This window comes from Gossypium hirsutum, chromosome D10 (assembly GCF_007990345.1).
Source record: "Gossypium hirsutum isolate 1008001.06 chromosome D10, Gossypium_hirsutum_v2.1, whole genome shotgun sequence".
Classification (NCBI taxonomy): Eukaryota; Viridiplantae; Streptophyta; class Magnoliopsida; order Malvales; family Malvaceae; genus Gossypium; species Gossypium hirsutum.
The window spans coordinates 65,069,753-65,137,454 of NC_053446.1; the positions used below are offsets into that span (position 1 = coordinate 65,069,753).

Genomic DNA, 67,702 nt, shown 5'->3' on the forward strand with positions numbered 1-67,702 from the left:
ATTGCTACCTTATTTCCAAAAGAACCTAACTAACCTTCATTTGTCACATACATAAATTTCATGCACATTTCTCAAAAAACTATTGCTAAACACATCAATTGTGCACATATTTCTCAAGAAACCATTGCAATACCAAAACAAGCATTGCCTTGTGTCCTACATTTCATCATCATCCTAAAAATTCACACGACTCAAGCAATGTCTTAAATAGTGCTTCCCTAGATCATGCTTAATCATCAAGTTAGCACTTAAGTCATCTGTTACAAAGTTTGAAATCTAAAATTTTGAAAATTATGAATATTTGTACCTTATATTGATGAAAATGTCCAAAAAAAATGGGTAAGTAATATTTGCGTTACAGGAATTCATGTATCAAGGAATGCCATTTTGCAACATTTTTTTCGACTAGGGACAATTGTTACATATACCTTGTTAAGGCCTCCTTCTCCACGACTGACTCCCTTGCCAAAAGGATGAATAGCACTGAACTCCATTAGACCACCACCTCCGTTGCCTGACCTAGTTCGCCATGTCCTCATCCTTCGCCAATAGAACTATTCCACAAGGTTGTTAGGAGTACATAAGTTAGCTACCCCTGATAGCCTAACTACTCTCACAACCCACCTATCACTTATCATCCACACACCTTGCAACTTAAAAACATCAGATCATCTTGTTAACCTAACAAGGAACCATTGAATGGCAAGCCGACCAATTAGAACACGCCACATGGTAAGAGGGCCAACCTATTCATATACTCCTCTTACTCCTCGATGATGGGGAACCTCTTTCTCATTTTTGGTTCAAGCTCCCAGCTTATCTCTCCTCCTCTTCTCCAAGCCTTCCTTTCATCAGTTCTTCCTTCCTCTATACCCAGCTTCACCATCTTTCTTTGCAACTCTCCGCCTATAGGGTGAATCACTACATCTACCTCTACCATATTTTCTCTTTCAACAAAACTCATGTCGAAGAACCATGCAATATGGCTCCGCCTATTATTGTGTTGGAACCATAGTATCAAATTGCAATTATGATGTCACAATTGTAGACATTACATTAACACATAATAATTAATGCGAACATGATTCTTTTTTTTTTCAAAAATCATATTTTCTTTTAAGACAATATAGTTATACATTTGAAATTTAGTCCCTCCACTTTTCAAATTATAAAATGCAACTCTAATTGTTAACATCGTTAAAAATTCTTATGTTAAATTTAGATTCTTTACAATATCATTTTTTTGTTACATGACTACCAAATGAATATTTTGTTTATCCTAAAATGTCAAACCAGTGAATTTAACTTAAAATTTTTAATCGTGCAAAAAATAGACTTAAATAATGATTGAATTGCTCGAAATAAAAGTAGAGAGACTACATTTCAATTCCAGAAAAAATACAAGGACTTGAAGCATATGTTTAACTTTTAAAAAAATCTTAGTAATTTTTATGTTTTTCTGAAACTTTGGAAAATTTTGTTTATTTTAAAATTTTTTATGATTTTTATTTTCTATAATTTTAAGAAATTTTGAATATATTTATGATTTATAGTTTTTAAATTTTTTTAATATACCATGTTCTTTTTATTAAAAAAGTTTCATATATTAGAATTTGATTAATTCAAATACATGTATTCAAACATATGGATTGAATTTGAAAGTTATGATATTAATTTTCTTACATATTTTCAAAATTCAAATATATATATATTCAAACATATGAATTGATTTTCAAAAACTATGATTTATGATATTAATTTTGTTAGGCATTTTCAAAACTAAAGTGTTCAAACCAACAAGTGTTGGTTGTAATGGTAAGGGATATTGCTCTTTTAAGTAGAGAAATACAGATTCAAACTTTGAAAATAATATTGTTGAAAAAGGCAATCACGAATAAAGGCTAAAATGTAATTTTACTATTTTAATAGTTCATATCTTTTCAATTTAAAAAGGACTAAATTAAAATTTATCTTTTTTGGGGGGCAAAGTGTAATTTTACTATTTATCAACTTAAAATTATATAAAATTTAAAAATTAAAAATTAAATTTTATATTTTAGGAGGGTCGGGGCCCTTCCAGCCCCTCTCTCTACCATGATCATGAACCTTAAATATAAGTTGTAAGACGAATATAACTTTTCTCTTTTCACTCTTGATTACAGAACTTGAATATAAACTATAAAATGAGAATAATGATGCGTCTAATCTAAAGGTTTTGCCAGCTTTTATATATATATATATATAATGATTAAAGCTGAAAGATTCTGAATTTGATTAATCTGTTACATTAGTCATTAGATGACAAAAATTATTTAAACAAACAAGATTAGGTTAAGGAAATTAATTATAAATAAATTCCCAATTACTCCATCATTATCTTCCAAAAACAATGTAGCCTGGATTACAGATTCTCACTTTTCTGCATTTTTCCTTTTCCAATTTTAGGTGAAAATCATTGGCTCATATAAAGCCAAGATTTTCCCTATAATCTCAATATTTGGATTTTTTAAAGAAAGTGTTAGTCTTGGGTAAGGTATAATATTAATAAAAAATCTCTAAAAAATATATTATTAATAAAATAAAGATTAATATTTGATACACTCAATTCACAAATAGATTTAAAAAATTGTCATGTATCTTATTTATTTTATATGTATTTTTAATATTTTACTCTAATTTATAATACAGTTATTATCATCTCGACTTTTCATTTGGAGTCTAAAAACTCCACTCACAATTTATCAAATATTTTCTTAATAAAATAAAACCAATTTATATTAAATTAAATCAATGAAATCTTCTCACTGTTGGAAAAGCTGAGGCCCTATCACCTATAACTGTGCATGTGTAAGTCTCCTATCCCATCAGTGAGTTTTAGTTTGAATGTTCTTCGTGTGTTTGTGTGTAGTAAACTTATAATGATTTGATTCTATTTTGTAGTTTTGTTTGAATCCGATCTGTTTAAAAAGTGGTTTTGAATTGCTTAAATTGAAAATTAGTATAAATCGATTGAACCGATAGTTGAATCGGGTGAATAATATTTTTTAAAAAAATTTTAAATTTTTTTTAATTAAACCAGTGAAACCAATTAAATCGATGAATTGATAATCAAATCAATTCAACCATCAATCCAATTTAAAAATTACTCCAACATTTACTTACTCAGTTCTTGTAATTATTATTATATTTTACTTATATTATATTTTTACTTAAAAAATTCTTTCTTCCAAAAAATTTATATCGAATTAAACCTTGGAATTCTGTTATTCAATTTTTGACTAAGCTTTCGCCATTTTTGAAACACAAACATTAATCCAATCATTTACACTCCCTTCGTTCTGGCAATGGGGCGGTGGCTGGGATCATCGTCAGCTTAAAAATTTGTGGCCAAAATTAAGCCAACTAAGGTCTCCCAGCAGCCACCCCACCATTGTCCTTCACTAATAATAATTATTCCAATTGTGTTTATTTCATGTCATTTTCCCAAAAACGATTGGTCGGTCATAATTCATTATATTTAAATATAAATATTGAATTCTAACAAATAATTTATTCATTTATACTCATCCAAACATAGTATATAAAACACATACCCCATTAACTCATAAAAGCCATAGAGAATTTAGTTTCTTTAGCTCACAGGTTCCATTGTTTTTCAGTAGTAAAGAGCAAAAAACAGAAGGGAAATCAATGGAAGGGAAAGAAGAAGATGTTAGATTGGGAGCTAACAAGTTCTCAGAGAGGCAGCCTATTGGGACAGCAGCTCAGTCCCAAGATGATAAAGATTACACTGAGCCACCACCAGCACCCTTGTTTGAGCCTAGTGAGTTGACCTCATGGTCTTTTTACCGAGCTGGAATCGCTGAGTTCGTTGCTACTTTCCTTTTCTTGTATATCTCGGTGTTGACCGTGATGGGAGTTGTTAAGGACAAAACCAAGTGTACAACTGTTGGGATTCAAGGGATTGCTTGGGCTTTTGGTGGTATGATCTTTGCTCTTGTTTACTGCACTGCTGGTATCTCAGGTAACTATAAGATCTTCTTTATCCCTTGTTTGTTTCTCCGGAAAATGATAGAAAAGTTTAGTATTGATGAGTTATGGTGGTGTTGTAGGTGGTCATATCAATCCAGCGGTGACATTTGGGCTGTTCTTGGGTAGGAAATTGTCGTTGACAAGGGCAATATACTACATGGTGATGCAGTGCTTGGGAGCCATATGTGGGGCTGGTGTGGTTAAAGGGTTCATGGGGAAGACAAGGTATGGTGCTTTGGGTGGTGGAGCTAACTCTGTGAATCATGGCTACACCAAGGGAGATGGGCTTGGTGCTGAAATTGTTGGCACCTTTGTGCTTGTTTACACTGTGTTCTCAGCCACTGATGCCAAGCGCAGTGCCAGAGACTCTCACGTCCCTGTAAGTTCAATTTTCTTCAATTGAATCATTCGATTGTCTAAACCATATATGAGATTTTTAACCATAACCATGTGTTTGGTAGATTCTGGCACCATTGCCAATTGGGTTCGCAGTGTTCTTGGTGCACTTAGCCACCATCCCAATCACTGGAACCGGTATTAACCCAGCTCGTAGTCTCGGTGCAGCCATCATTTTCAACAAGGACAAGGGCTGGGATGACCATGTAAGCCCCAATTCTTTCGCCATCTTCACTATTATTTTTTCTAACTATGAATGATATACTTATCTACTTTGGGTCATGTTTTGCTGCAGTGGATTTTCTGGGTGGGTCCATTCATAGGAGCAGCACTAGCAGCACTCTACCATGTTGTTGTGATCAGAGCCATTCCTTTCAAATCAAAATGATCAAAATTAACGGTCCATATGATCTGAACAAAATGAAAAATTCCACTCATGCACCCTTCCAGTTTGTTTATTTTCACCATATTTCTTTTGTTTGTTTCCTTTGTATTTGTGTGTAAGAATTTGTAATATATTGCTCCAATTTAAGTGAAATCCAATATATATATATATTCTCTTTTGAAGAATATGAACCCTAGTTTAAGACAACCACAAGAAGCTAAACAACATATGGAACACCTTTGAGCTTTAGCAATTCAATGGCTGTCACACAACTCTTTTGAAAATTTAATTTCATGTGGGAGAACAATGCCATGCAAATATCCCCATTATTATACCAGGGCCAAGGATGTTTGAACCGATTAAACCAATTGGTCAAATTGGAAAGTAATCGGAATATTGGTTCGGAGAATGGTTTTGAACTTAAAAAAAATAATTAAAATGAAAATAGGCAGTATAAAAATTAAGAGCAGAAAAAAATTGACACAACTGATATTTGTTAACGCAATCCAGACACAATGCTCCTACATTTGTATAGTATTGCCTAGTGCATGATTTTATTCAATAATCGTCCAGATTACTTATTAGCTTAAGTCCAATTTATCATTACACAAAAAAGTAATTACGGTCTCAATTGTCACAAGTCACTCACCCAAATACCTGAAATTATCCCATAATTTACGAGCTTATTCATAGCTATCAACAATGACACTCCTAAATATGCGTACAAAACAGACTATTCATAGGCCTTTTCAAGTGGTCAATCAACAACATTTTGATAGGCTTTAAACTCCTATTTATAACCTAAAATTATCATATTAATTATCTTGAGTATTTATCACATAAAGTCTTCATAAATCTATCTTCCAACTGTTTAGAAATTCTCTTGAATAAATCTAATATTTATCTAAAAAATAGTATTTTAATAATAAAACTTTCATACTTATCTAATCATTTCAAGTGGTTGGGTTGGGAGTCTTAGCACCCTAGTCAACCCATGCTTCTAGTTTTGTCAAATATGTCATATTCAAATGGATTGAACTCAACACAAACAAAACCTATTCAAAGCCTAAGTCGATGACTCAAGTAGAGAAACAATTTTGTTATAACAGGACATGGAACGAGTGGCAGCAGCTTTCCCAACAGAACCCATTAAATCAGAAATCGGTACTGATTAGTTGAACCGGCTAAAAACCAAATTGAATCGGATTTATTATTTTTATTGAATTTTTTATTTTTAATATATTTTTAATCAAATTGATTGGACCAAAATTATAGACATGGTTTTTTTTCTTCCAAAAATTATATTTTATTTTAAGAGAATATATTTATACATTTGATATCATATTTTAGTGTCTCAACAATGTAATACTTTTTATCAGTTATGTTTGAAATAAGAACTCTTATTTATAAATAAAATTTCCTTGAAAAAAATAATATGTATCATACTACCATTGAAATATTATCACACTTGTTTATGCACAGAGGAGGCTACAGTGGTTCAAAACGGTTCACAGGATCGACAGAAGAGTCGTATGGTGGTTGGATGTATTTAGCTCAGGCTTTACTTGGTAGGGTAAAAAGAAACTTAGAAGGATGGAAAATTGAAGTGGTAGAAAGCTAAAAGGATGAAAAGCATAAATTTTCTTTCAATTGGTGTGCTTGGTAGGAAAAATTTCATTCTTTCCGTTGCTTGGTAGAGTTAGAAAAAAAAAAAGATTCGAAAAATGCATAATTTTGAACTAACATTCACATCTTTCTTATTTTCTCTCCTTTCATTTTTCTAATTTGGAAAATGATCATCTTTTCTATTTTCTTTCCTCTCACTTTGCACACTTAAAATTTATTTTCTTTTCACTTTTCCACTTCATCCTCCCAACCTTCCATTTTTCCATCCAACCAATCACATCCTTCAAGTCAGATGTGAGGATTTTGGCAAATAGGTTTTTAGTGTTAGGTTGCTTGCCTCTCTAGTTAGGGGCCTTAGCTTTTATACATGAGTTCCCTTAATTCCAAGACACCACATGCCGAGTTACTATTGGGGTTTAGGTACACTAGTACATTGTACCAACGAAAAATATTTTTATGTGACATTAAATAATTGGATGGGAACATGGTTGACGTGGTAAGAAAGACCTACTTAATAATTTTTCTTGTATCAACATGCTTAGGTGGGGTGACTCTATGAAATGTATTTTGAGCGTCTATGTCATTAACCATCAAAATAATCTTAACCCCTACGAAAAGTAAATTTTGAGTGTGTTTTTAGCTAAACAAAAGAAACTTCAAACAAATGTAATCATTTTTACCATTAAATTTCACATCATCTGTCACATATTGGTCACACATTAATTATTTATGCCTCTCATAAAAAAATAATACTGTTAATGTTTTGGAGCAATTTGTATAATATTTTAAAATTTTAAATACCAAATTAATAAAAAAATGAAAATTATGTGAAAAATGCAGTTTGTTCAAGTGATTATCACTTTTAAGAACAAATGTATTTGATATAATGATTTGATTTACTTATAAAATTGATACGACTATTAACAATCTTAACCAAGAAAATGGTGACAATATTTTTATATAAAAAATATAGCAAAGCAGTCCCTTTCCTTATCTCAATTATTACCATATAATTATATCATTATCACACCTCAGTGCAGCAAATATAATACAAGAAACACACAAATCATGCCAAGTCAAATGCATAATTTACAACAAAAAGCCATTGAAAGTAGGTATTGGTCGGTGTTATTATGAAAATGACATTTGTTTTCACAAATCATAGCCATGCAAATTACAAATGGGTCCAATATTTGCAATCAACACCCTCTCCTTTTTTTAGCTTAAAAAAAAAACAAGTAAAAAAAGGACACAAAGGCTCTCCCCCCATTGATGTAAATAATATATATTACACACATTCTTACATATACAAAATCACAAAGGGCATGCAAAAACAAAAGGATAAATTGGGAAATACACAAACTGAAAGGGTGCATGGGTGAAATTTTTCATTTTGTTGAGATCATATGATCATATGGACCGTTGATTTTGATCAGTTTGACTTGAAAGGAATGGCTCTGATCACAACAACGTGGTAGAGTGCTGCTAGTGCTGCTCCTATGAATGGACCCACCCAGAAAATCCACTGCAGCAAAACATGACCCGAAGTAGATAAGTATATCATTCATAGTTAGAAAAAAAATAATAGTGATCACGGTGAAAGAATTGGGGCTTACATGGTCATCCCAGCCCTTGTCCTTGTTGAAAATGATGGCTGCACCAAGACTACGAGCTGGGTTAATACCGGTTCCTGTGATTGGGATGGTGGCTAAGTGCACCAAGAACACTGCGAACCCAATTGGCAATGGTGCCAGAATCTACCAAACACATGGTTATGGTTAAAAATCTCATATATGGTTTAGACAATCGAATGATTCCATTGAAGAAAATTGAACTTACAGGGACGTGAGAGTCTCTGGCACTGCGCTTGGCATCAGTGGCTGAGAACACAGTGTAAACAAGCACAAAGGTGCCAACAATTTCAGCACCAAGCCCATCTCCCTTGGTGTAGCCATGATTCACAGAGTTAGCTCCACCACCCAAAGCACCATACCTTGTCTTCCCCATGAACCCTTTAACTACACCAGCCCCACATATGGCTCCCAAGCACTGCATCACCATGTAGTATATTGCCCTTGTCAACGACAATTTCCTACCCAAGAACAGCCCAAATGTCACCGCTGGATTGATATGACCACCTACAACACCACCATAACTCATCAATACTAAACTTTTCTATCATTTTCTGGAGAAACAAACAAGGGATAAAGAAGATCATATAGTTACCTGAGATACCAGCAGTGCAGTAAACAAGTGCAAAGATCATACCACCAAAAGCCCAAGCAATCCCTTGAATCCCAACAGTTGTACACTTGGTTTTGTCCTTAACAACTCCCATCACAGTCAATACCGAGATATACAAGAAAAGGAAAGTAGCAACGAACTCAGCGATTCCGGCTCGGTAAAAAGACCATGAGGTCAACTCACTAGGCTCAAACAAGGGTGCTGGTGGTGGCTCAGTGTAATCCTTATCATCTTGGGACTGAGCTGCTGTCCCAATAGGTTGCCTCTCTGGGAACTTGTTGGCTCCCAATCTAACATCTTCTTCTTTCCCCTCCATTGATTTCCCTTCTTTTTTAGCTCTTCACTACTGAAAAACAATGGAAGCTGTAAGCTAAAAGAAACCAAATTCTCTATGGTTTTTGTGAGTTAATGGGGTGTTTTTTATATAGGAAGAAGGATGAGTATAAATGAATAAATTAATTGTTGAAATTTTAATTTTTTGGGATATTTAAATATAATGAATTATGGCCGACCAATTGTTTTCTGGCATTTTTTTTTGTTTAAGGGAAAATGACATGAATAAACTTCATTGGACTGCGCTTATTATATGGGAATGAGACAATGGTGGGGTGGCTAGTGAGACACCTTTGTTTAGTTGGCTTAAATTTGGCCACAAATTTGTGAGCTGACGATTTTTATAGCTACCGCCCCATTGCCAGACTGAGGGAAGGGTAAATGATTGGACAGTGTTTTTTGTGTGTTTAAAAATGGTGAAAGCTTGAATAAAAATCATGTCAAAATTGGAAACTTACAATAAAGTTTAAGTTAGCTGTGTTTAAACACTATATGGTAAAATCATTACTCACTTCCTTTTATCTTTGTTCATGGAATGACTATTTTTTTGTTTATTTTTAAAAAAATATCCACGACGGATGAATTAGTCACTGTTACTGAAAATAAATACCTTGGTTTTGGCTAAAATAAAGAAAGTTGTATTTAGGTTATTTGAAGTAGATGTTCCTATTTTGGTTATCGAAATTTTTTTATTTTGATAATTTCATCTCTACTTAGTCAATTTCAAATTCTAATCACTCTATCGTTAAAATGTTGATGTTATTTTTTGTTGCTAATGTAACAAATTCAATCTTAAATATTTACATATTTTATTAACTTAGTCCTAATTTTTAAAAAAATTGATAGATTAACTCTCATTGTTTACACATTCTATCAATTTGGTCAATTATAAAATTTTATAATATATATATTTTTAAATAAAAATTTTATTTATAACTGTTTTTGGGATTTTTAGAACTAGAACTAAATTGGCTGAATGTATAAACATTAAAGGTTAAATTTATTGATTTAAAAAAAAGACTAAATTAAAAAAATATATAAGCATTAAGCATTAAATTTGCTATTATACCAAAGGAAAAAACAATACTTATATATTTTGTTTAGTGACGAAATGCATTTTAATATAATAGAGTGATTAAAATTTGAAAGTGACCTAACAGGGAACGAAATTAACAAAAAAAAAAATTCGATCACCAAAATAATAACAACATAAATATTAATCTGAGTAATTTACACCCTTTACATAAACACAAATACTAAATATAAATACCATAAATAAACTATAGATAATAAAAGCCTTGTGTGTGTGTGTATGTTTTCCTTTGCAGCATTACCATGGGATTGGGGAGACAGGTGAAAATGTTAAGGACAATTAATTGAGAAGTGAACAATGGTGAGAGTAGGACGATTGCGATTATAGTTCCATTGAAAGATGGTCAAGTTTTTCGGCTGTGTTGAAATCGCCATGGTTACCTCGTGGGGGTGGTGAAGCAGTGGCATCTATTTTCGATTTGACTCCTCTTTTTGTGGTTATGATTTTGTCCTATGTCTTTTTCATTTCACCACCTTCCTTAATTTCTTGTTAGTAATTTGAAAATTCCAACATCCCATTCGATAAAATCAAATTCAAATTTAATTCAATTTATTTAATCATAAAAATTAAATATGCTTAATTTGAACATCAATTTACTCAAATCCAAATTAAGTCGAACTCAAAACATCTCAACCTTGCAACAATCTAAATTTGAAATAGTCGAAACACTCGAATTTCAATTTTTTCGATGATTTTTGGATATAAAAAATCTAATTTTGAATCTATTAAAACTTTTGAGTAAATTACACCCAAGATAACTAAACTATTAGTGAGTTTATATTTAGGTAGCTTCTAAATATATTATTATTGCTGAGCAAAAAAAATAAAATTTGCGTTTAGAACACTCAACTTCAAAAAGTTACAAAATGGTCGTTGAACTATTTGAAATTTTTCATTTAAGTCATTGGACTGTTTAAAATTGTTGGTGTATAGCTTTCTCTATTCGTATTGCTTGCACAGATTAAGAGCTATCTTTCCCGTTCTCTTCTACAATTCATTTTTTTTCATGAAACAACTTTGAACGTTACGAATCTGCAAACCAAAATCTAAATAATTTTCTTCTTTGATCTCCAACTTTGACCGTTAGATCAACTTAAACCTATGGTATGTTCTTCTACTCCTCAATTGGTATTGATCCACTGCCCCAATCATCGAATTGTCGCTTGGAACTCACTAGTCAGACTTTTTTAAAAAACGCTTAACAATCCTATGACTTGAATAAAAAATTTCAAATAGTTTAGTGACTAAATGAAAACTTTTGAATCATTAAGTGGCCATCTTGTAACTTTTTAAATTTAATTGATCAAAATGTAAACTTACTATTAGTTTAGTGACTTTAGGTGTAGTTTGCCCAAAATTTATATATATAAAATCAAAATTATAAATATTTTGTATAATCAATGGATTCAAATATCCAAATTCACAACCATTATTAAAATAAGCACTGTGGATTCAAATAATGGATATATAAGGTATCTATCCGCATCTGTTTTGAATTTAAAGTGGATAATAATTTTAAAATCTGAATTGTAATATCTGAGTTTACAAAAAAAGGATTAAATATCTATGTATATCCAAATCTGCAATCTGAATTGTCATCCTTACTGCTTGAAACAATCTTAACTCAAAATTATTTGAATTTATAATGACCCGACCAAAATAATCTAAAATCAAAATAACTTTAACTTGAAACAATCTAAACTCAAAATTAATCAACTCAAAATAATTTAAAAATTTTGAAACCTCATTTAACTCAATTCAAATCTACGTCTCTAATTAAAAATATACTTCCAGCTTCTTCGATGTTAATACTTTTACCACTTTTACCACCCTAGGGTTGTTCACAGATCAAATTTTACCTGGTTATTTAATTAATGGTAAAAATATCATAGAAGCTCATTTATTGGGTGTTAAACTGTATTTTGCCCTCTTTATTAAAAAATAAGAAAATTATTTATTATACATTAGATCAAAGAGCAAATTGATCATTTCTATTAAAAATTTTATTCATTTTTACCGTTAAAAACCGGCATGGCTAACAAAATAACAAAACAGTGACGCATGGCGTGCCATGTGTTCCTCATGTAGACATACAGAGACCGGATTTTAACAGTAAAAATAGATGAAATTTTTAACAAAAATAATCAATTTACTCTTTGATTTAACATATATGAATTAATTTACCCATTTTCTAAAAATAGGTGAGATAAAATGTAATTTAACTCGTCATATAAAAATTTTCATGATGCTCTTATCAAAATTAACAAATTTTTTTGTTGTTTACGTGATCATATGAGCTAATGATTTTGACCTAAACGTGCCAAAATAATGCAGAAAAGATGGCAATATGTAATCCAGGCTAGATCGGTTTTGGAAGATAATGATGGAGTAATTGGGGATTAATATTTAATTATTTAACCTAATCCCATTTATTTAAATAGTTTATGTCATTGTAATGACATAAAGGATAACATAAAATAATGGGCATCTACTGTAACATATTAATCAAATTCATAATATTTTAGCTTTCATCATTTTATATATATAAGCTGGCACAACCTTTAGGTTAGAGGCATCATTATATAAAATTTAGGTATGGTTAAGATATTATTCATGTCTGTTTTTATAGTTTATAAAGATTATTTTATTAAATTCGTAATTATTTCTTCTAATAATGTCGTTACTGAAATTTAAATCTAAATTCTTTTCTTAAAAGTGTAATGTGCATGATTCAAGTCAGTGAAAACCTTAAAAAATGAAAAAGAAGGAGATTAGGGTATGCACGCAAATGGAAACGAAATAAATTTTAATCAATGTTTTTAGAACTGGATTAGTGATCGAACAAGTCAAATTATCGGTTCATCGATTCAATTAAAAATCATAAAAATAAAAATATATTTAAAAAACATTATTGAATCGTCGATTCAACAAGTCTCTTAGTCAGTTCAATTGATTCAGACCGATTTATTAGCTAACCATTTAAATACTATTCTCCACACTTATACCCCGATCTAATTACTTCAAAAAAATGCTAAGAGGTGTAAATGGTATTTATCTAATTACAATGATTTTCACACATATAATTATAAACAAATTTAAATACTAAATAATTTTTCAACACACAACAGAAGAATGATGACTTAACATCAATGCAATACAAGTTTTTTTTGTAACGACCTAAAAGTTAGTGAAGTCAAAAACGGTGGTTTCGGAATATTATTTTCCGAAGATAGAATTAGTGGATATTATTTATTCATAATTAAAAAGGTATTACAGTATTATATTGAGGTTGATCTAATAATTTTAATTATTAGAAAGTTAGACAAGGTACAAGTATATTGGTACAAAAGTCGATGGTTTCCCTGAACTGGACTCATAAATTTTCACTATATATTTACAGAGTTATATTAGAAGTGAATTAAATTTTTGGCTATGTAATTTTGACGAAAGAATGTTTAATTAAAGTAAAGGGACTAAATCAAATAAGTGATAAAAGTAAGAATTAATACTAAATGATAAGGTGAATCTATATTAAGGGACTTATTAAGTAAATAAGCCATTATTTATATAAGTGTGTGATGGTGGACGGTTTTAGTAAATATTATAAGTATTATATGTGTCAAGTTATAATAAAAATGAAAATGAAACAAAAATATGAATAAAAGAAAAGAAACAAATAGAGTAGTGGGGAAAGAAAAAGGAAAGAGAAACAAAACTAAAGCTTCATCTCTTTTGCATGCCGATTGGGAGAAGAAAAAGGTTAGCACCATTCGGCCTTTAAGTTTCATTTTTGAAGTTTAAAATCATGTAGTAGATTAACTATGTGGAAATTTAGAGAAATTATGATATTTGTGCAAGTTGCCATTGTTGAAAAACTCTAATGTTTGAAGTTGTTTTGATAGAATTAGGGGTTAAATTGTTAACTTTTGTGAACTCTAGGGACTGTTTTGGTGGATTGTTCTTTGTGCTGGAAATTTGAGTTGAATTACTAAGTTTAGTGAGCAAGTAAAATATTTTGTATTATGAGTTTTATTAGTATTAGCTTTTAGGGAGTTAAATGCTATAAATTAAACTAGCATGGTGTTAAGTTATAAAATTAAAAAAATTTAGGGATTGTTATAAATTGTATGTATATGTGGTTGGTTATGGAAATTAGATGAAGATGCAATCAAATTAATTTCTTTTGTGTTAATGATTAAGTTGAGTAAATGTCAATTGTTGAGGGTAAAAGTATAAATTACGATCTAAGGTTAATTGATTTAATTAAAAACAAGTATGGTATTCAAATTAAATAGTGGAATTAATTTGTTAATTTGATAAAGAGAAGAATAGATCAGGTATCAACTGTGGCAAGGAAAAGATCACTAAGTAGACGTCTTCGATTCGTAGCAGCTGTCGTATTTTGGTAAGCCCGTAGTCTCGAACTTAATCTTTTTATTAATCATTTATTTAATTGATAATTAGATGTTATTCAAATACTCGATATACAATCTTATGTTCATATTTGAATGATTATGTTAATTAATGAATAAGGAAATTGAAAATAAATAGATAATTATTTATTCGTCGGTTTATCCGACTAGCGCTGGGCGCAAATATCGTTTGTATGTCCAACTAGAGCTGGGCTCACTATTTGTTCGTTGGTTTATCTGACCAGTGCTGGGCGCAACTTCCGTCAATTTATCTGACTAGTGCTGGGCACACATTTGTCGGTTTATCCGACTAACGCTAGGCACAAACTCTTCCGCGATTTATCCGCTAGGCATTGGGTGTCATGTATCGATTGGACTAGACATCAAGGTTATATAAACCATTGAAGAAGGTTGGTTATAGGTATTACTAAGGAATAATTATATTTACTTATATATATTTATTCATTAGAAGATATGATATATTATTGAGTTAGATTATTAAAGTTGTGAAATAAATTCAAATGCTTTAGATATACTTGTGGTTATTCGAATAAGTGAAGTTGCTTAATGTGGATTGGTTTGTGCCATAATATAAGTAAATTGTTGATTGATCTATGCAAAGCTATTTATATAGCAAGTGATGTGAATTGATATATTTGTTCAAACCAACTAAATGTGAATACTTGTGAAAATTTAGTATAGCATGAAATCATGTGATGAAATGCATGAAATTGAAATGGTGATATCTTGTAATTGTATGTTTAGATAGTAGTATGATGATATAATTCAATTTGAGCATTCATGTATCATATTATGTCTTGAAATGTTCGGATTATAGGAATATCACTGAGTTTTACTCAGCATGCGATTTTGTTTTCCATGTGCAGGTTAGGTACTCTCTTTTGATCGCTAACTCAGCATCCAACAACAATCCCAATCTCAAGTGAGGTGATGTTTAATTTTGTAATAGCATGTACCTAAGGTGTCTTTGGTTGTTAGTTGTTTTGTGAATGTGATGTAATGTTTATATTTGAAGCTAAATGTTAGTATGTGTTTTGACCAAAGGCTTGATATGTGTATGAAACTTAAAGCTTAATATCTTAAGTAGCTTTATGTTAGGCTAAATTGAGTTATTTTGGCATACTTTAAACTTTGATTTGGATGATGCATTGTTGATGTGTTTTGATGATATAAGATGTGGTACCAATGAGGGTACATTGGTTAGGCACTTAGGATGGTTGTTTTGGCATGTTTTGAGCATGTTTAATCGTATTTTGAATAGGTTAAATGATTGATATTTAATTGCTTAAGGCCCAAGTAAGCTTGAAATGGTAAACTTGTTGTTTAAGGTACATTTTAGGTCCACACGGGCGTATGACTCGGTCATGTGGGACACACAGTTTGGCGACACAGTCGTATGTTACTTGTTGAATGCTTAAGGTGCAAGTCAATTAGTTACATGGCCTAAAACACGGGCGTGTGAGACTATTTCGAGAGTTACACGGCCTGGCACATAAGCATGTGACACGGCCGTATGACCCTACTTAGTGAGTTACACGGGTGAGGACACAAGTTGAGACACGGTCATGTGTCCCTAGTTCGAAGGTTACATGGCCTAAGACATGGGCGTGAGTCTCGGCCGTGTGAAGCACACAACCTAGCTACACTGCCATATGACCCCTAATTTCATGTTGTGTGAATTTTTCCTAGGCTTTCCAAATTATTTCAAATTGGTCCCGATTTCTTTCTAAAGTATTTTTAAAGCCTCGAGGGCTCGATTTAGGGATGATATGCGTATGTAGGAATGGTTTAAGTTATTTTATGATTTTTGAATGAAATTAATTATAAATGTTCCAATTGTACGGTAATGCTCGTAACCCTAATCTGGTGACAGAGCAGGGTTTGGGGGTGTTACATTCTTTGCCACTATTCAATTTAAATTTTAAATTATAAAATTTTACTCAAATTACATTCTGGGCAAATTACATTTAAGGTCACTAAACTATTAGTAAGCTTACATTTTGGTCACTCAACTTCAAAAAGTTACAAAATAGTCACTAAATTATTCAAAGTTTTCATTTAAGTCATTGGGTTGTTAAAATTGTTTTTGTATAGCCTTTTCTGTTCACACCACCTGTATCAATCAAAATCTCTCATTCCTCTTATCTTCTACAGTTTAGTTTTCTTTTTATGAAACAACTTTAAACGTCATGAATCTACGGGCTAAAATTTGAATAAATTTTTTCTTTGATTTTCAACACTGATTGTCAGATTGACTTGGATTTAAGGTATGTACTTCTACTCATTAATGGATAGTGATCCACCATACTGATAATCGAATAATCGCTTGAAGCTTGCTAGCCAAATTTATAAAAAAAAAAAAACTTAACAGCTCAGTGACTTAAATAAAAACTTTCTAATAGTTCAGTGACTATTTTATAACCTTTTGAAGTTGAGTGATCAAAACGTAAACTTACTAATAGTTTAGTGGACCTTGGGTGCAGTTTACCCTTATATTTTCAATAACATTTGGGCCAGAGAATGGGTTATAATTGGGCTGAGATGGATAATATTAGGCCTATTATTTGGCCACTATAAAAGGGACCAAAATTCGGCTAAGGTATACAAATTATATTAAAATTCTAATCCAAAACCCTAAATTCTTTGCTCTTCTTCCACTGAAACCGTAAGGAGAAGATCGGAGAGAAAATATGGCGGCCGGCGATCGCACCGTTTTGCAGTTTAACTCACCGTCATCGGCGATCCTGTCAGCGAAAGTTCACCCTCTCGTCATATTTAACATCTGCGATTGCTACGTCAGGCGTCCCGACCAAGCCGAGCGCGTCATCGGCACGCTCCTCGGCTCCGTCCTCCCTGATGGCACCGTCGATATCCGTAACTCCTATGCAGTTCCTCACACGGAGTCCGCTGAACAGGTCTCTTGAATTTTTCCGTTGAAAAATTGTATATTTTTTTTAGATTAATTTGGCTTAAGATCTGTTTAGCTTGTGAGTGAATGTGGATGTTTTATCTCATTATTAGGTATTATTGTTAGAACAATTTGCTGAAATTTAGGAAAAGAACAACAGATTGATGGTGCAAATATTGAGGTATTGTTAAGTGAATTATAAGAGTTTAATGTATTTAACTTTTTAATTGTTCTTTGTACATTGAATTTGTTTCTTAATACTTAATATTATTAGAAATATGAATGATCAAGGATAGGCTTCAATTGCAGTATGAATTACTTTGGATTGAAATAATTTCATAAATAATATGAAGGCTTTGTAAAATTGAAATTTCCAGCTAGGTTTTCATTCTATGGTGTTATGAATTCGGGTTTAGTGGATTGAAAGTGGTGGGTCTTGTACCGAAATCAAAGTGTTAAGTTATTATGTCTTAGCATTTGCTGACTGATGAAGTTAGAATCTTTTACATTTGGTAATCTGCTTGTTTGATTTGTATTCATGTTATTCATTGCTCACTTTTTCTTAGTGATGTGGTATGGTTATGTTAACTCTCAAGTCTTTTGAGCGCTAGTTTACCATTTAGGTTGAAAAGTGCTTTTGAAATGTTTGATAATGTTTACCATTGCTGTCAAAAAGTGCTTTTGAGAAGATAAAACTGTCAATTTTAGACATAACATTGTAAAGTAGAAGATTTAATGGGGGATTAAAAGGTAACTTCATTGAAAAGCACTTATCTGAAAGCCAAAAGCTAGAAGTTGTCTTTTTTGGCTTGGATTCAAATCTCAGTTTAAAATCAAGGATTGTGTTGAAAAGTGCTTTTCAACCTCAATGGTAAACAAAGCCTAAGTAATACTAAAGGTTATGTGTTTTTAGTGGCATAACTCAGTTGAGTTTTCTTCTTTTTAATTGCTTTTGGTAATTTCAGTTTGGTATGGCTGCAGGTTGCTTTGGATATTGAATACCATCATAATATGTTAGTCTCCCACCAAAAAGTGAATCCTAAAGAAGTGATTGTTGGATGGTAATTCTCATAGTTCTACTGAGTTTTATTGTTTTCTCTTGGAAAAGTAAAAATTAATAGTTGTTGATGCTCATCAGTCTTTTATGTTTTGTGCAAACGTAATACTAGTATTAAAATCGTCTCTTCTATCTGTTCTATCTTACACTGTCACAGTTGAACTTATTGACTATCTTATGCTAGTATGCATATTTCCATCCTAGTACCAATTTAGCCTTTGATTCTGTTGAACTTCGCAGGTATTCTACCGGGCTAGGAGTCACAGGGGGCAGTGCATTGATCCAAGATTTTTATTCTAGAGAAGTACCTAACCCTATTCATTTGACGGTGGATACGGGGTTTAGGAATGGAGAGGGTACCGTAAAGGCTTTCGTTTCTGTCAATTTATCTCTTGGAGACCGACAACTTGCTGCTCAATTTCAAGAAATTCCTCTTGATCTATGTATGGTTGAAGCTGAGCGAGTTGGATGTATGTATACGCAAACCATATTATATATACAACCTTATTTCCATTAATATATTGTCCTCTCTCTCTTAACAAAACACAAACACATGCATGTTCACTTGAGCACATTTTCACCCCTAGCTCAATGCATGTTTAAGAATGTTTGTGGATGCAATTGGCAATGGAGTGCCTAATGTTTGAGATCAGTCAGGTGATTCAAATTATGTTGTTTTTTTCTCTTTGGGTGTTTAGAATGATAACTAAACTGCCTCGGTACCAGAAGTTAGACATTTCTTCAACTCTAGGGTGGGTAAAAGCATTATGGAGGCTCTTATACTAGGAGTCAGATTGTATTTTACCCTTTCTACTCAAAAAATAGGAAAAGTAGTCCCTATACATTAGATTAAAAAGCAACCTGGTCATTGTATTAAAAATTCCATCTATTTCTTCAGTTAAAAATTGGTCCATATACCTCAGAATGAGGTACACGTGGCACGTCACGTGTAATTGTCTTGTTATTTTGTCAGCCATGCTTGTTTTTAACAACAGAAATGACCAAGTTTATTTTTTTGATTTAATGTATAGGGACTAAATTGTCCATTTTTTATGTAAAAGAATTAAACTGCAATCTAACTCTTAGTACATTGGCCTCTAAGGTACTTTTATCCTCTAGTGTGTGTTCAGTGAAGAGGAATGTGTATATGTTACTTGTTGAGTAATCTCGGTGCAATCTAACATCGACAATTTTGTGTTGACAATCTAATTAAATTAATTCATTGTAAAAACAGTTGACATCCTCAAGAAAACAGCGGTCGACAAACTTCCAAATGATTTGGAAGGAATGGAAGTCACAATGGGAAGGCTATTGGCTTTGATAGACGATGTCTACAAATACGTTGACGATGTTGTGGTACGTAAAACATTTCTCCACCTTCATTACCTTATTTTCAACTGCTGTCTTATATATAATGTTTGTTTTGTTTCATTCTCAGGAAGGCCGTGTTCCAGCCGATAACAACATAGGTAGATTTATAGCAGAAACAGTAGCTTCCTTACCTAAACTATCTCCCCCAGCTTTTGATAAACTCATGAATGATAGCCTACAGGTAAGTTCAAGTTTCAAATTTCAGTGCATTGCCGGTAAAGTCATTGTTAATGGTCTCGAAATGATGTTTGACTCTAATTCTTGCGACTCTTGCCCTCTCATGCAGGATCAATTGCTGTTACTATACTTATCGAGCATCGCTAGAACTCAACTCGGGTTAGCCGAAAAGTTGAACACGGCAGCTCAGATTCTGTAAACTTACTTCCAAGTGATTAATTTTTGGATCTGGCATTTTCAGTTTTTGATTTACTTTTTAACTAATAGCCTGTAGTTTTGCCAAGATGCTTCTTTTCCTTGAACGAATAACCTTTGTTTCAGTGAGTCTAATTTACCATATATTGTTTTTTAATTCCTCTTTGTTTAGTATTTGCTGTAAAGTTATCCGTTCATTGCAAAATGGGATAATCTTTTTAAGCCTGAACTAAAAAGTTTCTTATCAGATACTATTAGTGTTATTGTTGGAAGATGCAATCACGAATTTCAAGTGTGAATCGTAAAACAGATATAAAAAATATTAAAAAATAGATGAAAATATTACATGAACTGGACTTAGAAAAAATAATTAGGCATGTTTCGATTATGACAAAATGTAATGGAGTGACAATTTTCTTAATGAAGAATTATAAACATTTATTGTATTAATTAATTATGAACGTATTATGATTGCGTAAATATATATTTTTAACATTAATCTTATTATAGATATTTATTATATTTATTTAATTTTTAAATAGAAAAATAATACGTTTCAGTTAAGACTCAATTGATAATTATACAAATATGTTTGGATAAGAACAATAGTTTTCTTGCAATTTACGTGCTTTTGACAAGAACAAATCACTGTTTATATATTGCAACTCGAATTCACGACATGAGTTGTAGCCAATGACTATTAAATTAAATACGAATCTATGACGTGGGGTGAACACCCTAAGTTGATATAAACATGATATAAATCACTGGGAATTCAAGATGAGTTCAATTTTAATAATTGCAATTTTTTCATGGGCCAGTTGTCCTGTTTTGCACTTTTTAAAAAAAATTATACTTGATTATAATTTATTTTCAACATCTAAATTTAAGATTACATGAATAATATATTTTAGTCATATCTTGAGAATAAAATAATGATGGATGAGTGATTAAATTTGGATAACGATGGATGGGTGGATAATGCTCAACAAAATAACCTTAATGTTTGGTTTGTTAGTCATATATATTCATTTGGCATTTTATATCATGGGTTGGAATCATAGAATTATTTGTTTATGATGTGTATGCGTGATAGTGATTTGTTCTTGTTAATGGTGCGTGAGTTATTTTAGAGAATTAAAAAATAAAATTTAAATGTTAGATTAAATTTAACCGTTATTTTTGAATAATTTGTAAATAACATAACCTAATAATATATGATCACTTAGCTCAATTATAGATGGAAAGTTTCAACAAACAAACAAATTAACCATACTTTGCCTTTTGATTCACCCCACACCATATCTACTCTCCTAAAGTGCTCGATGACCAACCCAAAAAAATAGAAAAGAGCACTTAAATCCATGAAACAAGGCCTCGAGCTAAAAAAAGAAGCATGGGGGGAGTTGTCTTGTAAATGGTCATCATCAACATCCCATGTTTACCTGTGTCCCCATTACACATTCATTTCCACCATTTAAGCTTTGTTATTGCTTTACAACAATGCTTCCTTTCCATGATTGGGTGATCAACTACAATAAAATACACACGCGTAAACATCTATGGGTTAATTCACTGAACGTCCCCAAATTATGACCCGAATTCTAAACTGTCCCCTAAACTTCAAAGCATCTTAATTGAGTCCTCAAAATTCAATATCATATCAGCCAAGTTATTGCATCACTCTATCGGGTAGTTTAGGCATTGAATTCCGGTTCGGATTTGACATGAAGTATTTTTAAAACATGTGGATCAAATTGTAATCATGCGTTTACTTGCTATACAGATAACTTATATTTGACATGTTAAAAAAACATATAATATCATTGAAAGTTAGATACACTTGTGTATACAATTTTCTTTTAGGAGTTGATAAATTTGAATTATAAATTTTTGAGGAGGTCAAACTACAATTATATCATTGTATTAACTTATAATTGCATGATTTAAAAGGACTAAATTTTACCATTTTGGAGGGAGGTCCTTGCTCGCCCCCTAACGTTTTCCCTATTTGACCTGCTTGCTTTAAATATGCACTACTCAACATTACTGATACTTTTATAACTCAATTCGAACATTTTGAAGTTTTTGAACTAGTTTGAAATCTAAGCCAATTGAGGACTTGTAGCGCAATTAACCCAATATATATAAAATGTTTTCTTTTTGCCCCTGATTACACTGCCTGATATCAGATTGATCAACCCACTTCTTTTTTGTCTTTTACTTGAAATCACCTTTTTAATCATCTTCCAAAATACAATCTTCCTTTTAGTGGGGGGAGGAAGAACTCATTCATGTATTTACCGACAAACATGAGTGGAGACAATTGAAAAATGCCAAAACAAAATTTGAAGAAGTGGCAAAAAACTTGGGTTCGGGGATGACCTAGATTTCACGCGTGCCCCCCCACCCCCACCCTCGATTGCTCTTTTCTGTATCTACGTAAAATCTCTCTTTATAGGGCTTATAGGGTTTAGGTTTAGGTTTAGGTTTAGGTTTAGGGGTATAGGGTTAAGTTTCTCACTGATTAACATTTTCTTTTTAGACCCATTTTGTCTTTGGAGGTTGGATTTACTTGCTTAGGATCAGAGTACATCAATACCCGACATTCATGCCATACATTTTTTGGCTCTTTTTCCAATCTCACTCCTTTGGCTTGCTTGTTTAGTTTTATTCAATATATTTATATTGACCAAATCTCACTTTTAGTGTTTGTATTAGGTTTGAATTGAGTATTTAGTTTATATACTTTAATTTCATCCTTACTAAAATTTTTGAATTTTAAAATTTCGGTTCTGATTCATTCAGTAACAGTTAAATTTATTAGGTTAAATATGCTATTAATTTATATTAGGTTAACTATATGTAAGTTGTGGACTTAATCTATTTTTTAATTTGATCATTTTTAGTATTTATACTTTTTGAATTTTGAAATTTTAGCTCAGTAATCGTTAAATCTATTAAGTAGAATAATGTAAGTTTATTGTGAGTATCAAGTGGAAATAGAAAAATGACATGACATTACGCATGTAATATTTTGGTTGCCGCATAAGATTTAATGGTTGTTGTTTGGGTTGGAATTGAAATTTTAAAATATAAAGACTAAATTCACAACTTACGCAAGAATTAATACCAAAATTTGACCCTTCTTTTTTATCCTTGAACATGATCAAAGATCATATATAAATTTATAAATTAAATCAAATATTCAAATCCAAACATTTCAAGCTTAAGAGTTCTCGGTAAAAGTAATGTGATCTATTGATAAAATGTTAAATTTTTAGTTCTAAAGGTTAAATCTTATACAATCAGTTCTCTTTATAACAACCGCCCTTTAGAACAACATTTCGTTATAACAGTCAAGTTTGTTACAAAACTAATCTTTTATATTTTATTTTTACCCTTTATAACAGATTTTCATTTACAACAGCAACATCCCTAAAATATGAAGTACACTCTTGACTGAATTAGTTCTTTATAATAGCCTCGTCTTAAATTTGAGTAAAATTAGTTCTACTCCTAAGTGAAATAGAAATAATAAATTTTAGTTAAGATATTATTTCAATAAAATATTTTATTAAATGATTAAAGATAAGATCTAAATCTCATTGAATTTGAAAACTTGAGAAAATTCACATACATATGATTATTATTGGTTTAAAAACCACATATTTTATTAAAGATAATGTATCTTTAAGCTTGATTTTTTTTTATAAAACTCCCTATAATCCCTCATCAACTCTTACATAGGAGGAGAACTGTGCTTCCTACATTTTCCTATATTGGCAATAGTACTAATGCCAACAACTCAATTGGATGAAATAATGTTATACTACTAAAATGGAACTCATTAAATTATATCCAACACAAGTAATGAAGTGAAAAAGGCTAAAACGAAGTGGTTTAAATTATGTTGGAGTGAGAAAGTGACGGCAGTGCTCAAAGCAAAAGGGGTAGAAAGTCTAAAGAAGGGATGGGAAAATCAAAGAAAAGGATTAGGTTTCTAACTCTAAATTATATATGCACACATCTTATTAAATTACTTTCAACATGATGCCTTGAAGTTAGAACACTGTCAAGTGCTATGAGACAAAAGTTTTTTTTATGTTCAATTTGTTTATCAAACACCTTTGGGAATTGTAGACCAAAAAAAAAAACCCCCAATAAATAATTTTCTTTGCCCTCTAGTCCTTGACTGAATCAAGATGCGATCTCAATCTAGCTAGACTTTGATCTAAGTTTAATCTTGATGAATGTTACCGAGGTAAAACTAAAAATATTAACTAGATTTGAAATCCAATGTTTATTTCAATTGGTGTTTGAATATGTAATCCCTTTTCTTATCTTAAAGCAGGGTGAAGTTAGAAAATTGTTTAGGGGTAATAATGAATCGTAGTTTTACGAGAGTTTAAAGTATAATTTTATCATTCTTAAAGGGTTAAATGATAGATTTGTCATTTTTAGGGGTCTAAAGTCATTGTCTGCTCCCTTCTTATCTACACTCGTCTCAAGGGGGAGCTTTTCCAAAACAAATTTCGGCAAATATTAAAAAGTCGTCTTAACTTATATCATATTTCAAAAGAGTTATTAGTTGATGCATTGATAGTGAAGTTTTTTAACGAGCTAGAGTTAAGAATTCGCCGCATGTCTAATTCTTTTTTTAAATCCCAATTAAAAATATATGACAATTTTTTAACTTTACTCGAAATCACTCGAATAATAATAAATTCAATGTTTGAGAACCATATCCCTTGTATGAACCAAAATTTTCAATTCCCACGCCATGCAAAAATCTCCAATTTTCTTTCAAAACTTGGTAAGTTTTCAAAACCCTTGCATGAGGACAAAACCTAAATTACAAACCAATCACTCTTCTTTTTAGATTATTATTATTATTATACTACCATTCTCTCCTCTTCCCTACAATCAAACTCATCAACTTTCTTTCAAAATTTCCAAAGGAACGAAATTTAAATCTTTACTCTCAAAAATGAAAAATTGAGTTTTAATCCTTTCATAAATAATGAAATTAAAAGTTTATAAATGACCAGATTGTACTTTATTTCAAAAATAATGAAATCATAAGTTCATATATGATAAAATTATGTTTTGGTCCCGAAAAAAATTTACAATTCAATTCCTCCACTAAAAAAGTCTCTGGATTCGCCTGAGCTTTATATTAAAAAATTGAAAAAAAGATAAACAAGCTTATAAATGAAGAAATAGTTTAATCCTAAACTAAACTCAATCAATTATAAAATTAAAGGTGATTTTTTTTCTATGAAATTCGAATTTAATCCTTGATAACTCCTCTTTAATCCTTAAATGAGGTTATTTTTAAAGCAAATAAAGATGTAGTTGCCTAAAGACAGGAAGCACAGTGACATAAGAAAAACCCAAGTGGTTGGTATGTATGTACGTATGCATATAAATAAATTTTTGGTTAAACTTTTTGGCTGGTCATGAGTTGTCTGTCCCTCCCGAGTCTCAATTTTGGTAGGCTTTATTGTCTTATAGTTGGTGTTCCCACTCCCTTAAAAGAAGGTTTTTCTTTATTACAAATATTTACAAATTACTACGTACCATCCATCTTAAAAAACCACCTTTTATTTATGTTTTTTTTACTGACAAGTTAATGTACTACTCATTGAGTCAACCTAACTCAGTCTATCTTTGTCAGTAGTTTCGATCACAACCCTCCAAATAGGATCCAAACAATGTGAACTTTGACTTTCACTTACATCTATATTCTTTGTCTCTCATGAAACATAAATATTAAACTATACTCGTAGGAGAAGTATGAATGTTAGATTTGAGGGTAAAATTATTACGAAGACTTTTGTATTAAAAATCGGATTGCATTTTGTTCCTTCTACTAAAAAGTGAGTAAATTAGTCCATGTATGTTAGATCAAATAGCAAACTAGTCATTCTATTAAAAATTTCATCCATTTCTACTGTTAAAAATTGGTCCCTATACATTAGCATGAGATACATGTGGCACGCCACATGTCACTACTTGGTTATTTCATCAGTCACGCTAGTTTTTAACAGTACAAAATGGAAGAAATTTTTAACAGAAATGATCAATTTGCTCTTTAATTTAACAGTACAAAATGAATGTTAATAAGCTACTAATTAATTTAGTGGTAAGATTTTGTGTGGGTTTCAAGCTTGTTGATGGTGAGGGACGAAACCAAGGGGAAACCAACCGCGTTAGCTTCCTAACTAAGTTGGCCAACTTCAGTTTTAGTCTCTTTCACATATTAATAATTTAATTTTAAGTATTTTCATCCTTTGGATATAATTGAAAATCTTTTTACCCCTAAAAAAATTAATTATTTAATTCAAACCCTTTTAAAATAAAATTTTTAACTTTAACTCCCTCAAGCTTTTATAATTTTATTTTTAACTCTTACACAAAGTTCATGGCTTCATTCCTGCCCAAGGTTCCAACTTTGAGTGTGAAAACCCTTCTCCCTTTCTTCCCATAGTTAAAGAATGTATGAGGTTTATTTCATAACAATAAAATAAAAATTTACAAACTATACTATAATAAAGTTTTTGTCTGAGTTTGGTGTCATGAGTCAACTCGACACCAATTCAGTTAAAAATGACTAAAAAACTAAGATTTTTACAAAGCAAATTATATTTTTGTAGGATAATCTCATTATAGGTTCTGATCGTATCTCTTTTTGACACAATGTCTAAAACTACTCATAATCCCTCCCCGATCGAGCTAAGACTCAATCAACTATTTCAACCAAATTTAATAAATATGATTTTTACATAATTTTTTTCACCCACATTACAAATATCGAATATATATAAATATTCGAAATATTATTATACTAATTCTTATCAAAAGGAATAACTGTAAAACTCATTGACAAGTATACCACTTTGATTTGTTTCCCCCCTTACCTAATTAAAACAAATTACTTGTTTAGCTATCTAAAGTCACCACTTGAAGTATTAACAAATGTTGAAAAACACATTAATTATTGCATTCTTTAGCAACACATGTATTAAATTAATCTTAAATCTTGGATTATTCACATGTCGTGGTGGGTTTTGGACTTATTACACCTTAATAGAGATCTCCATTAATTAAAAGAAAAAGCATGCACACAAACACAACAAAAATTAAATTAAATTGAAAAAAAAGCCATAATTTAATATTTATTTATAGTGGAAAGTGTTCACTTTACTGAAAAACACACACAAAAAATTAAACCCTATTTTTATACGTGCAGAGTGTTTTGAACAGTGGCAGCTTTTACGCATGTCTCACTCTTTGCACAAAAAACCAGACGATCATATCAAACCTTTTCATTAAAATCAACCTCATGATCCCTAACATCAAAGCACAACTGATTTAAATAATCAAATAAATTAAGTTTTTTTTTTTAAAAAAGGTTTATTTAATGTATCTTGTTGTGTTCATCTTTTTTTCTTCATATATTTATATATATATATAATAAACGAACTACTGCCATTTCAGTTCAGATTTGTTCAGACTTGTGAGAAAAAAACAAAGAAAATTTCTAGGTTTTTTTCTAGATTTGATTTTGGGGGGTGTTTTTATTTGAAAATATGGAAGAAGGGTTGTCGGGGTTTTGTATTAAAGGGAGTCATGTTCGTGGTAATAATGGGAACAACAATGGTGGTAGTGGAACTAAGTGTGGGAGATGGAACCCTACGACTGAACAGGTTAAGGTTTTAACCGAACTGTTTAGGTCTGGACTCCGAACACCGAGTACTGATCAAATCCAGAAGATTTCTACACAGCTTAGCTTTTATGGGAAGATTGAAAGTAAGAATGTGTTTTATTGGTTCCAGAATCATAAAGCTAGGGAAAGACAAAAGCGTAGAAAGGTCTCTATTGATGAAAATGATTTCATTTCTAGAGATAACATCTTCAATAACAACAACAACAACAAGATTTCATCTTCGAAACGTAGGTTTCTCGTCTTCTTCTTCTTCTTTTTTTCAAACTACATTAGTAGTCACTTAACTGTGGGTTCTTTTTGTTACCCAATTATGAAAAGTTATAAAATAATCGCTCTCAATTTTTTTTGTTACCTAACTATCTTAGATTTTTGGGTGTTTTCATTTTTACGATAGCCACTTGATGATCAAAATAGACAAAATTGAATAGTTAAGTGATCATTTTGTAACTTTTCATAGTTGAGTGATCAAAACAGAAAAAAAAATAGTTGGGTGGCCTCTATTGTAGTTTACCTTTTTGGGGGGTCAGATGATGTTGTGTCATGATTGTAAGATGATATTGTCCCCTTTGTGTACTCACTAAAAGGTTTTTTCATCTGAAGTTGCACTTCATAATCAAATCCACGGCCTCCCATATAGGCGTTTTACATGATAATGAAAATGACTTGTATATGACGAGGTATTGGATTTGAATTTAGGAAAGTGCATTATCGGGTGACAAATTCTTGAAGAATTTGTGGAATTCAAAGAGTACAATATGAACTTAAAAGTGATATTATAATAAACATTTCATTTGATTTGATGAGTTTTTTTTTTTAAAAAATTGAGTCAAGTATGTCATGTCTATAAGATGATATTATCCTCTTTATGTACTCACTAATTCTTTAAGGTTTTCTCACTAAAAAATGTATCATAGATTCATATCCAGGGTCTCCCCATATAAGAGTTTTATGTGGTAGTGAAAATGAGTCGTATATGAGAGGTCTTGAGTTCAAACCTAATAAAAGTATTATGAGATGACAAATCTTTTAAGAGAACTTAAAAAAAATGGTATTATTATAACACATATTTCATTTGATTTAATGGGTTTTTTTTTCTTTAAATTTTTGCAGGGTTTTTCGAGGTTAAGGAATATCAATCAGATCAAAGGGTTATCGAGACATTACAACTATTTCCATTAAATTCCTTTGATGAAAATGAGCAAGAGAATCTGAGATTCCATGCAAACGAATGTAGGGAAACATCATCATTTCCATACACAATCAATAACCCAGAAATGGATCATCCACCATTGGATCTTCGTTTAAGTTCCCTGTGAAAAAAAATCATAAAATGTTAAAAAAAAAGTAATTTTAGGTTTAGGCAATGATGAAATTAGGGGTAGAATTAATTTTTATGTTGTAGTTTGGAAATTTTTACGTTTGTAATGGTAATTTCTCTTTTTTTTTAAAAAAATTATGTTAAATATTGAAAATTATATCAATGCTAAGACATTCCTCCTCTATATGCTCATAAAATGATTTAGTTCTTTTTTACTTTTTTTCTCTCCATGTTTTATAATGTTTAGATTTAGTTTTCAATGAAATTTTAATTGCTTGGAAATTGGAATTTTGCTTCCTCTCATACAAAAAAAAAATGTTTGTCTTTCCTTGAAATGCATAAAAATGTATTCTATAAGATTAGATTCTGCCTTGGTTTTGCTTCCAATCTTTGAATTTCATGTATGTGTACATACATTAATATATTTTTAAATTTTGTTTTTGGTATTCTAGTAATATAGTTTTTTTAATTTCATAAATGAAATTAAGATTAAGAAAATGTCAAATGCGATTTCATTTTTAATATATATTATTGTATTGATTTTACTTGTAAATTTTAAAAGGATTTATATTTGATGTATTTATATGAATCTATATATCAGTGTCACGGGTCGCGGACTAAAGCTTATGATCATGATAAATGGAAACAGAATGTCCATGAAGGTTAATTGATTAAATGGGGTTCATTTAACTCATATGAACTAGTTCAATTCGTGGAATACATGGAAAAATACATCTACTTAAAGTCTTAGTAGCCTAGTGTAACACTCTAGTAAAGCTAGAGTCATCATGGTGAATATTGTAAATCCTAAGATAAGATTGTATAGTGCGTAAATTTCTTAGGAATCTCATCTTGTAGATAGCCTTTAATCTCAATTGTCGATGTAATTTAAAATGTATTGTTAGATTTAGGGAAGCTCAACTATAAATAGAGGCCTTTCCTCCCATTTGTAACCATTCAGTTGCAATTCTTCAAAGTAATAGAAGCACTTTGAGAGAATTTACTCAAACACTTACGTGCATTTGCTTTCTTGTAGCTTTTCTATTCGCTCGTAGCTTCTTCCTTGAAAGTTTGCTTTTATTTTATTTTGGGGCCCTAGAAAATTTCCTTTGTGTATTCTCATTTTTCGAGAGTTAAGATTGATTTAAGTAGATTTAAAATTAAAAAAAATCATCTAAAGTCGCGTGGATTGCTAGCCTAAAGTTCTAACATTGTGACACTAGCAGATAGTGCCACACTCCCCCATCTCGTTAAAAATCATTAAAACTAATACAAAAAATTAAATTTTTAAACTCTTAACTAAAACTTTTAAGAGATGGCGTTGTTTGATGCTGTTTGGCTTTGTGACACTACTTCGATTTTTTCTCAGCAAATAGATTTTATTAATGAAGTGCAAGTGCAGTGATACCAGATTAAACATAAGACATTGTTCCGATTAAGGATAATTTCGAAAAATCCGTCAAATGGTGGTGAGAATATGTTTAAATTGAGTCTTAAATGTAAAATCGGAATTCAAATTATACCTAATTTTCTTTTGTCAAAAATTATACTTAAATTATCAATTTTGTCACATTTTACCTCAAGACATGATACCGGGGGTGAAGGGAGGGAGTAGCAGGGCCTGCCCTCCCAAAATTGAAAATTTTTAGTAGGCCCTCCCCAAGATTAATAAATTTTTAATTTAATCTTAAAAGTCATAAAGATATAAGTTAATATAAGAGTGAAATTGCACTTTTAATTCTTATAAAATTATCTAAATCTCGGCTCTCAAAAAAAATTTTGACTTCACCCTTACATGTGATACATTTTTTAAATAAAATGAGATGAACTTGACAATTTACGTGTTATTAAAAAAAAAACTTTTAAGTAACTAAGCGAGAAAGTATAATATTTTGAGAACCGATTTTGAGGTTAAGCCTTAAATTTAATGTGACTCTAATGGTGTGATTTTGGCCCCCTTGTGTGAAGGATTCCAATTACGCAAAACTAATGGTGTGAAAATATGTTTAAATTTATTGCTATCTAATTAAATTTTCAATAAAACTTTGATTTAGCTGAGAAAAAAATTATAAGTTTTATATTTAATGTGTTTTTAGTGTATAAATTAGAATTATTTCTAAATTAGGTTATCCGATCAAGTTTGAAATTTGGGAGAGTTTGAACAATTTCTTTTCTTCAACAATGAAAGTCTTTTTATTAAAGAAAGAAAGGAAAGGCGTAAACAGTGGTGGAGTGTAGTGGAGACCCAGGCCCCCCTAAAAAAGTAAATTTTTAGTAAAATTATACTTTGGCCTTCCAAAAATGATAAAAATTTAGTTTAATCTTTTAAAAATTATAAAAATACAGGATATTAAAATAATAAAATTATATTTTTATTATTATAAAAATATATAATTTAATCCCGGTACTTCCAAAAAAAAATTTCAAGCTCTGCCACTGAACACAAAGACCCGTGAGTGACAAAACAAGAAACACGTCATAGTAGAAAGAAAGCATAAAGACCCCTGAGCATGAGCAGAGAACTTAAACATGAGAAAACGGCCAAAAAACACATTCCATGCCAAGACCATAAACCCAAAAAGCATTGCTACGGTAGGGATTGTCAAAGAAATTCAAGACAAGCATGGAACGCAAGGATCTGATGCAGAGGCAGTTTCATGAGTATTGTGGTAGAAGCCATAGGTTGAGGGACAATGAACGTCTGGTGAAAAAGTTGGAAATTTGCATTTCTATGTTAGTGCAACCAATCACATTGTTGCATTTTCATCTCTGATCGAAAGCTAGGTCATTGGTTGACCTACCTTGAAGATAAGAGTATGTCACATTCCAATAGATCCGTTTAAAATATGAGTTTGGCTCTAGCTCAAACATTCAAGACCTAAATTTGGTGCATTTTTTTTATAATATATTATTCATATATATTATATACTTTATAACACAAAAATTAGATCTATAATAATCTATAATACTATATAATGTGAATATTAAAATAATATAAAGATTCCTATATATAAACTTTTAACAAATGAAAAAAAAACGAGATTATTAAATATTAAAGTAAAACTAATATAAATATTTTTCAAAAACACTTTCAAAAAATATGAGTAGGTTTGAAATGGGTTTGGATTAGCTATTTAGAAATATAGGTGGGTTTAGACAATTTTAGACTCATATTTTATGTTGAGCCGAACTTGAGCAATTATAAAATGCATTAATATCATGCTTAAAGCAGACTTGAACCCGATCTGGCTTGGCCTATGAGCATCTTTAGTATATATCTATATACTAATAATAAATTATGTGATTTCATGTGTCAAAAAATTTAATTATCTAAATTTATTTTCAATGGATTTTAATGATAGTTGTGTATAGTTCACTTTGAGTGCATAAAAGTATATTGCAAAATCAATATACAAAGGTGAAGAATTTCCAGAGGAATCACTTCTAAGTAGAAATGTCTATGGGCCAAACCTGGTCTGGTCAAGGCTCAACTTTAAAATATTTTCAAGCCCAAGCCTGTTTTCAAGCCGGACTGTCCAAAAAGCTCATTTTTCTATTCAAAAATCAATAATATATAAATATATATATACACATGTAATTGTTATTTTATATATTTTATAATCAAATTTTAATTTAAAATATTTTTTTACTCTTTAAATTGAATTCGAGTTGATTCAGCCTAAAGTGAAAAAAAAATTTATCCAAGTCGAGTCAAGCAAGCTACCTGATCCTTAAATAGGTCTAGTTCCAAATAAAACTTATTGTGGCATTTTACGCAAAATTGTCACTATATATATAAAAATTAGGTGTGTTTCAATTTAGTGTTAGCGACGTTGTTTCTTGAAATGCCGCAAAAAAAAAGATTAATCAAAAAACAACAGTGACATATTTAAGAAAAAAACTGTCACTAAAAAGTAAATATTCGACATCATTACTAATATTATATAAACTCCGCTAAAAGTAGAGTACTACGACTTTTGTTGTTGCCGCACTTTAAACATATGTCATTAAACTTGTAGTGGCTCTTATAAAAAGTAGGGGCGTAGTTAGGATGGCTGACAAGGTCTCGACCCTTTTGAAAAAGAAAATTTTTCATTGAGAAATTAGTTTAAAAAAAATTGCACTTTGGCCTCCCCTAAAAATAATAAAAATTTCATTTAATCCTTTAAAAATTATAAAGATATAAACTATTAAAATGGTGTAATTACATCTTTACTATCGTAAAAATTACAATTTAATTTCGACCCCTAAAAATATTTTCTGACTTTACCCTTACTTCCTACAACATTTTTCAAAAATAATTTTTTAAAGTAAAGATTAATAGCTCACCGAAAGGTTTAAAAATACCCATGCTGACATGTTAGCATTATAATCAATCTTTTAATAATTTGCTTTTCAAATGTAAAAACTTGGTCGGTCCAATTTTTTAATGATACATTTATGTCCACCACAAAAAAGTTTATTGTAGGCAACATTGTTATAAATACCAATGCAGCCCGAAGGAGGTTGGGGTCCAATTCCATTTTAGGCTCATCACAGAAGAACCAATTTGGGAATAAATGTCCATTATCTTTAATTCTGTTGGGCCCAAAATATCATTTGCTCTGCATCAGATGTAGTTTTGTGTAGTGGGAGTTAGAATTATCCCAAACTCCGACTTTTCGTCTAATTTTAAAGGTTTATTTGAAATTTTGATGAAAATATTAGGTTGAAAAAATGAGTTCAAATGAAAAAAATTTCAAATATGTTTAAAATACGGTTGAGTCTAGAGTTTAGCATTCAACGCTTAAATTTGACCCGATTTAACTCTTTTTTTTTTAATTTGTAATATATTATATTATATTTACGAGGAGGAATCCACCTACACCAGTGTAAAATTAATATTGTTTTACATATTTTCGTATATTTTTGTATGATTAATATTTTAATATAGATCATGTATGTTAAATTTGATGTAAATTAAAAATTTTAACTATTTGTTTTATATATAAAATTTTCGACCAATACGATAAAGACATCTGACCAACATGCAGAACAAGTACAATTATATCGATAAACTCAGAGGTTAAATCATTAAAATATTAGTCGTATAAAAATATAAGAAAGGGTGTAAAGCATCATTAATTTTACACCGATGTTAGTGGATTCCTCCCCTATATTTATTATATAAATTATAACACATAAAAAATATTAAATTGTTTGTATATAAAATTATTAAATGTTAAATTAAAAATTATATAAATATTTTTGAAAAATAATATGATTGAACCTAAAATAGTTTTAAATTAATCATCTAGAAAGAAATTAAACAAACTTTTAAACCAGTTATCGAGTCAGGTTAGGCTTGAACAAATATCAAATGTGTTAATATTCTATAGCTACAAAGGTTATCATTAAATCAAGTTCGATACCGATTTTGTTCTATTTGAACTTATATTTTATTTAAAAGATATCGAATTTTTTATTACGTCATTCATCTGACACAATGAAAGCTATAATAATCTTTATTTGTGACATGAAACTAATAAACCTTTTCCAACAATATTTGGAAGTTATTGGTAATTGAAATAGTGGTGAAATGGCATTGCAAGAGTGGGCCAAAAGCTTTAAATTATATTCATGTGCCATTGAGTCAGTCCCATTGTAGAAGCAACAATTTCTGTTGTTGTTGATTGAATCATCAACCATGTGACTGCTCTTTTCCAAAATGCTCTCTCTGCTCACCCAATTTCTTTTTCACTCCTTTTGGGAATTAGTGACTGAATAACAAACTTAATTTGGGATTTGAGATTCAGTGATAACACAGAAGTATATATATATATATATATATATATATTTTAAATAAATACAAAAGTAAGAGTTGTTTCATAATTGAATCTGGAACAAAGAAATCTCATTTAAGAGGAATTCAACAAAATTTTAAATTTTAAATTTTAAAAATGAGTTTGGATCACTCGGTTGAGTCTTAATTCGATTGGCATAGATATTATTATCAATGTAAGAGCGTGGGTTCCCTATTTATGAGTTAGGAAAGGACTGTGGATAATGTTTGGCGTTATGTCAAAAAAGCAAATATGATCCGAAACTATAATGAAATTATTAAAAGATGAGTTTAGATCAAAAAATTATTCACCCGACCCATGAATACTTATAATGTCAACAACAACTTGTTCAAATAGGGATTCTAACAGTCATTATATTGTTGACCCATTAGATGTTTCAAAGTTCTCAATTTTTTATAAATAAATTTTTATTATATTGTTGATTTCCCATTCTTAATAATTCAATCCTAGTACTCCAATTTATGTATCATTTTATTGGGAGTGTAAATTTGTAATTCTTAAATTTAAAATTGTTTGGTGCGTGGAGATAAAAATAAAATCATGAGAAAATAATGAATACTTCAAGGTATGTAGCCATTGCATTATTTTTTTAACGCTCCTACCTATATTTCCATGTGCAAAATATTTATTGATAAATGAACTTCGAGGATACAATGAAGTTCAATAATTGACTGTGTTTTGCATTGACTAAAATAATCCACTGAGTATTGAATGGAGTATAATAAGAATATCAAATTCTATAAAAAAATTTCTACAATAATTCTTTATAGAATAATTTTTGAACGTTAGAAGATGAAGAAGAACGAAAAAAACTTTTTCTAAATTTTTTAATATATTATTTATTTATACAATTTTTCTATGTCTTTTCATTAAGACAACTATTCAATAGTTACCTATTTGAACAATCAAATACATTAAAAACAAACATAATTATACATTACATATTAATTGAATAATCAAAACTTTGTCTTAATAATCTAGAAAGTTATAAACTCCTCATTTACAATTATTGAGGCACTCCAAATATTTGGCAGAATTGCAAAATCCACCCTCAATATTTTGGGGTTTTTTCATTTCAGCCCTTAAAGTTTCTTTTTTTTTTTGCAATCTCACCCACAATGTTGCAAAAAAATTCAAATAAGGTCAACATTTTTGGGTCACATGGCATGCCACCTTAGTTGCTGATATGGATGACATGGCATAACACATAACCAATGACATGGCAATTTTGGGTACTTTCCAGATATGGGCAAAGTTACAGCCTTGTACCCGTTACTTTAGCTCTTCTAATCCTCTTCCTCATCTCATACGCCAACCACGGGTGCCGACTAAAGCTCCGCTCTTCTTTCAGCTTTAGCAACCCCACCTGCCACGAGCTCGTGGCTTTTGACATTCTCGTCGCCCAATCAAGCGTCGCTGGGTAGATTACCAGGTTCAAGCACCGACTGACTTGGGGTTTAGGGTCTCTGTTTGGAGATCTGAACGGTCGAAAGGTACCCACTAACAAGGAGAATCACATACCGGAAAACCAAGGCGATCTAACCGCCGGTGGCAGAGATCTAGCGAACGAAGAGTTCGAAAGTGGGCTTTATTTTCAGGGATTTCTAGCCGTTCCTGGCTAATCTGGACATATAAAGTGAAAGAGGTTAGCCATGGTGTCACTTGACACCGAAAAAAGTAACCGGCACCGGTGGAGAAGGTTGATAATAGAAAAAGAAAAAGAAATGAATGCTTGAAGAGAATAATAGAAGAAAAAGAAAACGGTAAATGTGAAAAAGAACATTAATTAACTAAAAAAAAAAGAAATACAACATAAGCTTTTCAGAGCATTAAAGAAAGATTTTTGAAAATTTTTAAATAGTTTATATAGTTTTTTAGATTTTAGATTTTAATATTTTTTTGAATTTTTTTATAATTGTCATGTCATCGATTATGTGTCATGCTTGGTCACTCAATCTCGACGGGTTCGGATCTACACCCCTTACGCGAGGTAAAATTTCAAATTTAGTCATTCAATAATTCTTAAATGGGTTTTCATATATTTACATATCTCATACTTGATATTTAACTAATATGAGATCTAAATTTTTTTTATTCTCAACAAATATTCACAAGTAGTTTACTTTGAGCATCAATTTCTCATTCATCACTCAATAATTTTCAGCATACGATAAAATTATAATTTTATGATTCAACTCTCCACCTTTATCAATCAAGAATATGCCTTAAAAGTTTCCAAAAATTACAATTTTTCCAACACCCTCACCATTGTCCTGCAATTTATGTATCATCTTATGGGGAGTGTAATTTTGCAATTTTTCAAATCAATATATATATATTTATAACTACATGTGTCATCGTCTATTTTATGGTCTGAGACTAGTCTTGTTCGAACTAAGAATGGTATTCAAGTAACTCAATACAAGCATTAAAATATGGAATATAAAGGATCAATAAACTCAACAAACAAAATATTAGAGATGGAACAAGGTGGAACATCGAAGACATGTCGGTCAGGTCCGAGTTTCATCGCTAGCCTAACCATTCCATCGACTAGTTGGTTTATGCTTGTTGCCACATGAGTAATCCTAACTTCCCAAGGGTATGGCATGAGAGCTTTAATTGTTTTGGTAATCAACTATCTTTCATCATATTGGCTAGTCATCAGCTCAACTGCCTCCAAACAATCCATTTCCAAGATGATGCGCCTAGTTCCTTTCTCCTAAGCTAGCATCAAGCCTTCAACAGTCCCCCACAACTTAGCTTCCAGAATAGGACATGAACCAATAAACTTGGTGAATCCCCAAATCCAACAACCTCAATGATCATGCGCAACGCCGCCAACTTCAGCATTGCTAGTTGTGCTATTCAAAGATGCATTAATATTTTAGTTTAATGTTATTGCCAATGTTACAGAATCCTATAAGGTCACACCATTTGGTTGGGACGACCAGAATGTAATGAAAGTTGGGATTATGTTTAACATGTCATAAAAAATAAATTAATTATGGAAATATTCAAATAATTAATTTAATTTTACAATGTTAAAATTAATCATAATATATGTACATACTTGATGCACATACATATAAAGGACTAAATTAAAATAATGTGAAAATATGTTTCACATATTTTAATTTATAAATCTAGCTTTTCAAATTTATTAAATATTGTATTTAATAAAAATTTGGTTAAGAAAAGAAAAGGAAAAGATGATAGGATTTAAATTTAATCGATATCTCCTTAAGTAAAGGAGAAAATCTCATTTTAATATATACCCTATTTTTTCCTCTCAGTGGTTAATGACTATTCAAAATGGTTTTGAATAAAAGGAAGGACTAATCCAAATAAGGTTACCTGAATAAAAACTTTGACTAGTAGCAAAGTTCGTTTCTCTCTTAAATTTTTTTTAAAGTTTTTCTGATCATTCTCTTCCAAGTGGATCACATACAGGTCAAGACTTTTTTGCTGCGGTTGAGGCTTGTGACACTTGTAATGGAATCAACCTCGTTGTTGTGTTGTTTTCAAATTGCATAAGGTATATTTTTTACCTTTTCTCAACCCTGGTTCGTGACTAAGATAATTTATTTTGGCTTTTTGACCCTATATTGTAAGGTGGATCTCGAAAGACATGAAAGATCTCTCTCTAAGTCGTACATACGCCTTTCATCAAATACAGTTTTTCAATTAATTCCATATATATGTATCTATGAAGTCGAGTATGGAATTCTATTTTCTCACTTTAAATTGAGTATCCATTTCCCTCTCTTTCTTGCTAGGATTGGAAATCATGTGTTTTACATATCCATATGATTGAGTCATTTGGTTTCCGAAATAGTGTAAAAAAAGTGCTTCAAATCATTTCTATTTGAACCAGACTTGTTCTAAAAGAGTTGAGGCATTTCAAATTGTTTGTTGCCACGGACAAAGTCAAGGAAAACTTCTAAAATTATTTTAATATTGGACCTTGGACACATAATAGTTCAGAATCGAATCTCTTAGAAAGTATCTTTTGTCTCATGGTAGCCTGCTCCAATCCCCTTACGAAACTTTTGTTATTGGGTTAGCCATACACTTCACATGTTTCTAGTGGTTCACATGGCATCATCGAATGATACAAGTCTTGGATAAGAATCTACAATGCACTAGAACTCCCTTGTTAACCTTTTACTCTGACAACATCTAGGGTTCCTTGAACAATGTGATATCTCACACCGATTAAATCCTTAACTCTTCCCCCTCTTACTAAGACTACATAATGTTCTCGTGAATTATGACCAATACCAAGTATATAAGTAGTGATTTTAAACCTAGAGGTTAGTCGTACTCTATCAACTTTATGTAAGGCAGAGTTTAGTTTTTTAGGGCGATAGCAAAAAATTGATAGATAAGTCATCCTTACTGCCACTCTACAGAACTGTGCATGAGATTTTCACCTTATACGGCTCCTCATTCAAATATTTCAAAGTCATTGGGCCCTTTTCCACATTCGAGAATCTCCTCCTTTCTTTCACCCTACCTTGAAGGGTAACTAGGACAAATTCAATCATGTTTTCATGTTCCAATTGAACACTTTTGCTTTTTTTATTATTCTCAAAAGAGAAGATTATTTTCACCAAACATCTGCGAATCTAATCACACGATCTTATAATAAAAACAAGAGATCTTTCTCGATCAATCTCTTTGCTCCTCATTCTTCGAGAATTAGAAAGATCTTTTTCAAGTTTGAATTTGTTCATTTGGATCTGGGTTCTTCTCCTTCATTTTTATTTACTTATTTACTATTTTTATTATTTCCCCCTTTTTTGTTTTTATTTTATTTTATTCCATTCCATCATTCCCTAAGTCCAATAGGTTTAATCTTATAGAATTTGACCCATTTTCTTATCGAGCGAGGGATGCGAAAAAAAATCAGATTGATTTTTTGATTCTCATGCAAGAATCCATGACGAAATAATTTTTCATTGCGTCAAAAAACGTACCAACGATCCAACAGTGATTAAATTATACCTCAAGCACCACACTTAATTGATTAATTTGATTGGGACAAACGTATATGTCTGTACATGATGACACATAAATTATTACTAGGTGGGGGAGAGAAATACATGTTTATATGCTTGCCTCTTGCTTCTATTGCATGAGAAACACTTTTTGGCCTATTTGTCCAAACATACTTTAAAATTATGTCTTGTGCTAACTTTTATGGTGTCTATTATAATAATAAAATGAGCATTTTCAACCGATTCTCTCATCAATGACTTTAATTTAATGAAAAATCGAAAAGCATAGTTTAGTATGCCCAACCTTAAAAAATAGTGATATAAATTAATTATATTTAAGAAAGATTAAATTAACACTGATTGGATTTTGGCTCGATTGGAATCGACATTATTGTCGATGTAAGAGGACGTGGATTTAAGTACGCTAAAGTGCATTATCCTCCTATGTAATGATTGGGGTTAATGTTGGGTAAACTACAGTAGATGACACTCAACTATGATTTTTTTCCTTTTTGATCACTCAATTATGAAAAGTTATAAAAATTATCATTCAATTATTAGTAATTTTCTTTTTTAGTTACTCAACTATTCAATTTTATCTTTTTTTGTCATCGAATTATATTAAATTTTTGGATGTTTTCGTTTTTATGTTAATCAATTGGTGATAAAAATAATAAAATAATAATAAAATTAAGTAGTTGAATGACTATTTTATAATTTTTTATAGTTAAATACCTTCTACTTAATTTACCCTAATAATAAAAATAATAAATGATAATAATTTATTTACTAAAAAAAACATATAAAAGATTAAATTTACTGATTACAAGGTACAAACTTCAAAGCACAAAGCTATTTCCAACAAAACAGAAACTGAAAAATATTACAAAATTACAAACCCACACACACAAACCCAAAAACCCAAACTTAATTCGACACATATCGCATAAATTCACCGTCCGATTCAATAGCTGCCATAGTTTCCGGCGCCAAAACAACCTCTAAATCAACGCTACCGTTCCCTTCCCGCCCCGGAAAGGCGGAGATCTTCCCATCAAATTTATTAGCTCCGCCACTCCTAACCGCCAACGGCCGTCCCCACCCAAAATCATTGTCATACATCGGAAACCTCGGTGAACTCCCCATCGTCATCGACGCTCCGTCGAAATTCCCTAACGGGAAACACCGTGGATCCTTTTCCCATTCTTTAATAAAACGACGCACCGTTTCGTCGTCATGGGCCTTCACGTTCTCATTCAATCGCTGCGCACACCAGCGTAGATCACGTGACGTGACGTCACCTGCTGACGCGTATGTTGGGATGCTTTGAATAGCGTTACCAAAGTATAATGTATTAAGCTTTGGGCTTAATCGGTGACGACAATTCACCGCCATGCGAAACGTCGTCGTTTTGGAAGCCGGTAACTTCCTCCCACGCGTGACGGCTCGCCAGAGTAGAGCGGAAAGTGACTGAAAAGATGAAATCTCCGGTATGGGTTTATATTTGTCGTTACTTTGTTTCCCCATAATTTCACCGGCGGAGTTGAAATCGCCGGCGTTGAGTTGAAAGTTGTTAGCTTTAGCTTTAAGTTCCATTATTGCTTCTTTACTGAAACTGAAAATTCTTTCACGTAACGGTTCGTTTTCGTTGAAAGTAACTTTGGGTCCTCCCTCCGGTAATCGTAAAACCGCTGGCGAATTCAACACCGTTTCCCTTGTAAAATCCAGTCGCCGTGTAATCTTTTCAATACTCTGATTACAACAATTATCACTAATTCTTTTACAAATTTCAGCGAAACTATTGAAGAAATTCCAAAACGACGTACCGTCAGTCACTGCATGATTAACCGAACATCCGATGAAAACCCCATCAGCCAACTCAGTGAGTTGGACCGCCATGATCGGCATATAATGTCCTTGATAACTCACTGTTTTATCATAACAAAAGAACCCTTTCACAAACCATGGAACATCAAGTGGACTAATGACGTCTCTGATGAACAAAGTGGTACCTTTTGCATGGTGAAACTCAACGCCGGCGTCGTTGCATGTAATATAAATATACCCATTCCGATCAGTATAAAGACGACCGGCGAGAGGTGAGAAAAACGACAGCGTTTTAGAAAGGGCTTGTTTCAGAACCGAAATGAGTGTTAATAGGGATTGAAGGACGAGTAAAAAGACAACCTTTCTGAATATAATGACAAGACAACATAGGTAGATCCGAAACTGAAAGCTTAAGTTCGCCAAGATTTGATTTTTGGTCTGGGAAAATCATGGTTTTTGAAACTAAAGTAACAGGGAAAGTTGAAGAAGATGAAGGCATGTTTGTTTTAAGGGAAAATTTGACTCTTTTTTGATTGGGAAGGATAGAAAGTGAGGGAAAATGGAAGTGTATGGAAAGGGTATTTATAGGGAATTGTGAAGAGGGTGCATGCATTTATACATTTTTACATATAAGCCTTATGTTGTTTTGTTTTTTTGATTTCCTTTATTAAATTGTGTGTTAAATGGGTGTTTGGCTTTTTTATATTTCTTTTAGATGTTCTTCTTTGTCTCATGTGGCTAAATATTTTCTTATCTGTTTTTCATAATAACATTCATAAAATAATGTTAATCACAATAATTCAATCAGATCTTTTTATTTTTTTATTTAATATCTTATTAAATATTTGTTTATTGATCTTTTAAAAAGATATTCTCAAGTTGAGATATTTGCAAAAATTGGTTGACTCTAGTTATTAAGGTTTTAGTTAATATTAATTTGAATTTTAGATAATTTTTATCTTTATTTAGAGGTGTTTATAAATCGAGTTGGGCCTAAGCTTGATTTAAAAAAAATTCAAACCTAAAACTCGGGCCTAACTAATTTAGCTCGCCCAAATAACATTTTTCTCAGTTTTTTAAAAAAATCATAATAAAATTATAGGGAAGGATCTATTTACACTATAGTTAAAATTATAGTTGAAATAACAGATACTAAACTCGATCTCGACCACTACATGCCAACTAGGCCGGCCTAGCTGGATGGACCGCTCATTAGCCTATCCTTCATCAATTATTTTTTTCTATTAATTAAGAAAATTAAAATCAATATTTTATTTTTTTTATCAAATGTTAATATGGTTTATGAATTTGAAACTTAAAGTAGTATTGGCTTGCCTATAATGGAAAGGTTCATCCCCACTATTTGTAAAGTAATGATGATTTTATCAAGAGTAATTAAATGCACTTTAAGCTAAGTTTAGAGATAATATTTGTCCAAACGATTTCCAAATTATCATTAATTAATCTAAAATAATTAAAAAAAGTTAAGTTGTTTTGATATCGACATTATTATTAGTGCAGGAGAGCATTAAGGGTTGAGGAGGGGTTATAAGTAGTTCTAGACATTGTATCAAAAAAAGCAGATACAGTTAAGAACCTATAATAATATTAGTCGAGTTACTTTTTTTTGGTGAATTATAAAAAGAGGGTAGAGCACTAACAATAACACGACTCAAACCTAGGCCATACCTAGGACAGTGAACATCCTGACCATTAGGCCAATACACGAGGTTTTATTATTTTTTAAATTAGTGCAAAAGGATCATTACCCTATATTTTTTTCAATGTTCAAGTTCAAGTTGTTTTTAATTTAAGCTTATGATTTTACAAGTTTGCTTCTTATTCAACAAGTGGGAGTAGCTAGTGGGTAATGAAAAGAATTCTCAAAATTGAAGGAAGCTCTTGCTATTTGATAAATCTTTCTATTAAACTAAATTGGTCATATTTTGACTAATATTTTTTTAACTTTGGCCTCTTATATTTTAAATTTTATTAAAAATAAAATTTGAAAAAAAATAATTTTAAAACATTAGAAATAATTAAAGTCGAAGACAGAAAATTTTGACCACTCAAGATTAAAATGTGTCAACTTTAACGAGATGAAGGGAATATTAAATTTCAAAGTTCGGAATAAAATTTAATTTATGATATCATTTTCTAAGAATGACATTGAAGTTGGAATCTTGAATATTTTAAACCCTTTCTTCTAGATTGAGTAGAAAAAAGAAAAATAGATATAGTAATGGGGAGGAGATTTTTACTTCATATTTGAGGAATCTATCAAAGACTATATAAATCTTGGATTTATACATAAAGAAAGCCCACATATGCGAGATATGCATCCATCCAAATCCATATACCAAATCTCTTCTAATTTGCCATTTTGCTCCAAGGTTTGACTCATATATATGTTTTAGATTGCATCTTATATAGATTTTAAACTGATTTGGTCGGTAATAGCTAGGGATATCCCCATTATATATATATATATATATATATTTGTTCTTATAATATAATTAGACCGGTCAATTTTGATTCGAATTCGAGAATTCAATTTTATTAATTTAAATTTGAATTCGACCCAACTTGATTTGGTCATATTAGAGATGATTTGAATTAGAAATGATTTGAACTTAAAATGACTTAAATTTGAGATAATCTTACTCGAAAGATTCAATTGGTAAACTTGAATCACTTGAACTCGAAACAATCAAAACCCGAAATGACAAAAACCCAAAAGTCATAGAAAAAAAAAACCCAAAATTGAATAAAACCAACTCGACTCGCCTAGTTTCTTGTACAATTAAATCTTGTTTTTTTTGGGACGATTTTAAGGGTACATACTTTCTCATATTGGACTTATGTATTTGATATATGCATAATGTCAAATTTAGCCCTCAATGTTTACAAGTTGTATTTTTTTTTAAATGCTATTAACCTTTAAAAAGTTATATCACTTCTTTAAACAAAAATGTTGATTAAAATATTATTTTTTTAACATATTGGTGTAACAATCCACATGGCAATTCAATTGCACTTTTATAGTGACATGACATTATTTGCCTTACATGTCACACCGACAAGTAATTTAAAAAGTTATAAAAATTCATAAATACAAAAAGCATGAAGTAAATGTGATTGCCATTTGAGCTATCATGTTTAAAAATTTAATGTTTTAGCTAGTATTCCCGTTAAAAAAATAACAATTCAACTCTTTTCAAAAAGTTAACGGTCAAATTTAGCTTAAAAAGAAAGAATAATGACCAAATTAAAAAAAGATGTAAACGTTGAACTCAAAATAACTAACAAAAAGTCAATTTCGAATTCAACCCAACCTGATTTCATCATATTAGAAATGACCCGAACTAGAAATAAGTTGAACTTGAATAATTTGAATCTAAAACAATCAGAACTCAAATAATAAAAACCCGAATCTAAAACTAACTCGACTAAATGGCACACACTTTAATATGTTGGCACTGAAATCGAAATTCAAACCTTGACAACCCTTCTTACCAATTAAATTAGCTCATTAATATTTGATTAAATAACACAAGTGAATATATATTATTTGTATAGCATTGATTTGAATCATTCTATTTTGTAAATTAAAAAAAACACACACACTAATTTGGTTTAAAATAAGCACAATCCAAATCTCCATAACATTCTCAAAGATTCCATAAAAACAAAAATCAAAATATTTTCATACAAAATACTAAGAATCCACCCTCACCCACTTGTGTCTTAATAACATAATTATCTATGTTGGTTGTCACTCTTTTCAAATCCCAAGACATTAGAAAGAATCTCAGTTGTTTTTAGCTAATCTTGAACTGTCTCTAATGATTTTTCTTAAAATATGATGCTGATAATTACAATATCTTATATACTCTTAATTATTTAGCACATTATTGTTTGATCTACAGTTAAAAGTCGGTTAATTAAGTTAAGAAGAATCTTTAAATCCAGCCATTTCTGATTTGTCGGCGTTTGAGATTGTTATTTTATTTTTTAGGTCTAATTTTGCCCCGCTCCTTGTGCTTTTTGGACCTTTGCAATTTAGTCCCCTACATTTCATAACACTGTTAATTGATTTCTATTAAATTTGAACATGTGTTAGCAATTGGAGATTGATCTTTAAATCAGACCTTTGAATATCAGAATGTCTAATGTTAAAATTTTACTAAATTCCATTAGCAGTATTATTAATTGGACTTTAATTTTTAAATCAGACGAGTAGAGTATGTATTAGCAACATTTATTTATTTTTTTAGCTTGCCCAAATCTAGTCTAACCCGAAATATGAACTTAAAAATTTTGTCCAAGCCTGCCTATATTTATAAATGACTAACCCAAATTAATTTTATGCCAGCTCATATTATTTTTTATTTTTTACATAAAAGGCTATTTTTAATTTAATATTTTTTATAAATTTTTATAACATTATTGTATATTTTATGTGGTATAAATTATATAATATATCAAAACAATATAATTAAAAAAGGGGCAAGGCTAGGCAGGATTGTTCTTGACATTTTTGAGGCTGTAGGTGAAATAATAAATTGTGCCCTTTTAAAAAAAATTATAAAATGTAATACAATAAAAGCTGAAAAGTTTTTAGGGCCCTAGGGGATGAAGCATTTAAGGTGAAAAATTGAAAGTTCTAGGCATTTAATAAATTTTGGGCCCCTTTCAGCCTTAGGTCTTGGACGAATGCACTCTCAAACAACCCCTAAGTCTAGGCTTGAGGCCAGATCTGATACCTTGAATGTTAGAAATCAAGTTAGACCTAAATCTAATGTTTTTGTCTAAACCCTCTAAAATATCGAGCAACTGGCCTGCCCCATGAATGCAAACTTATGGAATTAAAAATAAATGGACTAAATTTAGAAAACCCAAAAGGTAGAAATACCAAAGGGCATAATAAAACCATGTGATTCAAAAAGCTTCGTAGCTTACTTAATTGTTTGACTTAAAGAAATAATAATTAAATTAAAGATTGGTATGGAATGCCAAAAGAGAGGAGGGGTGATTTTAATCATAAATAAAAAAGGCCTTGACAAATTGCCACGTGTATGACAGTTCAATATATACCGACGGACCATAAAGAATTTTATGATTTAATTATTGGTGTTTATTTTAATATATAGTTTAATTAGTACATTTAAGTGAGTGTTGTTGCACTGAACCTTGGCTAGACAGTTCAAGAACAACTATTTAGTCGGTGAACATATAATTTTGGGTACATTCAGGTATCTGCTGGAATTTTAATGTAAAGGTTCATCCAATAAACTTTTAATCTTTTCTTTTCCATCACCATTTAATTTTCTAATGATGTATTCGATTTTTTTTTAAAAAAATTAATTTAATTTGATTGTAATAAAGTTTAGTATCTTAATATACTTAATTCGAATAATTTGAATATTTATTAAGTGACATACAAAATAAATGGTATCATATCAATATTTAGTATACGTAAACAATCATGCGAGTTATTACGCCAACATTGTTAAAAAAAATTAAAATTTCTAAACAACATTTCGATTTAAAATATTAATAGTCAAATTTAACTAAAAAGAAACTTGTTAATGTTGAGGATTAGATTTATCATTATGTTTTTTCTTCCGCTTTAATTAATATTGAAAAGTCTCAATCTGAATTCGAGCACTAACATAAGTGATCAAGTTGAAAGTCAAGTATATGTTGGTTGAGATTTTTTCACTAGATTACTTTTTTTTTTTTTGTTTTTGAATATTATCTCATTATAGGTTTTTATCATATCTGTTATTTTTTATACAAATGCTTAGAACTACCCATAGCCCATTTCCAACCCTTAAATAGGATGATAATGCATAAGGGTGAGCAAAACTCGATTCGATTCCATTCGAAAAAATAAAAAAAAATTGAATTTTGAGTTAATCGAATAAAATTACTCGAGTTATTCAAATTATTCGAGTCAACTCGAATAACTTGATTCGAGCTTCGAGTTCGAGTCGAGTTGAATTTCACAATTCGAATAATAGATTGGTGTAAATACCCTTTTGGTCCCTGTTAACTTTGAAAACAAGCAAATTGGTTTCTCTCAAACAAAAACTACAAGAAATCAAAATAATTTTCAAAAATTCAAAATATTTATAAAAATTTCAAAATTTATATATTTTTTAAAAATTATAAAAAAATATAAAATAAGTTACAATTTTAAAAAATTTCTAAAATAATAATTTTGGGACCTAATTAATGATTCAAATTCATCAACTCAAGTATTTTTATTATTATTTTTCTTTGAAAAAAACTCAAATATATTTGGTTTCAAATTTATGTGCTCTGACATGGAATTAGTTATATTATAACAATATTTTTATTTGATATGTTTATTTTTTAATTTCACTTGATTCGACTCGATTTGAAAAAAATTCAAATTGAGTTAGGATGATAAAACAGGACTTGTGAACTCGATTAACTCAAAATTTTTTCACTCGATTCAATCGAACGCTCATCCCAAATAATGCACTTTAGCGCAATCAAATCTAGGGTCGAAGCTAGAAATTCTTTTTTTTGGGGGGGGCTGAAATAAAATTTTAATCTTTAATATCTATATCTTTATAGTTTTTAAAGGATTAAATTAAATTTTCATAATTTTAGGGGGAACAAAGTACAATTTCACCTTAACTAATTTAAAATTTTCTAAATGGCCAAGACAACAAATTTCCATTTTAGGGGGACCGGGGCCCCTGTCAGCCTCCTTGGATTCGCCTATGATCGAATCCATATCCTCTTGCACTGATAACAATAATAATGTCAATCAAGCTAAAACTCAATTGATAATAATTAAAGAGTCTGATGGAGTATAATCGAGTAAATCGCACGAAATTAAACTCGAATCAACTATTATTTTTTCCAAAATTTAATACAGACTCTATTTGATTATATTGAAAGTGGAATTTTACCAAACAAAATAAAAATTTTCCTCATTATATATGTTTTCTGAATTTCTTTTATTTAACATATGTCACACGTAAATTTTAATAAGTAGTGATTTATTTTTTGACCAATAATTAAGGGTTGTTGTAATTATATATGTTTGTTCACCAAACTAGTCCCTTAATTCAACTTATTAAACCTATATTTTTGAACTATATACTACGTACGTATAAATGATCAATGAACCAAGTCACCTTTTTCAGAAGAATATTCTAACAATGCATGCCAACTTTTGTCCAACACTCGACCCACCAATTAATTTACACCCAAAGAGAAAGAAAAACCAAAATTTTAGGTATAACATTAACACATTTTATAGTTGTTTAAGTTCGGTGGGATTCAAAATAAAGTTCGTTTGTATTTACAAATGATTAATTTTAGTTTATCTTTTCACATTCGTTTTATTGTTTATGTCCGGAGTTTGTAGCATTCCATTCCAACAGTTTCGTCTCTAAATTTTAAACATGTGTTATTTTCATGAGATTATGTGATTTGCCACTGCACCTAAAGTGGTATTTAAATTTAATATTTAATAATTTATTTTGTTGGGTATTAAATTTTTTAACATAAATGCTTATTATTTTTAATATTTAAACTATTATTGAAGGTATTTATTGAGTTAATGTTCGGAGTGAACTGGATGCTAATCCAATAGGAAAATGATTAAAAGACCCTTACGTTACAAAGTGACCAATATTAATACGAAGGTGTTTTTGTTTCTATTTTGTGATTACTCAGATAGTCTTTTTGTAATTTTTTGATACTTGTGGTTATTCATACACATATTTGTAACTTATCACACTTTTAAAAAAGAAAAATTTATTATGATGAGTTCTGAACCTAAGACATTAATTTCCAAAATTTAACCATCTTAATTAAGGTCACGTTTTCTAAATATAAACTCCTTATAAATATATATATATATATGTAAGTTTTTTTCACCCAAGTGTAATCTAATTTATCTTATAGTGTTATATAATATTATAGATCTACTTTTTATTTTATATAAATTACATTATATATATAAATGCATAATTAGAAAACCGAATCAAGGTCAAAGTTGAGCATTGAATGATGGAGCCTAAGCCCGAGTAATATTTCAAACAGGCCTAAGTTTTCTTGCTGAACTTATTTTTTGAACTTAGTACTTTTTCCTACCTTTTTCAAATATTAAATTCAATTTTGGATTTAAATAGATAATCTAACTCATAAATAGATTTAATTTTCGTCATTGTTTTCAAAATCGGACCGATCAAAATACCAATCTAAAATAAGGAGTTAAATCGATTGACTTATGAACTGATTGAGCCAGCAATCGAACCAGCTGAACCAAATTGATTAGGTTGAAAACTAATTATTTAATCGATTTAACCATTAATCCGGCTCCCAAAACCTTATTTACCGTAGACACATTTGATTAATTATAACTGTTATAATTATGATTATATGAAATTTTAATTCCAAAATTATTATTTATTTAACCTATAATTACTGTGTTACATATCTTAGATCACAAACATCAAGACCGTTATGAAAACCACCAATCCCATAATCCTGGACCCATCTTTACTTAAAACCAAACCCATCCAGCGGTCTAAAACATAACACGTAATAACATAAAAATACATCTACACCGTTCGATTTTAAACAGTTACATATTGCATGAACTCGCGATCCGACTCGATCCCGGCCATCGTTTCTGGCGCCAAAACCACCTCTAAATCAACGCTACCGTTCCCTTCCCGCCCTGGAAAGGCGGAGATCTTCCCATCAAATTTATTAGCTCCGCCACTCCTAACTGCCAACGGCCGACCCCATCCAAAATCATTGTCGTACATCGGAAACCTCGGTGAACTCCCCATCGTCATCGAAGCACCATCGAAATTTCCCAACGGAAAACACCGCGGATCCTTTTCCCAATTACAAATAAAACGACGAACTGTCTCGTCGTCATGAGCTTTCACGCTTTCGTTCAATTGCTCGGCGCACCACCGTATGTCACGTGACGTGACGTCACCGGCCGATGCGTAAGTCGGAATGCTTTGAATTGCGTTTCCGAAATATAAAGGATCCATTTTTGGGTTCAACCTGTGACGGCAATTCACCGCCATTCTAAACGTCGTCGTTTTGCTAGCCGGAAGTTTCCTTGCTCGTGTGACTGCTCGCCATAGAAGAGCTGAGAGTGATTGAAACGATGAAATCTCCGGCGTCGTTGAAACGGCGGCGCATTTGAAAATTTTTTCGAAAATTCCCGGTAAATACTTGTCGTTACTTTGTTTCCCCATAATTTCAACGGCGTTGAAGTTGAAATCGCCGGCGGTGAGTTGAAACGCATCGTTTTTGTTGTTAACTTTAGCTTTAAGTTCCATTATAGCTTCTCTGCTAAAACTGAAAATTCTCTCACGTAATGGCTCGTTTTCGTTAAAAGTAACTTTGGGTCCTCCTTCCGGTACTCGCAAAACCGCAGACGAAATCAAAACCGATTCCCGTGAAAAATCCGGCCGCCGGGAAATTTTTTCAACGCTCTGGTTATTGTTATTACTAACTTTCCGGCAAATTTCAGCAAAAGTATTGAAAAAGTTCCAAAACGACGTACCGTCAGTCACCGCATGGTTAACTGAGCACCCAATAAAAACCCCATCAGCTAACTCAGTGAATTGGACCGCCATGATCGGTTTATAATGTCCTCGATAACTCACCGTTTTATCAAAGGTGAAAAACTCTTTAACCAACTCCGGTACATGAACCGGACCGATGACGTCACGGATGAACTTGGTGTCACATTTGGCATGGTGGAATTCAACGCCGGCGTCGTTACAAGTAATGTAAATGTAACCATTTGGGTCTGTGTAAAAACGGCCGGCGAGAGGAGGGAAAAACGACAGCGTCTTGGACAAGGATTGTTTGAGAAGGGAAATCAGTGAATTAATGGGGATTGAAGGGCGAGTAAAGAGGCAACCTTTTTGAATGTAATGGCAAGATAGCATAGGAAGATCGGAAACTGAAAGCTTGAGGTCTTCAAGGTTTGATTTTTGGTCTGGGAAAATCATGGTTTTTGAGAGAAGAATCAACGGAGAAGAAGGCATTTTTTTGTCTTTAAAATTCCGGGTTTTCTTTTTTCAGTTCACTGGGTGCACTGGTTATGGATTTGAAGATTGTGAATGGAGGGCAACTATTTATAGAGATTTGGGTGCATGAATATGGTAGATTTGGGTTTGTTTTTCTTTCTTTCTTTTTAATTGATTGATTGAAAAATCAGATGGATTATTTTATTCTATAATTTGACAGGGGAAAAAGAATGGATATTTTTTTGTATAGTGAGTTGGCAAGTGAGTTGAGGTATAAGTCAATTCTCCTGTCTCCATCTTTTCTTTTTGGAAATATTTTTTCCTTTTAATCAAAAGATTTTATCTCAAATAATTGCAATAATTTCAAATCACTTGTGATTTTGTGAATATGGGATTTTGGTTATATGAGATTTCTTTTTAAAACTAAGTTTTAGATGTAGATGCAAATCCAAAAAAATTTAATCAATTAGTATAGTACAATCCTAAATATATTTGAATTTAGATTAGAATAAATTTTGATAGAATTTAATATAGTAAGACTTAAACTTAATAATAATTTTGGAAAAATATTCACGCATAATCTACACCTAATGTTTTAATATTAACTGTATGTTTACGTTTTAGTCACTCAACTTCAAAAAATTATAAAATGATCATTGAATTATTTGAAACTTTTTATTTTTTAGGTTGTTAAGTGTTTTTTTTTAAATCTGGCGCTAGCGAGTTTTAAGCAACTATTTGACAATCGGTACAATGGATTAGTACCTATTGGCTATTGCCAAGTAGAAGAACATATCTTAGATCCAAGTTAATTTGATGGTTAGTGTCAGTAATTGGAAAAAAAAATTGTTTAGATTTTGGTTTATAGATTTGTAATATTCAAAATAATTTCATGAAAAAAAAATTGATTAGTAGAAGAGAAAGAGAATGAGAGTTTTCGATTGGTATAGGTGGTTGAACAAAAAAGACTATATATCAACAATTTTAACAATCTAATGACATAAATAAAAGCTTTCGAATAGTTTAATAACTATTTTATAATTTTTTAAAATTTAATAACCAAAACGTAAATTTAATAATATTTTAATAAGATTATATTAATTATTTTTGTTGTCAAAACCTTAATCATACTAAGATTTCATTTGCATAAGTTAGATTGAATTATGAATTGTGCCAATATTTGAAATTAAGAAGAAAACATATATAGCAAGACGCCATTTCCCAATATAAAAAAAATATAGAATTTATTTTTAAAAATAGTCATATTACAATATATATTTAGGAAAACACATAAATAAATATATATTTTAAATAATTTTATCATAGGTTCTGAATATATCTGGCTCATAATACTTAAAATTACCCACAATCCCCCCCAACTCATAAATAAGATAATAATATGCTTCATGCATTCAATCCTATGTGCTCCTACATTGGTAACAATACCCATGCCAGTCGAGCTAAAACTCAACCGACATTTATGTATATATCTTTTAAGAGAGAGTCTTTTTTTTTTAAGTTTATAGTAATGGTACAATTAAAGCAAAAATATAAATACAAATCCCGAAACAGTAGAGTTAAACTATTTCAACACAACCGTGCATAAAGATGTCCGAACAAGTAAAATCAAATTATTACAACACAAATAGATTAAGAATTGGAAAAATTAAGACAAAAACGGCTAAATCAAACAACAATCCATACATAGGGAGACTTTGAAATCTACACGTATAATTAAACATGATGAATTTCGAACACGAGTATTTATACATCAAAATTTCCCTTTACTTTATAAAACCTCAGCAATTAGTCCTTTTAACTTTTAGGGATTCGGTCCTTAAACTTTATGAAATTTGAAAAATTAATACACTAAAGTAATACTATTAAATCCTACTCTTAAATTATTGACTTAGGAAATAAATATATACATAAGAAATTAACAAAAAGTCAACAGTTTAATAAATTATACCCAACAAATTAGTAAAATGTAGCACTTGAAATTCATGTGTTTTTCACCAATATTTTGGTAAAATATGATAACCAAATTTGGAAAATTTATAGTAAAAAAAATATAATTATTTAAGTTAAAAAGTAAATTTTTTTAACTATTTCATTATAGGTTCTGATCACATCTGTTTTCTTTAACACAATAACTAGAACTACCCGTAACCCTTCCCTAACCCATAAATAAGATGATAATACGCTTCAACGCAATCGAACTCATATCCTACTGAATCGACAATAATACTTATATCAATCAAATTAAGACTCAATCGACTCGAGTTAAAAACTGTTACTATCTCTACAAACTTAATTTTTTAAAAATATTCTGCAATCAATATATCCACAAATTTCAGATAGATTCCATATTCCACGGCAAATCAATTTCTTTTCATGCAAAACAGTAAAAAAAAATAAAGAAAAAAAATTTAAGAATCCCACTAATTAAAAGTTGAAAAAATTGGATTGGCTGTCATCCCCTAATACCAAGCAAAGTCGGCTAAGAATCTCAACTGTTTTAGCTAATCTTGAACTGTCTCATCAGATTTAGTTTGGTCCTTAATTATTTATTATCTATTGTTTTATAGTACCCTTAATATTTATATTACTAGTGTCTTTTTCTCTAATCATTTAATTTACTATTCAATTTAGTCCACTATTTTATAAAAAAGGTCGGTCCATTTAATCCCTTTTTTATTTCTCGCGTGTGGGATTTCGTTTATAGTTTATTATTAAGTGCTTTTAAAGGTAATTTACTCATTAGCTAATTAATTAGTTATTAAAAATTGGAAGGACATTTTGATATATGCCACATGTGTGACAGTTCAAGACCAACCCATGAAGGATTTTCACTTGCTTTGATTCACTGGTTCTGTCATATTAAAATATTTTATATCACTATGTTCTAGAGGGTGGGGGATTATTAATGGAGTGAGAGAGTTGAGCAGTGAACCTTGGCATCATCAAAATTACCAGCAGATGACAGTTCAATAACAGCCATATACATATTTCAAACATGTTTCTAAGTGCATTATATTTGGCTAACATTCAAATTTTTGGAATGTGTTGAGCTCCTTCCAACATATTGGTATATGACCCACTTTTATTTTTATTTAATATTTGATCAAGTACTTAAAAGAAATATCAAGTTGCTCTGGTCAAAGGGCAATGTTGAGGGACAAAGGACGTAGAAGGAGGAAATGGCGATTTAGAGCTGTGGGAGGAAGAATAATAAGAAGCTTTAGGATGGTGGGGTTCAATGAAGAAGAAAGGTAGTAAGAGAAGCATAAGCCCCTTCTCAGCCTTGGATCTTGACACGTGTTTGACATAGGTCCCATTATGGTTCGCCACTTACGTAGCACAATAGTGTTCTAGATAGGCAATAATGAGATTGAAATAAGTTAGATAAGATTCCACGTGTGAGCCATGTAGAGGACGGTTTACACTTATCTTTAGTAAGGTAGATCAAACGAGCTCTACGTGTCGCAAATATGCATGTCTATGAAGCTTGATCTTGATTAGAGCTATCCATGGGTAGAGACGAATCTAGGGGGGCTGGCAGGGGCCACGACCCCCTTAAAATGGAAAATTACTATTTAGGCTCTTAAATTCTTTTTAAATTTTAAATTAGTAAAGGTAAAATTGTACTTTGGCCCTCTTAAAATTATAAAAATTTAATTTAATCCTTTAAAAATTATAAAGATATAGACTATAAAAAATTAAAATTTCATTCGACCCACCTAAAAACTTGTTCTGGCTTCACCCCGTCCATGGGTTAAGTGATCCATTTGACCTGACTCAACTCTGTCCGACCCAATTTGACTCGTCCAATTAAAATGTAAATAAAATGGTTTTTAAAATATTTAGAATGAATAGCTCAACACATGTGTATTTAAATTGAAGAAAACAGTGATGGGCCAAATTAAATTAATGAGAAATGAGTTTGCCCCCACGAGAAGATGACAAGCAAGAGAGACAGTGAACCCTTTCACAATGAAAACAAAAACAAATAAGCCCCCTTTGTTCATGGTACCTATACTTTGATGTTGATAGCTTAATTAATTAATTAATTAAATTTGTAATCACGACTACTAACAGAAGTCAAAGTATCAACTTCTTTTCATGTTAGTTCACGATAATTATTGGGTTTACAGTGTAAGCTTTCGTTCATGTACCTAACATATAATTTTTATTTTATCTTTTTTGCATGGATTCCCTTTTTACGTTCTTTGAACTAGGGAGTACTGGTCGGCCCTACTCCTTGTGTTGGTTCAGGGTACCAGCTTTTTGAGGAACTTTAAGAAATGAGTGAGGATGTCGACCTTTTAACTAACTTCAATGTAATTTGATTTAAAAACTATGTTTATACATTTTCTTTTTATAATACATTCAACAGGTCTAATTTGGGGATAGAAGAAATAGGTATGAAAAGTGAGATTTGAATATTAAATTCATTTTGAAAGCAATGGAATAGACAACGGGCATGCAGTGGTTTTGGCTCTCAAATTGTCTATTCTCAAAATGGCAAATATGTTTTTTAGTCCGTCCTTTTGAAATTTATGAATGGAACAAATTAGTATAATGCTAAAGATACAATTTGCCACTCTAAAAGTTAATGTTTCATCTCTGGCCCCTCAAAGGTAATTTTTTGGCTTTGCCCTTGGTTGAAAGTTGATATAAATTTGTTGACAAAGGCTTCGTGAACGTATCATGGTTTGCGTATATAACTGTTACCAAAGGGCACAAAACAAGTCGAGGTGATCGTTTGAGTAAGTCGAGGTTACTCAACCCATTAGTATTGGCTCAATTCTTGGAACATTGTGGAAAATCCATCTACTTGAAGCCTAGTGGCCCAGTAAAACACTCTAACAAATTCTAGTTACCAAGGTAATTTTGTAATCCTAAGGATAAAATTATTGAGAGTTTAAATTCCTTAGAACTTTATCTTGTAGATAGATTTGAATCTCAATCATTGATGTAATTTGATTTATACTGTTGGATGTAGGGGAACTCAACAAAAATAGAAGACTTCCCCACCTCATTTGTAATCACTTAATCTTGTAATTGTTCTTTACTCAGTAATCAACTTGAGAGCATTTACTCAAGCTGTGCTTTCTTTCTGATCATCTTGCTTACTTTGCTTAGTTACTTTCTAATATTAGTGCCTTAGAAAATTCTCTTTGAGATTCTCAAATTTTGAGATTCAAGCTGCGACTTAGGCAAATTTAAAGCAAATTCACTCCCCAAGGCCACGTGGTGTGTTAGGCTAAAGTCCTGGCCTGTGATAAATGCATCTACAACTTGGTCCACAACTGAGCCATAGTTGACTTGAACCAACCCTTCTATCACTTTTTTACAGACAAAACCAAAGGTCTAGTTCAAGATGCTTTAATCTGGAACGCTGAATAGGGTTGACTGATTGAGGTACTGCACTAGTGTTATTACACCAAATCAGAAGCACATAAGAAAGATTGATACATGGCATTTGCAAGCTTTTGTACTTAACTTCAACTGATAATCAAGAAACTCCCTATTACTTGAAGCTTCAAGCAATTGGGTTACCTAAAAAAGAGAGGCAATGACCAATAGTAATCCTGCGGTCATTTATAATACTTTTCTAATTTGAATTAGAATAAACTATGAGATTTGGTTCAGTAGTCAAAATGGAGATTAATGCATGGTGTAATGTTTTTTGAAGTAAGAAAAGGGTGTATTTTACATATTTCCAAAAAGCTTGTCTAGTGGCTCTTACAAAAATTAGCTGACTCTATTGATATTGTAATCGATGTTTAGTTGAGTTGTGTATATTTGGCATTAGGATGTAGAACACCATTTGTAGCTAATATTAGTGGGGCTATGATCATGGGTGTTGAAGTATAAGTTGCATCAAACATGTTTATCTTTTGAAGTAAGTCAAGTATATGCTTTTTTTTTTGCTAAGAATTAATCCTCCTTGGGTAGGCTAAATATCTATGCCAAGGAAATAATTGAGATGTCCTAGGTCTCTTAAGGACAATTTCTAATTGATGGCAAAAATAACTAAGTTAATCTCCTCAATGTTAGCATTAATTATCACGATGTCATCAATGTAAACCATTAGAAAGATCTTAATGTTATTAACATGTTTGATGAAAATGAGGGATCAAAACATGATTTAATGAAGTCAAGTGTTTTCAAAAGATAGTTATTCAAATTTTTGAACCAAGTTTAGAGGCCTAGTTTAGGCCATATAAAGATTTGTAGAGGTGACACAATAGTGGTCATCCATTAACTTCCATCTACTTAATCCTTAGAGACCGGTTTATGTATACCTCCTCAACCAGGTTACCATTTAAGAATGCGTCATTAATGTCAATTTTCTAGAGAATGTAATTGTGTAATAGTGCTAGGGTGGAAAATGTTCATACTATCACTAGTTTGACATTAAGGCTACGTATTTCTTGGTAATCAAAACTAGGATGTTGTGAATAACTTTTTGCAATAAAGAAAAGGCCTTATGTCTTGCTATCGAACAGTCAAAAATTTTTTTGAGCCTAAAAATCCATTTGAATCAAACAAGAGTGCAATCTGGGGTAAGGGTACAAATTCATGTGCTAGTTTTGGTCAAAGAGACAAGCTTATTATGTATTGGATTTCTCCACTCCCCTAATTTTATAGCATCATGAATTTAAGTTGGTTCAAAGTATGTCATCTAATATTAGAACGTTATTAGTTTAAAGATCTCAATCTTGACTTGAGTGACCATTAGGTGTATGGAATAGCAAGGTTAAGGCTAAGGCTGTATAGTGGTGATGCTTGTGGAAAAGGTGATTAAAGATAGGGTGAGTATATGTTTCAAAACTTATTAATATTAGTTGAAGATCCGTAAATGATTGTTGACGATTAATTCATAAAACCCTTGGAAAAGATGTTGAGTGCGACTCGATACGTAGAAACGAAAGTAAAATAGTAGAATTACAAAAAGAATTGAAAACTGAACTTGAATTGAAGTAGAAAATTTTTTGAACAACGAAACTACAAATAAAACCTTAGATATAAGAATAAAAAAATTTACTAATCCCCAAAAGCTCCCTAATAAAGTCCTGAGCACCAGTATTTATAGTAGCGTTGTTAGATGACCAAATTAGGTCAAATAAAGGCTAAATGTGTTAATGAAGGTTATGCAAAATAAAAACACCCTCAGTTGATAATTGAGCCTCGTCGAACTGGTGTCGCAACACCTTATAGCTAGTGTTGTGACATTGGACTTTGAATGTAACACCTCTTGCTTCAAAGTTGGTTGTCACAAAATCGAAGTGCTAATGCTCCCTTTGAGGTTTGAAGTTTTTTGTCGCGACATCCTCTCTGAATGTTGTGGCATCCGGGGCAGCCCACTGATTAATTGACCTAAAATGTCGTCCTATACACTCAACCAACACATTAGTCCTTCCTTAGGCCTAGATTGGCTAATAGGTCATAAAACACACTAAAAAGCTTATTTTTTGAATTCAAATGTAAAACTAAATAAGTTCATAAACTAAATAAAAAGATAACAAGTTGCTCGATTACAAGCTCATTAAGTGTTGAAAAGAGCTTAATTTGTCACAACGAATTGTGGCAGATCAGACTTGATGCATCATTTGTTATGTAACACCCGAATTTCTAATAACTCAAAAATTAAAAATAAGTGAAGGACTAAATTCGAAAGAGATCGCAGGTTAGTGGCTTCTATTGGAAGGAATGGGAAAGTTAGAAACCAAATTGGACATGGTTGAGAACCAATTCTGGTTCGGCTAGAATGCAACCTACCGGTTCTTTAGTGGGAGACATAATAATAGCACATGAAGGGCTATAAATAACTAGGAAATGACTTCTTAAGGATGATTTTCTTTTCGACTTTGTTTTATTTTCTCTTCTTCACCTTCTTCGATAGCTTAAAGAAGGAATAGCCATGGAAGGTTCTGTATGGAACAGACTTCATGAGGATAGAGATGGATAAGTAGAGAAACCAGAAAGCTGGTAAGATTTTAGCCCTTCTATGTACATAAAAGTTAAAGGGATAAAGTTATGGACTTCAGAACCATTTTATAGGTTCTGCATGCTTACTAAATTTTAAGTTTTTAAGATGAAATACAAGTTTAAATAGTATATTTTTTGTTGTAATGCTTAGCTGCTAGGAGAATGAAAGCTCTAGTGTTCGAGAAAGTTAAGCTGTGGAAACGATAAAGTTTCAGGTAAGCTCTAAACTCCAAACCTATTGAAATGATCTATGCTATCTGAGTATGCCATGTTTGCATAACATGAATATTTATAGATGCATGTCAGTAAGCATAAAACGATCATATTATAGTGTACATCGCATAACCATGAAACATGATGATATGTGTACACTTTGCATGATTATAGGAGAAACCTCTTTGGGATAAATAAAGTTAGGAAGGCAAATAGGGAGTGAACTGAAGCTTCGGGCCTTACGAAAGGATAACTACGGTGTTTGAGCATTTATGTTAGGTGGTGTAAAAGAGGTAATGAGAGGAGGATTAAGGAAATGAGAATCGTGGAAAGGTATTTATTACAACTATGGTATCGACTAGTCCTTTAGGGTGATACCGTAAAAGATGCTATGGTAGTCTAGTATGTGGTACATAGCCTAAGACCATGGATGAAAGACACCATGACGGTATGGTACAAGGTACAAGGTATATAGCATAAGACTATAGATGATAGATGCTATGACAACTAGGTATAATGAGTAAGACCATGGATGAAAGACTCCGTGGCATTATATGATAGTACGCTAGGATGACAGATCAATGTAAGACCATGGATGAAATAATCCATGGCATCCACAGAGATAGTCCGCTGAGACAATAAACACAGAACAAAGATAGTTCACTGGGACAGTAAACACAAAATAGATAGTCCATCGCGACAATAAACACAGATAGAGCTTGTCGGGACAGTAAACACAAAGTAAGTATGCCAAGATAAGAGAACGAGGTAAGAAAGGTGTAAAACCATAGCTTGGCTACGACAACCTATTGATTTTTCCAGTAAATGAATGTGGAAAGTCCGCAGGGATCTCAAGTGAGGGGTATACTGCCAGTGTGACAATTATGAGAAACCACGTATATGGGAGAAAAGTTTAATGAGAGATGTGAGTAAGAGCAAGCGAAATGAGAAAATGAAAGGCCTCTCGAAGGATAGACGTGAAAGCCGATAAGACATATGGGTGAAGACCCAACAAGAATTAGAGGAAGATAGGCCATGCGAGAGCTGGCCAAATTATGAAAAGGTAAGAAGGGAAATTGTTCGATGACGAAGTGCAAGGATCTGTCATGAAGAGCCCTTAGAGAGAGCTCAAAAAAGTTGTATACGAGTAGCAAATCTCGTGGTAGGGATGAAAACTCCACTCCTAAGATAAAGATTCTGTCCAAATGACATAATGTCTGTCAAGACTATTCCTTATTGAGGGAAGTCTAATGCAGGCACACCACTGAAATGATAGCCCAGTAGGGTGGTATTAGTATGGGTTCACCTGAGTGGCAAGGTCTGCTGTAAAGTCAGCATAATATGGAAATGTCAACGAATCCTGTGGGACTAAGGTATGGATAGAGGGAGTCCGCCAAGGACTAGAAGTCTACCAAAATAGGTAAGCCATAATGACCTTTAGGCGGAAACACGAGAGAATTACCATTTATGTATATGATTGTAAATAGGTGTACAACCAAGTAAGTTAGAGTTTAACGGACACCTTGTTTGCAGTGTGAATGAAAGGAAGAAATGGCAAGAAGTAAGGATAGGTTTCACTGATAGGGCGAAGAATCTGAGATATGGTTGAGTCTGACCAGATGAAGGTCTTAAAGCGAACCAAGTAGCTCGGAGGATCGAGTGGAGTCCGCCACCCTGATAGATAACACTCCTCTTGAGCGAGTAGGGAGTAAATTTTATGATTAGTCATTTTATAGTTGTTACCCTCGTATGATGGGGTTTAATTATGGTGCAACGAAAGAACTCACTAAGTTAATTTAAACTCACTAATAAGCGACTTCGCTTTGGAGTCAAATAGTTGTAACCTGTTAATGCCCCTATAGTTTGGGCTTCGTTGTAACCGAATAGTCCAATTAGAGACAGAAACCTTAAGGGACTAAAATTATTCAGTTAAGCTTAAGATCTTTGTTGTAAGATTTATTATTAGTTTTACTTTAATCTATTTTAAAACAGTTAAGTAGATAAAAATTAAATTTAAATTAGCCTGGTACATTTCTGACGCTTTGAACCGAAATCCGGTGAACATGTTGGGCTAGGGTTGTTATATGTTAGGCGATTGTAGCAAGGTCTATTTCTAACGAGCTCTAGAGCCAAGTAGCATATTGCATACTTTATGAAGGTTATAGAGTTGTTGGCTAGATGTAATGGCAACAATTAGAAGTTAATATTAACTTGGTAACCCAATTAGGATGGTAGAGATATGCATGGTTTTAACATGTTTTACCTCATGCTTATATTAGGTAGACATGCGATATGTTCTTATTGGTTGAGTATGTTACATGTTTTTTTTTAACATTCTTAACTTGTGGACTAAAATCTATAACGAAAGAAAGATTTAGATACCAAAATAAGATAAAAATAAATTTAAATACCAAATAAACAGGAATAATATAATTTCAAAGGCCAAATCTTGACCTAAGCCTTCAAGCATTTAATATACTTGAGTGATTTATTTGGACCAAGTTCAAATATTAGAGTCAACATTTTTACGAGGATTTTACCTAGATATTACCACCGACTTGGACAACATTAGGCTCAAATCATAAAACGAATGAGGACACCTATGGTTATGAAAAAAAAAGTCATTTAACCAATATATAGTTCAAAGAAGTAGAAATGGAGTTCTTCCCCAAGAACTCAGAACAAAATTCAAATCTTGAAGTCAATATAACTAAGAGAGCTTTATTTAAATACCATCCCTAACTTAAACATAATTATACTCAAACTATAAATGAACAAAGTTAAAAAAAAACTATTTTCTAATTTTAAAAAATCTAATTATTATTAATCCTTCTTTAATGTAAGCAAATACACACCAAGTCACCATATCGATGACGAGAGATAAGAGGTAATGAACCTTTTTATGAGACAAAATTCATGGTACCTACTGCTTAATATGTATATATGATGTTGATTGATAGCTTAGTTTCTTTGCTTAAATCCAATGGGTCTGAAAGTCGTAAAAGCAAAAAAAAAAAAAAAAGTCTATAATAATAAGGTAATAATTAGCATTCATGTACCCAAAACAATAATATTTTATGAATTTTAGTGTATAAATTTATATATAGATAATAAATTAATTGATAATAATTTAATAAAAATTTTAAAAATACATTTTTTTTGTTTTCAATAAGATAACATTATCAAATTTATTAATGGTATATAAATTAATATATATAATGCAACCGGTTAAATTTTAGCTCAATTGACGTGAATTTTTTAGTCAATATAGGAAAACGTGGATTTTAGTGCGCTGAAACGTATTATCCTCCTATTTATAGGATAATTTTAGATATTATATCAAGAAAATAGATATGATCAAAATCTATAATGAAATTAATCAAAAATATAGATAACATGAAATACAAATAAAAGATAGGAATATAAACTTTGCATTGATTCCCATTTGATTATGAAAGCAGTTTCATAAGATGATTGTGGAATATACATTTCAAATACAATGATTCAGTGGCTGTAATGGCATTCATTGGAGATACGTGGACGTATTCCTTTTCCAATGCTATCATATTATAATTTGACATTTATATATTATTAAATTAACATTATCTTATTCCAAAACATTGAATATGGTAAATAAAATTTTCAAATCCCACGTCATATGTGCATTATTATTTTAATAATTTAAAAAATAAAATTTAAAATTTTAAGTAAAATTTGAAATAATTGGATAAATTTTAAAATTTTATATAAAATTTTTAAGTAAGAGAATAAACCTATGTAAAATTTTCATAAAGATAAATAATATTATGTAAGAAAATAAAAATATATTTTGACTTATTAGTAAAAAAAAAAAACTCCCAATTGAGTCTTAACTCAATTGAAATAGACATTATTGCCAATATGAAGCATATTGACGACATGTTGCAGCCACATGTACATCATGCTAGTGTTTTACATGTCGAAAAATATTTTAAAAATAAAAATACCTTTAAAAAAAAATCACATCTAGGATGAACTTGGACAACTAAACAATCACTAGTCCAATTTCTGATTTGGTTCTTTAGATAATTACTAGAAATTTACAATAAAATATAAAAAATTATGGAAAATTATTAATAATTATAAGAGGTTATAACAAATATTAAAAACATTAAAAATAATAAATATGTTTAAAAACTATTAAAAACTATGCTTTGAATGAATTGTTGTCTAGAAGAACTTTGACAACAATTTTTACAGGCTCATTCTAAGTGTGATTTTTAATCATTTTTAATGATTTTAATAAATTTTTATAATCTCGTATAATTCTTAACAAATTTTAAATAATTTATAATTTTTATATATTTTAAATAATTATTTAAAAAATCACATCTAAGATGAATCTAGACAAATGGCTGTCTAGGTTCATTAGAATCTCACAACCTTTTGTCCAAGTTCTTCCTAGATGCATTGACCATTGAATAATTGTTGACTTCCCCACCTACATATGATAAAATGAACAAAGACATGTACTTTTTTTAATTTAATTGTTTGTTCAACGTACTCTTTTACTTTATTTGGCCGCTAGAAAGTATTGTATATATAATTTGGGGCAAGAAAAAGAAAAGCATTTTGGATGATGTGATATTATTTTTGTCTTTTTTCCCAATTTAAGATATTGAAAAATGATATGTGCATGGATGGCTTTTGTTCACCCCCAACAGACCAATTTTTTTTTTTAATTAAAAAGTTGGAACTTTTCAATATTAAATTCCATGGATAAATCACGAGATAAGGGGTCACATTCTTTTTACGAAGGACTGAAGGTTTTGATGGCCTGAATATGGTCCGTTCCAGTCACTATACATATGTTTATCATAATATATGACATGATGCCATTACACGAATTAAATACTCTAATATAAAATCAGTGAAAATGATAATTTTATTTTTGGTATTTTACAATTTTGAGGGTTAGTGCTCACACGTACCTCACGTTATACGCGTACACACTTTATCTGTTTAAAGGGAGTTATCCAATTAAAAATCTACACTTGCTCTTGTAGCAGCTCAAACTCGCATAAATTTTATGACTGAATAGCCTTCAATGTTCAAGCTAAACATGAGAGTTCGTAACTATTAAATTTATTTCTGTTATCTAATGTAATTATTTAACTTTTTTTTATCAAAATAATAATTAGATATTATTTTGCATTAATTTAGCAAATTAAATTAAAAATGTTACTAAATTTATCATAAAAAAATATAAATCATAAAAATCAAATTAAAAAAAAAAAGCTTTGAAAATTTGTTTGGAGGCCAAACACAAATTTATCATTTTCTAGACATTAATTTAAGATCAAAATAAAAATTTTAAAAACTCAAAAGAGTTTAAATTATTTTTACAAAATAGGGGTCAGGATCCCTACCAGTTCCTAAATTCACCCTTATAGATGACATCCTCTTAGCTCTCTTTGTTTAACATAAAGGCTAGAAGTAAAGGATTTAATAAGTTCTACTTTATTATGGTTCTAGCTTCTTTGTTATGCTGACAATCGAGAATTAATCGTTCTACTTTAATTTAATATAATTATAAAAAAGAAAAACTCACATATGACATTCTTTTAGCTTCTCTTTAGTTAATATAACAATAGAGCTAGAAACTTTTTTAGGGGGACTGGAATTAAACTGTATATTTTTATTATAGTAAATAATGTAATTTCACCATTTAAATAGTCTACATCTTTTTAATATTTAGAGGATTAAATAATTTTTTTATCATTTTTGAGGGCCAAGTGTATTTTTACCATTACTAATTTAAAATTTTTATAAATTATAAAAAACCTAAATAAAAAATTTTCCATTTTAGGGGGGATCGAGGCCCTTGCCAGCCCCCTAGCTCCGCCATTGAGTTAACTGAAAAACTAAACTGTGCCTTTTCAAAAACTAGGAGACTTAATAAGTTCAAATTTAGTTATGGTTCTAATCCCTCTACTATGTTGACACCTGGGATTTAATTGCTCTACTTTAATTTAACATAATTTGGAAGAAAACTCACACGTGAAATAACTCAAACTTGATATCTTACTCCGAACTTTACTATTAAACTAAAACATTTATGATAGATTACTAACTCTTTTACATAAAAAAATAATTAATTAAATATAATCTTCATGATAAATTAATAAATTTCTCAACTCTTACTCTTCAAGTCTCAGCAGCCATTAATACTATATTATATCTTTGTTGTGGAATTATAATAGTATCTTTTGACAAAATATCCACAAGATCTCTTAATCAGCTCTAGTCTTTTGTAATATTTCATAAATTATATATAATTTTTATGTAATTTTGATGGAAGGAAATAGCATCCTTGAAAGCTAGATGTATATCACTTTTGATTTTATTTTAAGTTTGAACTGTTTTCTATGTTTTATATACCAAATTTCCAATCAAATTATGTACTTGGTCTATTCAGATTATTCACCTCTTTGAAAATATACAGTTGATGTACCATTTTTGACTGTTCTTAGGAATGGATTTTAGACTAAAGCATTTTCTTTGAGCTTTCCTTTAATGGAGAACACTGTTTTGTATTCCATGTAATGTTCTAGAAATTTTCATAATTTTCTTTTACAATAGTGAGAAGATATACTATAACTATACCAAATTTTTTGTTTGTTTTATTTAATATTTTTAAACAAAATAATAATTTTTTTCCTGTTATTTTTTGACATAATGCTTAAAATTATCCATAGGCCATCCTCAACCCATAATGCGCTCGAACTCACGTCCTCCCACATTAACAATAATTAAGACTCAATCAGCAAAAAATTGCAAAAACAAAAATTAAACCACTTCTCACTTCAAAAAGGTGTTGAATCATTATCACTTACAATTTTAAGCAGCCATAATTCAAAATTATATAAGATTTATCAAAATATATCACATGAAATGTATTTCTTAGGCCCAATTATGAATTTTTTACAAAATTGTTTCTTTCTTTTCTTTTGGGTTATATTTTAAATTCAATGATTTCGTCTAAAAAATTTATATTGAAATTGATGTTTTGATTCATCTAAAAAAGGGACTTTTTATTTTTTCAACAATATAAACCAAAACATTAGCTAGCTCCAAAATTTAGACCATTTTGTCTTTGATTTTGTCATTAATTAAAATAAATTAAAATAACAGAATTATTTAAGAGAGTATGACTTATATTTGTGTAATTTTTTCGTATATTTTTATATGATTAATATTTTAATAATTCAACGTCATATTTCATCGTCTATTTATATAGATTTTAAGCTATTTTTTATGTAAAAAAATTTAACTATTCAATCAACATTAATAAATGCAGTATTTTAATTTGATCAACAGAGATATCGAATTGGTTCCAAAAGTTACATGCATGACAAGTATAATTATATTGATAAATTTAACAGTTGAATTGTTAAAATATTAATCGTACAAAAAATAAAATAGTT

The 67,702-nt window shown here is 30.8% G+C and overlaps 5 protein-coding genes and 1 pseudogene across 5 annotated transcripts; 3 read left to right on the top strand and 3 right to left on the bottom strand.

Moving 5' to 3' along the window:
• The first annotated feature begins 3,557 nt into the window (after positions 1-3,557).
• Positions 3,558-4,998, top strand: LOC121202794 (probable aquaporin PIP-type 7a). The gene is made up of 4 exons (XM_041103638.1): positions 3,558-4,024; positions 4,113-4,411; positions 4,494-4,634; positions 4,724-4,998. Exons 1-4 carry the CDS (start codon positions 3,691-3,693, stop codon positions 4,814-4,816), a joined length of 867 nt encoding a protein of 288 aa, XP_040959572.1. The 5' UTR covers positions 3,558-3,690; the 3' UTR covers positions 4,817-4,998.
• A 2,546-nt stretch (positions 4,999-7,544) lies between these two features.
• Positions 7,545-9,139, bottom strand: LOC107934988 (probable aquaporin PIP-type 7a). Its single transcript, XM_016867512.2, has 4 exons — positions 8,666-9,139; positions 8,279-8,577; positions 8,056-8,196; positions 7,545-7,964 (listed from the first exon to the last, which is right to left on the bottom strand). Exons 1-4 carry the CDS (start codon positions 8,997-8,999, stop codon positions 7,872-7,874), a joined length of 867 nt encoding a protein of 288 aa, XP_016723001.1. The 5' UTR covers positions 9,000-9,139; the 3' UTR covers positions 7,545-7,871.
• An 8,003-nt stretch (positions 9,140-17,142) lies between these two features.
• Positions 17,143-20,375, top strand: LOC107934980 (eukaryotic translation initiation factor 3 subunit F). The gene is made up of 6 exons (XM_016867506.2): positions 17,143-17,457; positions 18,432-18,511; positions 18,748-18,977; positions 19,742-19,863; positions 19,946-20,059; positions 20,165-20,375. The coding sequence occupies exons 1-6, from the start codon at positions 17,233-17,235 to the stop codon at positions 20,252-20,254; spliced, it is 861 nt and encodes a 286-aa protein (XP_016722995.1). The 5' UTR covers positions 17,143-17,232; the 3' UTR covers positions 20,255-20,375.
• Positions 20,376-27,726: 7,351 nt separating this feature from the next.
• Positions 27,727-29,491, top strand: LOC121222590 (WUSCHEL-related homeobox 5). Its single transcript, XM_041103639.1, has 2 exons — positions 27,727-28,209; positions 29,093-29,491. Exons 1-2 carry the CDS (start codon positions 27,846-27,848, stop codon positions 29,296-29,298), a joined length of 570 nt encoding a protein of 189 aa, XP_040959573.1. The 5' UTR covers positions 27,727-27,845; the 3' UTR covers positions 29,299-29,491.
• Positions 29,492-40,947: 11,456 nt separating this feature from the next.
• LOC107934978 (uncharacterized acetyltransferase At3g50280-like) lies at positions 40,948-42,559 on the bottom strand (annotated as a pseudogene).
• A 7,850-nt stretch (positions 42,560-50,409) lies between these two features.
• Positions 50,410-52,142, bottom strand: LOC121222591 (uncharacterized acetyltransferase At3g50280). Its single transcript, XM_041103640.1, has one exon. The coding sequence runs from the start codon at positions 52,041-52,043 to the stop codon at positions 50,601-50,603; it is 1,443 nt and encodes a 480-aa protein (XP_040959574.1). The 5' UTR covers positions 52,044-52,142; the 3' UTR covers positions 50,410-50,600.
• Positions 52,143-67,702: the final 15,560 nt, after the last annotated feature.

What these genes read in the sequence shown, in the direction of transcription:
- LOC107934980 (XM_016867506.2), top strand. Translation starts at nt 17,233, where the DNA reads ATGGCGGCCGGCGATCGCACCGTTTTGCAGTTTAACTCACCGTCATCG. An exon ending in AAAGAAGTGATTGTTGGATG is followed by an intron (nt 18,512 to 18,747) that starts GTAATTCTCATA and finishes TGAACTTCGCAG; the next exon opens with GTATTCTACCGGGCTAGGAG. An exon ending in TGAAGCTGAGCGAGTTGGAT is followed by an intron (nt 18,978 to 19,741) that starts GTATGTATACGC and finishes TTGTAAAAACAG; the next exon opens with TTGACATCCTCAAGAAAACA.
- LOC107934988 (XM_016867512.2), bottom strand. Translation starts at nt 8,999, where the DNA reads ATGGAGGGGAAAGAAGAAGATGTTAGATTGGGAGCCAACAAGTTCCCA. An exon ending in CCAGAGACTCTCACGTCCCT is followed by an intron (nt 8,197 to 8,278) that starts GTAAGTTCAATT and finishes TGTGTTTGGTAG; the next exon opens with ATTCTGGCACCATTGCCAAT. An exon ending in ACAAGGGCTGGGATGACCAT is followed by an intron (nt 7,965 to 8,055) that starts GTAAGCCCCAAT and finishes GTTTTGCTGCAG; the next exon opens with TGGATTTTCTGGGTGGGTCC.
- LOC121222590 (XM_041103639.1), top strand. Translation starts at nt 27,846, where the DNA reads ATGGAAGAAGGGTTGTCGGGGTTTTGTATTAAAGGGAGTCATGTTCGT. An exon ending in CAAGATTTCATCTTCGAAAC is followed by an intron (nt 28,210 to 29,092) that starts GTAGGTTTCTCG and finishes AAATTTTTGCAG; the next exon opens with GGTTTTTCGAGGTTAAGGAA.
- LOC121222591 (XM_041103640.1), bottom strand. Translation starts at nt 52,043, where the DNA reads ATGCCTTCTTCTCCGTTGATTCTTCTCTCAAAAACCATGATTTTCCCA.
- LOC121202794 (XM_041103638.1), top strand. Translation starts at nt 3,691, where the DNA reads ATGGAAGGGAAAGAAGAAGATGTTAGATTGGGAGCTAACAAGTTCTCA. An exon ending in CCAGAGACTCTCACGTCCCT is followed by an intron (nt 4,412 to 4,493) that starts GTAAGTTCAATT and finishes TGTGTTTGGTAG; the next exon opens with ATTCTGGCACCATTGCCAAT. An exon ending in ACAAGGGCTGGGATGACCAT is followed by an intron (nt 4,635 to 4,723) that starts GTAAGCCCCAAT and finishes GTTTTGCTGCAG; the next exon opens with TGGATTTTCTGGGTGGGTCC.